Source organism: Globicephala melas, chromosome 7 (assembly GCF_963455315.2).
Source record: "Globicephala melas chromosome 7, mGloMel1.2, whole genome shotgun sequence".
Lineage (NCBI taxonomy): Eukaryota > Metazoa > Chordata > Mammalia > Artiodactyla > Delphinidae > Globicephala > Globicephala melas.
Window position 1 is genome coordinate 75296345 of NC_083320.1, and position 72089 is coordinate 75368433.

Consider the following 72089-nt stretch of genomic DNA (forward strand, 5'->3'; position numbering starts at 1 on the left):
CTGCTTCAGGATGGAAGCCAGGGTCAGCCCTGTTTCTTCTCCTTTTGTTTCTACCTCAGTGGTCCTTTTGGTGGTCTGGAGTTACTTGTGCTCTTGCAAATCTCCAGGCTTGATGATTACGACAGGAGCTCTCTCTTAGCAGATAGTTCAGTCTATTTAGAATATGTTTAAGGGAGGTTGAGAGTGAAGATTGCCCATTCTGTCCATGGGCAGATTCTCAGAATAAAGATCTCAAAAATGCTAAAGAAGATCCTATGTCTTTGCACCTCCCTTCTTGCTTTTCATGATTTACCGTCATTTGAGACTTTCTTTAGAATATTCTATGATGTGGCTTTGCTTGTAGTTCCCTCTGCTCCTTCTTATTAGCAGATAATACCCCATCCACCTTCTATTTTCCAAGAATTTCTTGAAATAGAGGATCTACGGCTTGCTTATTGTCTGGTTTTCCATCACAATTATGGGTAGAGAGGAGTAAGGAAAGCAATTATGCCCACTGGATTTTAATTCAAAAAGTTGATTTTTGTACATGCATCTCCCAATTAATAATACTTTTTTTTTTTTTTTTTTTTTTTTGCGGTATGCGGGCCTCTCACTGTTGTGGCCTCTCCCGTTGTGGAGCACAGGCTCCGGACACGCAGGCCCAGCGGCCATGGCTCACGGGCCCAGCTGCTCCGCGGCATGTGGGATCTTCCCGGACCGGGGCACGAACCCGTGTCCCCTGTATCGGCAGGTGGACTCTCAACCACTGCGCCACCAGGGAAGCCCAATAATACTTTTATTAAACCTCTTGCATTGTTGTTTTCAATATCTTTGTATTTATTTCAACAAAATTATTGTCTCACTTAAGCAACTGTGACATTAAATCAAAGCTAGTTTTAGTGCCTATATTTTACTATGCACTATGGTAGGAAATTTGAATGAGGACTTTTGATAGACAATAATATTAGTGCAATATAATATAACAATTAACTTTAAGTTCAAACAGAAGTGGGTTTGAGTTCTAGTTTTGACAGCTCATAGTTCTGTGACCTTGACATATATGTTTAATATTTCTAAACCTCTGCGGCTCTGGTTGTACAATAATAATAATAATACTAATAATGTATCCATGGTGAGGGTTAAATGAGATAATGCATGCAAAGCATTTATGACACTGTTTGACAACTTGAAAATACTCAACAAATTCTAGTTTATTATTATTACAATAGTAATGTAATGGCTTAAAAACTGTATTTTACATTCTAGGTTTAAAATTACTTTAGGAATATTGATTGATGACCATAAGAATTTCCAAACCATAACAAGGACATAATTGAAATAAAATGTTATGTTTAGTGGGCTGGGTCTAAACTGTCCTTTGTTGCTTGACAACAACTCTATGAGAAGTGGAAGGATTACTTTAGGTAATTTTAGTTTAGAGTGGCAGGAGTTAATGCTGGAAGTAGAATATATGGAATATTTGTCAGAACATTCCAGAAGCTTCTGAACATGGTTGTCTAGGCTGGGCAAGGAATCATACAGAAGAAATCAGAAGTCCCACTGTGAGAATAAAATATATAAAAATAATAAAACTGTTACTTTGAAGAAATTTATTGCAGAATTTAAGATCATAATTTCTCCTATTCTTAAGGATTATGCTAAAGATAAATAGATGGATGATAGTTATAGGTACAGATATAGATGTGGATGTAGATAGACAGATATAGATACATTTTCAAATGGAAAACTAATATTTCCTACGATTTTTCTTGGTTACATAAAAATTACTTAAGCTATTGTAGGAAAAGAGTGTCAGAATAATAGTCAAGAAAGCTATTGTTTTTAGATTTACATCTTCTGTGTGAACTAGATAAACTACTTGACATCAGAGTTTCAGTTGTTTTATCTGCAAGTCAGGCATGGTGCTGATTGTCCAATACAGATGTTATCAAATGAAAAGAATGGAAGATTTCAAAGCATCACACATTTTTTAAAGCTGAAGTTTTCCTGTCTCCTTCCGAAATGTCCCCATGAAGCTGAACACCTTGATGTTGACCTTACCTCCAAGCCTTTCTGGATCTTCCTCTGCCCCCATTCAGCCTCCACTGGAACTTGCTCAGGCTCTCTCATCATCTCTCTTTTAGATTCCTGCAATAGACTCGAAAATGATCCTTGGACTTTGTTCCTACCCTGCTCCCACAACACCCAATTGCTGCTGGAGTTATCTTTCTAAAACAGAGCTGGTAATTTAAATTGCGTAATGTATCACTAATCTACCTTTAGTTTGATCTTCCATCACTTGCTGCCATGCACTGTCCATGTTAGTTACACTGGTGTGCACATTATTTTGTGAATGCCCCATGTAGTTTCACCATGTCTGCTTCTTTTATACTATTTTTTCTGCCTGGAATTAATCTCTTTTTTTTCCCTCTTGGTTTGACAAAATTCTTTTGATCCATAAAGTTTAGCTCTTATAGCACCTTCTCTGATATTCCTTTACTCACAGTTTGTGTAAAGAATTTGCATATAGGAGCGCAGCCCATGGCATTGACTCTCTCTTATCTGTTAGAGGGCACATTTCCTACACTGAGGGCAGAGATTTCACCTTTTCAATTTTGATTCCCACGTGCTTAGTACAATGTATAGTTTAGCACATGGATTTTTACATTATTTGAATTACTCAGTCTAGAAATCAGAGAACACCATATTTAATTAATTGTATTAATAAACATATTCTTGTTGGTTTTGGAATTCATAAAGATTACTCTCTGTATATCATGCTTAAAGTTCATCTGGTTGCATTTGCCTTAGGTCTGCACTAATATATTTAGCGTTTTTGCAAATTCAGGGGAAAAAATACAACCACATTCACGTTTAACGCTAGCATTCTTCATATCTTACTGTCAGCTCTGTTCCTTTATTATTTAGTTATAACACAAAGTGTGAATAATGATGTTTGGGAGGTAACATTTTGATGTTTTATTAAGAAAGAGTGCTAAGCTGGTGAAAGTAAGAAGGCTCTTATTTGTAGCTGTTATCTTTCACAATACAATTATCTAACATCAGTCACTTGGCTAATAAGATGGTAACTTTCAATCATTAACTTTTTCTTTGAAAGGATATGACTTCCTAAGAATCGCACAGACAATTAGAGACAGAAGGCTAATTAGAAGTTGAACAGAAAAGACAGACAAATCTTTACTGCACAAATTCAAGATGTATGTTAATTTTTCCCTCAGAGTCACATAGTTATCTATTGTTCTTAAGAAGTCTTTTGAAGGACAATGAGATATTGCTACCAACTTATATAATAACCTTCTGGGGCCATGGTGATACGCTCCTTTATTTGTTTCTAAAACTTAATCACCAAAGTGGAGAAATAGAGATTCCAAAGAAAAGATATTTTGTATGGCAGAAAGAAATGATGATGAACAAAATAGATATGCTTACATAGCTTTGTGAATGACAAGCAGCAGAATTTCACTGCAATCATGAGGTTAACATGAATTAACACATTAAACTCAACACATATGAAGATGTTCACAGTAAGCTTATGCCTCTTCATCATTCTGTGAGAAGACAAATATAGATATTCATATTTGTTTTGTGCTGGTTTCAGCCTGTTGATAACTAATATCATGGCTGGACCCACCCTTGTGGTTCTTATGATTACAAGACGTCCTCAGAAATAACCATCAGGAAGCTTGAAAAAAGAAAAGGTTTATTACTTACAAGTCCTGAATATTACATGGCACATCTGGGGCCCCATAGGGTGGTCACATGTACAGAGAAAGAGAGAGAAAGAGGGACAGAATGCATGAGTCTGAGGTTCTACTTTTATTGGGGTTGACGGTGGGGACCTAGGGTTTCAAGACCTCACTCTTTATTGGTGAATTTAAAACATAAGATTGGAACTTTAAAATACGGAAAGAGAGAAAACAAATGGCCCAAAGGTCAGTTATCAAAAGCAACCAAGATCTTTAAAACAAAGAGGTCTGGCTCTTTACCTAGTCCTGTGGCTGGTGTTATGTGTATTGGAGAGAGCCATCTTTGAAGTGGATGCTTCTTTGAAGTGAATGCCTGGGCAATCAAAGGTTAAGTCAGGCACTTGCATTACAAAAAGAAAAGAAAAATGTCAGGGCTTATACTATACTAGCACATAGCCTGAAGTTGAAATCGTGTTGAGTTAATCAGCATCGACAATGGTGTAAGGAATTTATAAGAATCTTTTATTTCTTGGAAGATGAAAGAACAATGTTTTGGAAGATAATTTTGAAGTACCCAAAATAAAATAATAGGTAAATAAAAAAGATATAGTATTTTAAAATACGGACTCAGAGGTTCTAGAAAACTCTTTTCAATTCTATGTCCTATAAAAAAAAAAATGTTGCCTACCCTTCCAGTTCTATAAGGATCAAGCTATTAGCCATTGCAGCTGCCCACCCACCGACAGTGTGCCTGAGGGGAATTCAGGATGGAGAAGAACAGAAAGTACCATGTGCTTTAGATATACTAACCCCTAGGTAGTTAAAATACATTTCTAAGGAAAATTTTAAACAATCCTAGATTCATGTATCTTCCCATACATAGAAAAGCACTAAAATGATTTACTTGAGATGTCTGTTCTTTGTGATTAGCAATAAGCACTCGTTCTATGCTTGACTACATGTTTTCCCCAGCAAAACAGTTCATATTTACGTGGTTCCTGCCATTCCTCTTCAGAACAGTTTCTCAGAGCTAGCTGAGAAGCTGTCTCTCGAGCTATAGTCCTCAGTAAGACACCAAATAGACTCAACTCATAGCTCTTATGTTGTGGGATTTTTTTTCAGGCCAAAAAACTCTATCATGGACTGGCCATAAACACCGAGTAAGGCACTTAGGTTCTCTGAGTGATAGTTTCCTATTACATAAAGAGGTGCTAGGCTTTGGATCTAGTGTATTGTGTTGTGGTGAGGATTAATTAAGGGAATTCATCTAAAGTACTTAGAACCATGTCTTGCACATTATAAATGCTCGATAACGTATAGCCATTTGGAAGAAATGCATATTGGAATTTTTACAACATACTTAGAATTGTAGTTACCTGATTCTTTTTATTTCTGTTGCAACTTAAGAAAGTATATTATATTAACATCAGTAAGAGATATATAAAATATGACACACATATAAGGAAACAGGTATATACATACATGTGTATAAAGACTATCTATTCACATATCAGACAAGTTGAACTTGAGAGGAAATAGTGTATTATAGATAAAGGATGGTTATAAGTATATCACAAATATTTAAATCATTCCACTTTAAAATGGAAATAATTTATTTCCTCTGCCTATACAAACAAAAGTGTGATGCAAAAAAAAAATGTGAAATAAGGTAGTAGCTTTTATTTATATAGTTTGGAAATATCTATTGGTAATATTTACTAAATCACCTCATAGGTATTTTTCTATGAATATGCAAACCCAGGTATGTTTTTAATGATAGATTATTGTTGTTCATACAGTTTCACAACATTTTTCATTTAAAGATCCCTTATGAATTTCAAAATATTAATTTATATAATTGGTGGAAATACTTCTATTTTGTCATTGTCAATATATATTACATTACCAAATATACAGTAGGTATACCATAAATATTTGTTAAAAAATGCATGCCTGAATATTTGTATCATCACATCTTTCCTTGACAATTAACACAGATCTATATTATTTTTATAGGTGAATTTAAATAAATTCTATTAATGTACATTTATTTATCTAAGTGACCCACTCTTGAGGAACATTTAGGTTGTTTCCATATTTTGCCTATTTTAAATAAGAGCATGATCACACACAGGACATTAATCTTTACACATTTTACTTGGTCAACACCAGAGATTGAGATTGAGGCAGCTGGTGCACAAACTGGCAGCCACCTTACCTGCACTCTGCAATCTGAAGATCAGGAAGAAACCACCAGAACTGTTGGCTCCAAAGTACCTACACACTCTACTCTCCCGCTAAGTGGTTGCCTTGCTCTTGTATCCTCTTCTCTCTCTCTCTGTCTCCTTCTCTGAGCTTTCTTCTCTCTCCCTTACTTTAATTCAGTTTTCAATTCAGAACTCATATGAATACATCTGATAGAAATCTAAATCACATATAGAAACCTAGCTGCTGTGAACTCAGGGAATACATTTCTTTGCTTTCTAATTTCTGCAGTACAGGAAGTTACAGAGGAAGTAGATTGGGATGGATGATGGATAAGCTCAAATATTGAATATGTCACACCCCTGGCTCTGGCTCTCCAGTGTTAATCTACAATAAGAAATGTAGTCATGGTTTCCCAGATATTCTACAGCACACTTCCAATAACTCTCTCTGGTGTCTGGAAAAGCAGTTACTGTTAACGCCTGATATCTTGCTTCAGTTTAGTTCAATTTGTACTGTATACCTCAGACACTTGAAGTTTTCGAGATGCAATTTCCTGGTGCAATGATGAAATTATGGAAATGTATTTCTCTTCAGCAATTCTGTTTATTTTCTCAGAGAGCATAGAAAGCCTGTTCTTTTCAGATATCTTCTAAGCTATTCCTTATAATCTATTTAAGGAAAATAGTTACCAATATACTTTACCAGAAATGATCACTTTAATTTACCAATTTGGTGACATTGAAAATTTTCCCGTATGTGAGTGTGAGTTTTGCCAAGTATAAAAACAATCACACAGCTTGTCTCTACAAGGTTTCTAATTTGGAAGCTGACCTGAATGTCTTGATCTAAAGGCCATTTAGTCCTTTAAAATGACATATTTTAAAATCAGATCAAGACATTTGGGTCAAGCTTCCTCTATCTTGGTATTATTGACATTTTGACCCAGAAAATTATTTGTTATGGGGACTATCCTATGGAGATGTTTATCAGCTTCCTTTGCTTCTACCCAGTAGATACCAGTAGTACCTTCAGTAGGGACCAAAAATGTCTCCAGACATTGCCAGATGCCCCCTGGGAACCATAATTGCTCCTGATGAGAATCACTATCTTAGATGTTATTTTTAGTGTTATTACTAGGTGAATAAACATCACTATTACAAAGTTCTAAGTTCTAGAGTGGTTTAGAGTTAACACAATACTAAAGATTAAACAATCTTATTGAAACTTTGGATTAAATGTTTACTTGTGAAAATATTATAGTGTAAGGGAATTGACAGTGAAGGTAAAAATATGTGTGTTTTGATATCCTTAGTTCCTTTATTCTTTTGCTTCAGACTGTTAACCCTGGTCCCAATTTAAGAAAGTAAATGAGTGTTAGAAGGAGGCCTCACTGCTTAACAAAATGCATGATACATGATTGTTAACTTTATTTGGGGGCAGAAAACACGACTATTAGTTTTCCTGCACAAAGAAAATCATATATTTATCATCACTTACCTAGCTAGAGTAAAGATATCTACCTTCATAAATAAAATCAACTTAAATAACATTCTTTTTATAAACCTGATCTCTCATTAAAGGGGATACAATGAGAAAGGAACTATTGATACATGTGAAACAAGGGTCAGATATGCATTTGTAGAGAAGTCATGTGTATGTCTAAAATACTTGTATATTCACTAATTAAATTAAAATAGGGTGGCCTGGACCAGAAACTATCAAACTTCTAGAGGAAAACATAGGCAGAACACTCTATGACATAAATCACAGCAAGATCCTTTTTGACCCACCTCCTAGAGAAATGGAAATAAAAACAAAAATAAACAAATGGGACCTAGTGAAACTTAAAAGAGTTTGCACAGCGAAGGAGACCATAAACAAGACCAAAAGAGAACCCTCAGAATGGGAGAAAATATTTACAAATGAAGCAACTGACAAAAGATTAATCTCCAAAATTTACAAGCAGCTCATGCAGCTCAATAACAAAAAAACAAACAACCCAATCCAAAAATGGGCAGAAGACTTAATAGACATTTCTCCAAAGAAGATATACAGATTGCCAACAAACACATGAAAGAATGCTCAACATCATTAATCATTAGAGAAATGCAAATCAAAACTACAATGAGGTATCACCTCACACCGGTCAGAATGGCCATCATTAAAAAATCTACAAACAATAAATGCTGGAGAGGGTGTGGAGAAAAGGGAACCCTCTTGCACTGCTGGTGGGAATGTGAATTGGTACAGCCACTATGGAGAACAGTATGGAGGTTCCTTAAAAATCTGCAAATAGAACTACCATATGACCCAGCAATCCCACTACTGGGCATATACCCTGAGAAAACCATAATTCAAAAAGAGTCATGTACCAAAATGTTCATTGCAGCTCTATTTACAATAGCCAGGAGACGGAAGCAACCTAAGTGTCCATCACTGGATGAATGGATAAAGAAGATGTGGCACATATATACGATGGAATATTACTCAGCCATAAAAAGAAACGAAATTGAGTTATTTGTAGTGAGGTAGATGGACCTAGAGTGTGTCATACAGAGTGAAGTAAGTCAGAAAGAGAAAGACAAATACTGTATGCTAACACATATATATGGAATCTAAGAAAAAAACAAAAAATGTCATGAAGAACCTAGGGGTAAGATGGGAATAAAGACACAGACCTACTAGAGAACGGACTTGAGGATATGGGGAGGGGGAAGGGTAAGCTGTGACAAAGTGAGAGAGTGGCATGGACATATATACACTACCAAACGTAAAATAGATAGCTAGTGGGAAGCAGCCGCATAGCACAGGGAGATAGCTCGGCGCTTTGTGACCAGCTAGAGGGGTGGGATAGGGAGGGTGGGAGGGAGGGAGACACAAGAGGGAAGAGATATGGGAACATATGTATATGTATAACTGATTCACTTTGTTATAAAGCAGTAACTAACACACCATTGTAAAGCAATTATACTCCAATAAAGATGTAAAAAAAAAAACCCCAAAAAACGAAATGAGGTATAGAAAGTCTGAGCCCTTTTCAAACCTGAAACTTAAGAGTGACTGAATTTCATTATTAAATGAAAAAAAAAAAAAGCTAAATGAGGTAATTATGTCTTATTATTAGCACTAGATCTGGGGTATGTTAGACTCCAAAAAAAGCTTCATACCTCCCTTTCATTAAGAGAAGACTCACATGGATCACTGTGATTCTGAAGGATTCTATTATTTAAATGTTGGTGTCAGAGTAGGAAGTCACAGAATTATATGATTTCTGAGTGGACAGCTCCTATAAATTATTTGGTTCAAGGGGTAAAGCCTGTACCAAAACCAAGCTTTGCTTTCAGTTTGGTGTCCTCTCATCCTTTTTCATTTCTAATATAATTTTGATTTTTATCTATTATTCATCTTAAAAATTAAAGTAGAGCATGTCAAAAACAAATAGGGTGGCCTGGAAATAGAGATGGAATTCCAAGGTCTGTTTATCCCAGGCATATTTTGAAATATTACTAAATATAATTGTTTATTTATTAGATGATATTATAGTATAAACTTTAGCCTTGATTCATAGCTTGTGAAGTGTAAGCTGTTAAGGAGAAGTAATTATTGTAACTTATTAATATTCAGTGTTACAGAAGTTATTTTCCATAAATTGTTCTTTATGATAAGAAGTTTTGTTTAGAAATTGTATCATTTTTCTTAAATATTATACGAGTTAGAAAGTGAAGTTGATTATTTATTAAACATAGCAAAATGACATGCCACTTTGATAAATTAATGGAAATGTCTGTTTGGGCTTAATTATGAACTAAAGTGAGAAAAATTTTAATACATTATTTTTGTTTGGAATATGACAGTTTTTGTTCAATATCTTGAATTTATTCATTTTTTGCAAATGACATGTGGTTGAATAAAACTGTATTTAGGTTGCATTTTCTAAGACGCAAATTGATCTTACCAATTTATATTCTAGGAATGTCTCAAAAGAAGAAATAAAAAACAGAAAATAAATATGAAAGATAATTCCAGAAAAATAAACACAAAATATCCAGAATCCCTCCGAATTTAGCATCTTTTCCATTTATCTTTACCAAGGTAAGAACTCCATATATTTACATTCATGATTAGATGAGGGGAAAATAAGGTATTGCTCAAATGTTATGCCATATTTCTTGACCTCAAAGTTATTCAGACAAATACAAAAGAATGCACATAAAAGTTTTTAATTCAAATGGTTTGCAAGGTTGTTATTCAACTTTGTGTAGTAATTGGTGTTCGTTTTAAGAGCTTCACAGAATTTTACATTTCCCATTACTTGTAGTAAAATTCTTTCCTAATTGTTCCATGGGATTTGTTTTAAATTAGAGTTCATGCCATTTTTAAATCATAAAAATAAATGGAACATGTCAATGCAATAAAAGTCATTTTCTAGCACAAGCTGAAATTGTCCATTTTTATCTTGTATGAATCTCTTAGTATAATGATTCTCCTCAGACATAAGATTAAACATGAAAGTGTTCTTGACTTCTCTGAAGTAACACACTGGAATGCACAAATACATTTACCAGTCACTTCATTAATACAAGTTTTATTTTCTTTCCCTCAACTGGAAAGAGGTTTTCTGTCTTTTTCTCTTGTAACCAGTATTTGCATCTCATAGTGTTCATTTTTTACTACTTTTATCCTTTTCTGCTTTTGTCCTTTTAAATGTTTGCAAATAATACTTTAAAGAACTGAGCAGTTATTTAAATGCAAAGATAAGTTTTTAAAATATAATTATTTGTATGTTTGCATAAGGGCAGAAAAAATATACTGTATATATATATATATATATATATATATATATAATATATATATATGAAATTTTTACCTCTCCTTATAGCCAGGGTGATAATAACACCTATAAATCTTTTACACAGTATCCATACTTGCCAACATATGACTCATTGAAGCATTCTTTTAACAGACATTTATTGACCCAGGACTATTTTCAGTGATGGGGCACAGTGGTGAGTAAGACAGGAGGGTCCCTGATTAGTGGAGTTTACTCCACTAGTGTTGAGCAGGTAAGCAACAAACAAAAATTAGCTCACTAAATAAATGTGTTTAATAATGATTGTCTGAAGAAAATAAAGCAGGTTAATTAAATAGAGAGTGACTTGTGGAAAACATAGTGTGTCATTTAAAAAAACATTTTTTCTAAATCCTGTAATTGAGTCTACATTCGGCATTTAATATAGAAAAACAAAGCATAGTTAAAGAATTAGAAATAATATTTATATAGGGTGTGGAAAGCTGACTGTTATTGCATTTTAAACCTAATTTGCTATGGGGGAAATCCAGTTTTAAAATTTTCAGATTTAATGCACATGTCTACTTTAGGGAAAATAAATTTCATATGTAAAGGAAGATTAAGGTGAAAAATAGTAAAGCTGTACAGCTGAGAGACCCTGCCTTATTACACTAACCATATACTGATTATATAATTATCCTCTGCAGAGACTGGGCTTTTATGATGGAAGAGCACAAATTAATGCAGAAAAGAAATTTACAAATAAATATTTCTATGCAGAAAAAAATTTTTTACCACCATCTAGCTATTTCCTCTACCTCAAATTCTGTCCCTGACAATACCATCAGCTGACCTATCAGTGGCTTTGCCTAATTTACTCCTTATCTCATTGCAGTTTAATTAAAGAAAACGTCCAAGAAACATTTTTCTTATTGTCCAAACTAGGTCAGGGCTTACAATTTACTCTCATAACATCACATATATTTCTTCATCATCACAGTCATGCTTCTGCTTGTTGTATCTTTATTGATGTGACTTAGACTATCTACGCCCTCCTCCCCTTTGGGCAACTGGAATACACCTGAGTGACCTTGAGCTAGCTATATTTACTTTTAGACTAATGTTAACAATTAACAAAATCAAAAAATTTAAAAACTTTCAGAAGAAAAAAAATACACACACACAGACACATGTATGCAGTAAAATATCCTAAAATTCCTCAATTCCTCTCAAGATAATTACAATTTCTTCCCTCTGAGAATTATGAAATCTGTCTCTCATTCTGGGTCAATCTTAAAATATCACATTGGAATTGTCTCTTTTTCATAATCATGATCCTTCTACTTTTCTTTATGTTTATCTTCCTCCTCTTTTCACAAATAGAAAAATTTAGCATTATTGAAATATTCATTTCCAAGTACTACCCTGACCTAATGCAAAGGTACTTCAGCCAAGCAAATTGAAGAAAGAATTCTTCCTTGAGGAGAAATGTTTCTGCTACAGTAGTAAACTCCTTGAGGGCAGAAGTCATATTTATTTTCTCCCATTACCCAGCACAGTGCCATGAGATAAACATCTATTGAATATTCATGAATGAAAGGGTAAAAAGAAAACAACTGATATGGAAGAGACCCAGCTTTGTGGGAAGAGTATCACCATTTGCTTTTTGCATTATCATTTTTACTTTTGCAGTAGAATATGAAAACCCCCAAAATTAATAAAGACTGAAGGGGAAATAATGCAGCTGTGGAGTCTTCATTTGAGATTCAGACTGCCCTTTCGAGAGATACAGAGCCAGGGCCATTTTAAATAATAGTAATTATTAATCCTGGACTTAAAGACTACATTTCCTGCAAAAAATATTTGAAACATGATGAAAGAACAATAGGATTGCTCCCAAAATAGTTAAAGAAAAAAACTGTGACAGTATCATTGTATTGTCTCTTGGCTCCAAACTCATTCTTTAATACCTTCTCTGTAATCCTGGTAGAGTTCTGTAAAGCATTTCTCCTTCTGAGTGAGCATGATGGTAAACTTTCCCAGAAGAGGGCGTGGAAGGACATTGCAGGAAGAAGGGCTTCTCTTGGTTCTGGCCACAGCAGGGCTGGTCAGTAATGTATATGTGAGGACATTTGGTTGAGCTTTGCCCAAGTCACACACCTACAGTGCAGGGACCCTCGCAGCAAGCCTGCAGCCCTGGCCAGACACTGTCTTCTGGCTGTCGCTTGCCTGTTCTCTGGAGTGTTGCTTTCTGCTTTTCCTAGCTTTGATCATGGCAACTACACAGTTGGCTGCAACCATCCCTCTCCAATGAGTTCTGAACTCCAACCACTGGGAAGTGATTCCTCTTTCAAATTTGTTCTTTCTTGGGTGCCCTCCTTCAGCCCTAGGAATGGGTTTTCCCAAATAAGCACAATAATTATCAAGAAATCACAGCCAGCCAGACGTGGAATGAATTACTTCTGTTCAATGAATTTCAAAATCGCCATGATCCTTTACATTTATTTTTTAAAAATTTAAAAGACGATGTTGAATTTTTAGTATTTTGCTATGATGTAGGTTACAGGCCTCCAAAATAAGAGTGCCAAAGAACTTCCAAGATGTTAAAACTGATAAGTTGGAATAAAAATTAGCTAAAGTTAAATGATAAAACCACGTTACAATGATTTCTTTTTTTTTTTTTTCTTTTTTCAATTACTTATAGACTATGGCTATGTCTACGGCTACAAACTTTTCAGTATTAAAATGATGCAGGCTACACTTCTTAGAAGGAGAAAATAGGGTCAAAATTTTATTAGTGATAGACAACAGTAGTAAACTATTTCAATATTATTTACATCTTTCTTCACATATACTCTTCACAATATCTAACTTCATATTTTCTAACATTTGGATTAAAACTGCTAGTATTAAATTTGTAAAAATTTTACACATTTTAAAATTGGCTGAATCCTCTACTGTATGTGTGTCTGTCAGTTACCTGAGCTTGAAGAAACCATCTCCACAGGGGCTACTGGTTTATTATTTAAAACTCTTCCTTGATATGAAAGGTAGTTTTGCATTGAGGATTCAGTAAATTGAAATATGTAATTAAAGTATTTAAATTACAGAGTTTATAATTTTGTGAGAATGATTAATTAATTTTATTACCTTTAGATACCTGGTATCACATAAGTATCTTATTCCTTACCTGGCTCTTCCAATTCTTAGCTTACCAGTAATGCAAAACTGTAGGAAAACTCTTCATACAATATAAATAGAACAATATAGAACAAGTCTGTCTATCCCTTTTCCTCTTTTTTAAAAAACAAATTATTATTGTCATTTTTTTGGTAAAATAGACATAAAATTTACCATTTTAATTTTAAAGGCATTAAGTACATTCACATTGTTGTACAACCATTACCACCATCCATCTCCAAAATGTTTTCATCTGAAAACATTCACCATAAAGTTGCAAACTGAAACTTGGTAGCCATTAAACAATAACTACCCATTCCATTCTGTTCCACATTACACACTACTTCCCAACCTGTATTTTTCCACTCACCAAAAGGCCATAGTCATGGTTCCATGGCAATAGATGTCTGTGACAGTACTATATAACACTGTATATTCAAATGTATATGCTTCCTGGTGAGCTACTCATCCTGAGCTTCTTTCCATAAGAGCATTTAACAAACTGTCATAAGTTCACTTCTCTGTCACCCTAGAGAAGTTGAACTTTGTAAGTATAGAGCAGAGGTCTTACTCAAATGTTTATCTTTGGCCAAGCATAGTACCTGGTTTGCAGCAAATGATTGATTAGTGAGTGGATGAGTTAGTGAATGAAAGAGGAATATCAGCTCCTTGGACTGAGAAAAAACGATACAGTTGCTGAAGATTCTGGGCAGCAATTTCAGAGAAATAAATTACACCTAGAAGGTTTAGTGAATAACTAAAGCCAAGGGTTTCATAGTGTACCTATAAGAAGTACACTATGATTTCTGAGATACGCTGATATTTTGTTTCTTAACTTATGATGAACTCTCAGAACACATGAGTTCATTTTGCTGGTATTTTTTAGTTTTAAGCAATACATGTAGAAATGTCACTTTGTGCTTATATTAATATAATTGTTTATAAAAGACCAGTTTTGACAAAAATTATATATGGTAAATTGCAAACATAATTTTAACAGTAACTATTTCACTTGTTCAAAAGAGAACAGCAATGATTAATAGTGAATTCAATAATAGAGGTCCAGAACCAGTTGTGTGTAAGCTAAGAGATCAATCAAAGAAATGGAAAACAGAAATAATTGACTTACAAAGAATGTCTGAGAGCGTGGAGGCACATGCAATAGTCTCTGGTAAACAAAATCTGGCTGAAGAACAAGCTTTGATTCCCTTCTCTTTATCTTTGTGTATCTACTGTAGAGGTTTGCCATGTGATTATTGTGAGGCTTGCATAAAACATCTTATAGCTATAACTATTTTTTACTGATAACTTAATTTCAATCACATAAAAAACTCTACTCTTTTACTTTCCTGTTTTATGTTTTTGATGCCATAATTTACCTCTTTTACATTGTGTATCCATTAAAAAATTATTGAAGCTGCATGCTTCTCCTTCTCTTTTCTTTCTAGTACTCTAATAATTTGCAGATTGTTTCTTCTGATGGTAACCCCCTAGATCACTTGGGCTCTCTTCACTGTTTTTCATTCTCTCTTCGTTGTTCTCCTCTGACTGGATAATTTCAAAGTTCCTGTCTTTTAATGCAGATTTTTTTCTTCTGCCTGATCCATTCTGCTATTGATGCTTTGTATGGCATTTAAAATTTTTCACTCATTGTATTTTCAGCTCCAGAATTTCCTTTCGATTCTTTTTTATTATTTCTATCTCTTTGTTAAATTTTTCATTTTGTTCATGAATTGTTTTCCTGATTTCATTAAATTGTCTTTCTATATTTTCTTGTAGCTCATTGAGTTTCCTAATTACATCTATTTTGAATTCTTTATTGGGTAAATGGCAGCTGTTGATATCTTTTGGGTTGGTTATTGAAAGATTACTGTGATCCTTTTGTGATGTCGTATTTTCTTGATTTTTCGTGTTCCACCTTAAGTCTTTACTAACTGAGAGAAATACCTCTTTGGGAGAAATTTCTCTTTGGGAAAGAAATACCTTCCTTCAGCCCTGCTAAGGATTCTGAGGCTTTCTCAGACCTTCTATGGATATGCCTACTCCACACATTTTGCTCTCTGTGTGGCAGAATTCTTAAGCGTATAGGCTTTGGCTCAGTCCTGTATAGCCAGGCCATGTGCTGACAACCTCTCTTTTACTTTCCCAAAGGCATTCTCTCCCAAGCCCGAAGATTCAGGCCAGATTTCTGCACATGTTCATTAGCTATCTGCAAAAGCTTGCTCTTGCACTGTCAAAAGTGTGCGCACAGGGAGATCAGCTCCGTGCTTTGTGACCACCTACAGGGGTGGGATAGGGAGGGTGGGAGGGAGACGCAAGAGGAAGGAGATATGGGGATATATGTATACATATAGCTGATTCACTTTGTAATACAGCAGAAGCTAACACACCATTGTAAAGCAATTATACTCCAATAAGATGTTAAAAAAAAAAGTGTGCGCAAGGAATCAGTCATGGAGTGGGGCTGGGGGAGGGGTAGGAGTGGGTGAGGTGCGTGGATTACTGGGGGTGCCCTGGGCCAGCTGGGGAAATCAGTAGTGGCTTGTGGGTAGGCCTCCTGCTGCGTGTTCACTCACACTCTCACTTTTCCCTGCAGGAGAAATCACAGGCTGAGAATGGCTCTTTTTTCACTGAGTTATCACTTTGGGAGAGGGTAATACAGGTAAAGTCAAACTGCCCCTCTTACCTTCTCCAGTGCACCCAATCTTGTGGGTTTTACAATCAGTGGTATGCTAAAACTTCTTTGCTGAACTCCTGGATTTCCACAAAGGCTCTCTCATCTACGGTAATTGTTCTCCAGCAGCTCCCAGACTGTGGCCAAGAGAGACTGGAGCCAGTTCATGGGCACTTCAGGGTCCAGAGTCATGACCAAGGCATGTGTGCCTATTACCTAGCATATGGTGGGCAAGAGTCCTCCCGGGTCCCTTTGTGTATGGTGCTGATGACAGAACCAAAGACAAACAGGGCTTCAGCAGAGTCTTCAGGGTTATGTAGTTGTTTCTGGGTCTATTGTTGGGACCTCAGTGAGTGAATTAGCTATCTAGGTGCAGGCCTGTCTTCTCAAACTGGGTCTTCCTGTTTTTGGATGAACCTGGAGTTTCACAGTCTCCTTCCTGGATCCCACAGTTCCCACAAGTGTACTTTTGTCTGTGGATGGATGCCAAATTGCTATTTTGTGGGGAGAATACAAAAGAACATCTTATTTACCCATCTTGTTGATGTCACTCCAGTTGTTCTGTTTTAAAAGTTGTTAACGTTCATGCATTCATGTATCAAAAGTGCCTCAGAGTGTGTTTTTTAATTTTTATCCAACTTGCCTTTGACGTCTATTGGAGATGGATATTCTCTGCAGTGCAGAGCCGTGTGAAACTGCATTTAGCAGGGAAGTGGGTGTATCTGCAACTTTTGTAACAGTTTGGATTTCCTTTCCCTCCACAGCTTCATTAACAGTTCAGTGTCTTTGAGGAAAGTTTGACTGAGGTGTCCCTATTAGGAAGGGATGCTCCAGATCTTCAGACCTTTGATCATTTCTGTTTTACATGGTGTTTTCCTATCAGACATAGGGTATTGCCAGAGTTGCAATGAGTTAATCCTCCAATAAATGCAGTCAGCATAGCTTAATTTGAAATAAAAATGCATGATGTTAATAAGCTTAACTTTCCAGCAATGCAGCTTTACTTAATGCAATCCCTCTGGGAGTGTACATTAGACTGCAGACAGCAAATTTGAAAAGTCATAACTTTATAAAAAGTTATAAATATTTTGTTTAGTGTTATAAGTGTATTTATTATGATTATAGTAGTTTACATACTTATCAAATACATGACTATTATTTAAGACTAAAACTGTGTGAATTACCAAATGGATAAATTAAGGATCAATAATAGTATCTTTTACACATTTGTATTAAATCTGAACAATTATCGAATCTAATTGTCTTTAAAAATTAAAATGCAGATTACATAAGCAGAAAGGAAAATTTTCCATTTTTATTAAATTTGTCAGTTGTTTGCTGTAAGCTTCTTATATATAGGTAAACACAGTCATGAATATATATTGTAGACCTGGGAACTATGTACCACTAATGAGAGGATTAAACTGATTATCAAGATTTTTAATAGTCTGGTTAAATGTACAAAGTATCTCTCTGAAAAATACCCAAGTCCACATTTTGCACACAATTTTATAGATTCGTCAACTGTCTACAGTCTTGACATGGACCTTTTAAGTACTATGATCTTCAAGTTGAGATACTGCATACATGCACAGATTATCTCATATTGTCATGTGAAAATCTATAGAATACCAGTGATACCTTAAATCAGCTTACACGTACTCTTAGTACAAAGAAAGCTACCTAATCAGAAGGAATTTATTGCAGTATTTATGTTATTTATTGACTAATCTATTTGGGGAAAATATTATTGATATTTGAGAAAAACATATCCTTAGTAATAAATAATTGAAGCTACAGTGTAAATATTGCCATTTAGATAAATATTCCAACAGCTATTTCAGAGTACCAAATCCTTATTTCTAACATAGAGAACCAAATAACTATTATGATTTTGCACCTCTGTAAACTCTGGGACAGAAATACAACACAGTGTTATTAGACTTTAACAGGATACTTCAAAAAAATTATCCTGAACCCCAAACCACTTTCATTTATTAGTATGAAGTATCTCTATTAAAATATGAAGTAGAACACTTCTATTGCTTCTCATTTCACTCCTTTTTATTTTCTGAGAGTGAAATTGAAAGCATGGCATATTCCCCCTTGATTATTACATAACAAAAAATTGGGGTATGTAACTAATCCATCAAAAATGGTTAAGGTTAAAAAATATTTCTAATCCATCAAGCAAAGACTTAATAAGTCAAGCACATTTATTAAAATATTGAAATAGTAAAACTAAAACAGTAATAATAATAATAGTGATAATAAAAGAAACTAATTTTAACCTCCTCTATACTGTGCATTATGTTAAGCTCATTAAATGTACTGTCCTATCTAAAAATAACTCTGCAAAGTAATATAGATTCCAATTTTAAAGGGAGGAAATTGGAAAAATAGTAATATCAGATGTCAAAACAGGTGTCAAAACATAATTCCTAACAAATTTTATCTGGTTTCAAAATTTCTCTTTGTAATAGGCACAGTGGCATCTCTAAAGACAAATAAAAACTTGATCAGTGTTGCATTGCCTTGAGTTTATTGTCTTTGGGTAATTTTGAGCTTAAATTTCATTTTTTCTCATTGTTCCATTTTGAAAATAAATTTTAATATTGTAAAATAATAAATGAATTCTTTTAAGATTTAATCACAGCATTTTTTGTTTATTTTAAATTTAGATAGATTTCACACATCATAAAATTCAAACTTTAAAGTGTAAAATTCAGTGATTTATAGTATATTCACAAAGTTGTGCAACTATTTTCATATATAATTACAGATTATTTCCATTAATCCAAAAAATAAATCTTGTGCCTATTAATAGTCAGTACAAATTCCACCTTCCCCATCCCTTGACCACCATTTATCTACTTATTTTCTCTATTGATTTGCCTATTCTGGACATTTTATAAATAGAATTATATAATATGTAGTCTTTTGTGTCTGGCATCCTTCAGTAAGCATAAAGTTTCCAAAGTTCATCCATCTTTTGGTATGTATTGGTAGTTCATTCCTTTTATGAATAATATTTCATTGCATAGATATACCATATTTGTTTTTCCATTCATCAGTTGATGGAAATTTGGGTTTTTCCCACATTTTGGCTTCTGTGAATAATGCTGCTATAAACATTAAAATATGCATTTTTTTCTGGGTGGACCTATGTTCTCACTTCTTTTAGGTATGTACTTAGGAATGGATTTGGCTGAATCATATGGCAATTCTATTTTTAATTTATTATGGAACAACTAAACTGTATTCTCTTCTCATTTTCCTTTTTCTTTTGGTGTTATATTGCCTAATCCAAGGTTTTGAAGATTTACGCTTCTTTCTAGGAGTTTTAGTTTTACTTTTACATTTAGTTCTTGGATCCATTTTGAGGATTTTTTTTGTTTGTATTTTTTGCTTTTTGTTTTTGTTTTGTTTTGTTTTGTTTTGTTGTATATGGTATGAGGTAGCAGTCAATATTCAATCTTTTGCATGTAGATATACAGTTGTCTCAGTACCATTTATTTAAGAGACTATTATATTATCATTCAATGGTCTTGGCACCCTTTTCAAAAATAATTTGACCATAAATTTTTCTATGTATTTCTGAACTGTCAATTCAATTATTTTTTTGTTGATTTTCACTATTGTTTTTCTCTTCTCTGTTTTGCTAATTTAATTTCCTTACTTTTATCTGGTTTGAGTTTAGTTTGCTCTTCTAATTCTAGTGTCTTAAGGTGGAATGTTGTGTTATTAACAACCTTTCCTTTTTTTAAATGGAGACATTTACAGTTATAGATTTCTTACTAAGCACTACTTTAGCTGCATCCCATAGGTTTTGATATGTTGTATCTTTATTCATCTCAAAATATGTTCTAATTTCCCTCGTGATCTCATCTTTTTTTTTTTTTGCTGTACGCGGGCCTCTCACTGTTGTGGCCTCTCCCGTTGTGGAGCACAGGCTCTGGACGTGCAGGCTCAGCAGCCATGGCTCACGGGTCTAGCCACTCCGCGGCATGTGGGATCTTCCCGGACCGGGGCATGAACCCGTGTCCCCTGCATCGGCAGGCTGACTCAACCACTGCACCACCAGGGAAGTCTGTGATCTCATCTTTGACCTATTGATTAATTAGGAGCATGTTGCTTAATTTCCACATACTCATGAATTTTCCAGATTTCCTTCTGTTGTTGATTTCTATTTTCATTCCACTGTAGCTGGAGAAGATACTTTGTGCAATTTCCATCTTTTAAAAATATATGAAGACTTCTTTTATGACCTAACATGTGGTCTATCCTTGGATAAAATTTCAGGTGCACTTCAGAAGAATATATATTGTGCTGTGTTGAATGGTGTACTCTTTAAATATCTGTTAGGTCTTGTCTTATAGTATTGTTAAAGTCTTGTTTTTCTGTTTATCTTCTGCCTAGTTTTTTAATCCATTACTGAAGATGTCTTATGGAAGTGTACAGCTATTATTGTTGAAATGTCTATTTCTCTCTTCAAGTCTGTCCATATTTGCTCCTTATATTTTGGATTCTATCGTTATGAGAATATATGTTTATAATTATAGCTTCAGGATAGACTGACCCTTTTATTATTATAAGTTGTTTTTGTCTCTAGTATCAGTCTTTGAATTTAGGTATATTTTGTCTAATATTAGCATGTCTACTCCTGCTTTTTTTAAGTTATTTTAGTTATTGTTGATGTGGAATGCATTTTTCATTCTTTTACTTTCAAACTCTTTTCTAGAAACTTGGGTGTGTCCTCTGTAGCCAACATATAGTTGGATCATGTTTGTAATCCATTTAGCACATCTCTGCTCTTTGATTGAAATGCTTCCTGTATTTACACTTAATATAATTACTGATAAATTAAGAATCTGTCATTTTTCCACTTGTTTTCTGTTTGCCTTGCCTTCTTTTTGCTTTTTAAAATGTTATTCCCTGCTACTTTCCTTTGTATTAAATAGATATTCTCTAGTATACCATTTTAACTTCATTGTCATTTCTTTTACTACAATATTTAATTATTTTCTTACTGGTTGCCCCAAGTTTTACAAACTACATCCTAATTTGTAACAATCTAGTTCAGATTAATACAAATTTAACTGCAATAGTTTACAAAATCTTTGCTCCTATATAGCTCTATTTTCTTCCCTTCCTTCATACTATTATTGCCAATTGTTATACATTGTATACTCATCAAGACAGATTTATAATTATTGCTCTATAGAGTTGTTACAGTAGTCTTCTAAATCAGATAAGGGGAAAAAGTGTTACAGACAAGAAATATATTTATTTATGTTATTTTTTATATTTACCTAAGTTATCATTACTGTTGCTCTTTATTTCTTCATGTTAATTCTAATGTCTTTTCATTTCAGACTGAAGTACTTATTTAATATTTATTCTAGGGCAGGTTTGCTACCATAAATTTTCTCAGTTTTGTTTATCTCAGAATAAGTTAGTACCCTTTTCATTTTTTGAAAGATGGTTTTACTAGATATAGAATTCTTAGTTGAGAGAGTACTTTTCTGTCAGTACATTGAATATATAATCCCCATGTCTTCAAGACTCCATGGTTTCTGATGAAAAATTTGCTATCAATATTAGTGTAGATACCATGTACATAATGAGTCATTTCTCTTTTGCTGTTTTCCAAGATTTTCTCTTAGCTTCAGATTTCAACTGTTTGATTCTAATGTGGATTTCTTTGAGTGTATCCCGTTTAAGTTGACTGAGTTTCATGGATGTGTAGATTAATATTTTCATCAATTTTGGGATTCTTTTAACATTATTATCTTCAGATATTTTTCTGCCCCTTTCTTTCACTCCTCTCTTTCTGGTAATCCCATTGTGTTGATTTCTTTATGTTATCCCTCATATCTCTGAGGTTCTATTCATTTTTCTTTATTATTTTTTTCTTTTTGTTCCTCATACCGAATTGTCTGAATTGACTTAATTTCAAACACATTCATGACCCCTCTAGTGAAGTTTTCATTTCAGTTTTGTACTTATTACCTACAGAATTGCCATTTTCTTTTTTATTAGTTCTTTTTATTGATATTCTCTATTTGGTGAAACACTGTTGTCATGCTTTCCTTTAGTTCTTTAGACATAGTTTCCTTTAGTTCTTTGAAGGTATTTAAAATACTAGATTTAAAGTCTTTGTTTAAAAAGTAAAGTTTCCTCAAGACAGTTTTAGATGACATTTTTTTAATGGGCCTTACATTCTTACTTTTTGTTTGTTTTTAGCATGTCTCATAACTTTTTGGCTGAAAATTGGACATCTTTAATAGTATAAAATGGCAACTTTAGGAACCAAAGATTTTTGTTATTGTTGCCATTTGTTGTTGTTTTTGTTTTTGCTGCTGTTGTTTGTTTAATGACTTTCCTGAACAACTTCTGTGGATTCATTATTCTGTGGCTACTGAAGTCTCTGGTCTGTCAGCTTAGTGGTCAACTAATGATTGGATATGATTTTCTTAAATTTCTGGAATCAATAAGTATTCTAATCTTTGCTGAGAGACCCTATGTGCACATTGGGGCATGTCTTCAATGCATAGAGAGGCAGTTCACAACTATGTCTGAGCCTTTCTTTTTCATTTATGGAGGTCAGCTAGAGGTAAAGCTTAGAGCTTTCTCCAGTCTTTTGTGAGCATCTGAATAGTTATGTTTATACATAGCTTTATGCATGTGGGTGGTGTTCTAGATTTCCAAGAATATGTCAGAATTTTTCAAAGTCCTGTATGGTCATTTTATTCTCCAGGTTTTTCATTTAAGTATTTTGTTATTTGTCCCAACTCATACTGCTGCCTAGTGGAATTGTGATGTTAAACTATTGCTGTCGATTGTTTTCAGCAAACACCCTCAAGGGAGAGGCTGTTTGCACTGGGCAAGCTCTGAGTCAGAGCAAATAAAGACAAGACTTACAAGTGGAATTTTTTAAGGAACTACCAGATAAATTCAGGATAGTTATCTGGGAATGGGTCTATTAGGGAGTTCCAAACTTGTTCTGCCACCTCAAGTGACTGACTGCTGGGTTTTCACTGTTATTAAAGAGTTGTTAGTTTTTAATGCTATTATGGAGCTGGGAAGAGGGTGATGGGAATAAATCAAGTTAAAACACCACAAACCTCACTGTTCTTACTGAGATTTACCTGTTTTTTCTTAATTAAGTACTCCCCAGATTGTTGCAAGCTTTTGGTTTATTCTCAAAGTTCTGAAAAAAAATGAGTTTTGAAAAATTTTGACAATGTTCCCACTGCTTTTTCAAAGGATAGTTTTCAAAGCTTCTTCCTGAAACTTTCCTGCTGACAGCACTCTTTATCTGATTATTAAGCTATAAAATGAAATGGCTATCAACCTGCATATTTAAATTAACAAATTATGTTAAATGTCTTTAAATGTGCTTATTAAAAGGTTACTGTTTAATTAATTAACTTATAAATGTCTATGTGCTTTATGAAAAATCAAATAGGAAAGCAAAATCAAAATGAGTCCATATCTTAAGTGTATATTTAAATTGAATTTGGAAAAGCATTTACTACATGGGAATTTAAATCCAATATTTAATTCTAAAGAGATAAATAGAACTAAATATAAAAATGGTTACTAGAATGATAAGTAATTTCGTTGTTATGTGATAGTTTCTAAATTGAGATAGGTTTCAATTTTAGAAGTAACAGAATAAAGTTGGAAATATCGTAAATCAAGCCAAATGCTAAATCAGGCTCAAAACCCAATTTTTATGTTATGTTTCCCCAACTGCCTATTAACCATACTATGATTTCAGTTTCTTGGCAATATTGGCTGGATAAATTTTAGTTTGATATATCTTAGGTGTTTAAAATAAATGTTCTGAGTTCTAGCTGCATCAGCTTTGTTTAAAATATTATAACTAAATATACAAAGGGATTTTAATTGTTCATTGTTTCCATAAAATAAAGCACACATAACAATTTTATACTGACCAGGAATTTTAAAGAAAATGATTACTCTGTGATTTCTCATTTCTACTCTTTGAATGAATAGGCCTTTCTTTCAAACATAAAAATGGCAGATTGCAGCTCCCCAGCAGCTCTATTTTGAATTCTAGCTATTCTAAAAATGAACACTGCTGATCAGCTTCTATGTAAATTTCCAACATTCGCTATTCTATTTTGATAGCTGAATACATTGGAGGACTAGGAAATAGCAACATCAGTGTAGGTAAGGAATTTATTTGACAAAGGAAGGACCTGAAGATTATCCTCATTATATAACAAGTGCACAAAGGGAGTCACAGTGTGTAACTAGCCAGGTAAAACCACTTATTGATATAAGCATCTGAATTACATTTGATTATGGCCTCTTAATTTTAATTCGTAACAAATGGTGCATCACAATCTCACTCTTAAGACCAAAGTAGAACTATTATAAGGCTTCTGGCTTGAATGAAATACCCAGGGTTGCCAGGATACCACTGTAGGTGGCTGCCAGGGCAGGCTACAGTAGTTTGTTGAGCTCTTGGCTGGCTCAGTGTTAAGCCTGCTCACCCAAAGCACTGAAAAATCAGTCTTTAAATTCAGGAATAGTGAGATAATGTTTTTTTTTGCTCAGTCCTGAATTATGTTTATTCACTGTTTTTCCCTAAAATCCAAACCCTTGCTATTGCCGAAAAACGGTGCTGAAGACCTAGCTGAGTTGCAAAAACATGGCTTTTCTTTATTTCAGTTTTGTTTCAGGAAAGAATACACTTTAATGCTCAATCTCATTAATTATTAGAGAAATGCAAATCAAAACTACAGTGAGGTATCACCTCACACTGGTCACAATGGCTATCATCAAAAAATCTACAAACAATAAATGATGGGGAGGGTATGCAGAAAAGGGAACCCGCATGCACCGTTGGTGGGAATATAGATTGATACAGCCACTATGGAGAACAGTATGGAGGTTCCTTAAAAAACTAAAAATAGAACTACCATATGACCCAGCAATCCCACTACTGGGCATATAAACTGAGAGAACCATAATTCAAAAAAACACATGCACCCCAATGTTCATTGTAGCACTATTTACAATAGGCAGGATATGGACGCAACCTAAATGTCCATTGACAGATGAATGGCTAAAGAAGATGTAGTACATATATACAATGGCATATTACTCAGCCATAAAAAGCAACAAAATTGGGTCATTTGTAGAGATGTGGATGGACCTAGAGTGAAGTAAGAGTGAAGTGAGTCAGAAAGAGAAAAACAAGTATTGTATATTAACACATGTATATGGAATCTAGAAAAATGGTACAGATGAACTTATTTGCTGGGTAGGAATAGAGATGCAGATGTAGGGAATGGACCTGTGGACATGGGGATGAGGTGGGATGAACGGGGAGATTGGGACTGATGTATGTGCACTGCCATGTGTAAAACAGATAGTGGGAACCTGCTGTATAGCAGGGGGAGCTCAGCTTGGTGCTCTGTGATGACCTAGATGGATGGGATGGGGGGTGGGAGGGAGGTCCAAGAGGGAGGAGATATATGTATACATATAGCTGATTCATTTTGTTGTACAACAGAAACTAACACAACATTGTAAAGCAACTATACCCCAATAAAAATAATTTTAAATTTAAAAATTTAAGAAAAGAATATACACTTTAAACTGTAACAGCCATGTTACCTTCATCCCAACTGCCTTGCAACAGAAGGCACCAGACATTGATATAGAAGTTCATCTCCTTGATTAAAATGGTTCATCCAATGCACTAGGGTATAGTTATTATACTTAAATTAACATTTCTTACTTTGCCTGCATTCTTTGTACACTTGTGAGAACTAAAAGATGGTTAATCAACGATTTGAAATATACACATAAGCATATATTTAATTAACCAAGAGTGTTATAGTATTTTTCAGATATGTGAGTGTATATGCTTGTGGTTTTTGTGGTATATGTATGCATTTTTGTGTGTATATTAGACTCTGTGTGTTTATAAATTTTATTTCCTAATATAATTTGATTATTTTAGAAGTGGTTATTAATTACCTACCTTGAGCACACAGTGTTCCATACATAATTATATAATGGTAAAATGATTAAGTCCCTAATTTCTTCAAGGTTACATTCAGGAGAAGAAGGTAGAAGATAACTGTATTAGTTTCTCATGGCTTCTATAACAAGTTACAACAAATTTAATGGCTTAAAACAGCAAAAATTTACTCTCATATAGTTTTAGAGGTCAGAAGTCTAAAATCAAGTTGAATTGTGTTCCTTCTGGAGGCTCGAGAAGAGAATGTTTCTTTTCCTTTTTCAACTTCCAGAGCCTGCTTACATTCCTTAGTGCATGACCTCTTCCTCACATGACTCCAGTTTCTTGCTTCCATTACCATCTCTTCTACTCCTCTGAGCCTCCTGCCTCCAGTTAAAAAGCACCCTTGTGATTACTTTAGGTCCACCTGGATAATCCAGGATAATGTTTTCATCTCCTTTGCAAAGCCCCTTTTCTGCTGTAAGGTAATAGGTTCTGGAGATTGGAACATAAACATCTTCAGGAAGTGGGAGGTTGTCATTATTCAGCCTGCCACAGTAAGCAAGCACAAGTTGTGAAATACAAAGTAATATCAGCTATTAATTAAGGCTATGAAGGAAAAATAAGCAAGGTAAGAGGATATTGAGTAATAGAGGCCAGTAAAGATAGTATGATCAGAGACAGGAAGGAGAGATATTGAGCAGAAACTCTAATAAAGCAGGGAGAGAGGCAATAGAGAATCTGGCAGAAGAACTTTCAGCAGAGAGAATAGCCTGTACAGGGATCCTAAGTCAGGCAGAAACTTGACATGTACAAGAAACAGCACAAAAATCAAACTAAGCAAAGACAGAGCTCAGTGAAGTAGGTAGGAATCAGAAAAAGTAGAGCTTTGTAGGCCAAGGTTAGGACAATTATTCAGGAGTAACTCTCTGTATCCATGACGTGTGGCAATCTATCATTCTGCTGTGGTGCAATTCTGAACACTGTTTATTGCTATGAGGTTTATCTGCAGGACTGAGTCACTGAGCTTGTAAGAGAGATTAACTAACAACACAGAAGGGTATCGTTCTCTATCTGTGTGTAGGAAAAGTCTTCCCTGAAGTGATAAATCCTATTGTTTTGTTAGGTTAGACATTGTCTATTTATGTAGACAGAAATGGAGAAAGACTAATTAGGTAACATAGTTCTTAGCCAGAAAACAGAAATTTTAGTTAAATTAATGTTCAGAAGACTGAATTCGGTAGTGACCCAAATTTATGACTTGTACAAGTCTAACATAATCCATATTTTATGAAACTGTTTCAGCTAGTTCTCCAGTCAATGCAAAAATTATTCAGCAGGTGAGAGTTGAAATGTTAGAGAAAGTTGAACATTGGTCCATTCTTGGTTCAGAATGTGGAAAACGTACAAATGATTTCAGACTTTAGGACTTGCCATGCTATATCAATCAGCAACTTCTAGCTAGTCTTTTTTCCTAAATATCTTGAATCATGATATTTTTCTCCATTTCCACCACTGATTCTAAGATGTCATCATTTCTCACCCGTCTGTTACATAGGTCCCTTACTCAGTTACCCTCCATTACTCCTACTATACTTCTGACAGCCCAATTTATTTTCAACAGTTTGGACGGTGTGATCTTTTATTTAAAAAAATACATCATATAACTCCTCGCCTTAAAACTCTTTAATGCGTTCTTAATGAAGTTAACTTTTGTAAGAAGCTGCAATATCGAACTCTTATGTTCTCAACACCTTCTGATTACAATTTCAAGCAAACATCGTGTTTTCTTTCTGCAATGTGCGTTTATATAAGCTGTTGTTTTTTTCTTCTTCAAGGCTGACTACCTCCCAATTCCAATTAACAATTGCTAGTCATTCTTCAGATCTCAATTCACATGTTACCTTCTCAAAGAAGCCCATTCTAGAAGAAACATCACTGTAATGTGTTTGCGTGTCTCTATACTTCTTCAATGCTTTTTCACAACTGCTAATCACACAGTTTTTAATGACTTGTCTGCATCTCTATCAACCACAAGACTGTAGGATCCTTGAATATGAAAACTAAGTCTGTGATATTCACCAGTGTCTCCAAGGCTTTAAATGCCAAGAGAGCAAGGAAAGACTCTATTTTTGCTTAATAATATGTTTCCAGCTCCTAGGACAGTGTCTTCCCACGGTAGGCACTTAGAAAATGTTCGTTGAGTTGATAAATAATGAATGAAAAGTGAAAGAAGGCAATATGACTGACCTGTAACACTGTGGGCCATTAAGTCCATTATCTGTCCATTGAAAATGAAGTGAAAAGTTGTTGGCTGTCTTCTAAATATTCTTCTTAATCCCCAGTTTTCAGATGAGGGCTCTGCTTTCAGTTCTCACAGCTTGTAGAATGTGAAGAGCTGTGTAAAGTGTTTTCCTGAGATTTCCATTTGTATAGAGACAAGCCTTGTTCTTTGAGAGGAATCATCTAGAAAATATATATTGTAAAGTTGTTAAAAATGAAATATATATTCAAAATTCACAATAGATATTCACTCACAAATATACTACAAAATTTTAAGTTAAGCATGTTAAGCAATTTAAACAATTTAAGACCTAAAATAATAAAGAGCTACATAAGAAGCTCACTAATACACAAGAGAAATTATGGTTGCTTAATTTTGGTTTAACCTTTGAGTTAAAAAACAAAAAATCCTTCACAGGTCGAATGATATAAACAGAAATATCTATGTCCAATATCAAATTGATCAATAAAAAGAAAATAACACACCTAAAAATAAATATTTAGATTTTGCTGAAATTGCTTGGTGCATGAATTTTATTTTTTTTCTATATTATTATTTTTTAAAGCAGTGGATATGTTTTTATGCACCAAGCACATTCATGAAAATATGTTAGAAACTAAAATTATCTTTTCTCCTTTATTCTTTAGGAAGTTACCCTGTAGTTTTAAATGTATAGCTTTTGGCAGGGTAATATTAATATTTCTTTAAAGTTTCTTGTGAATTTCATGTAACCAAATAAGAATGTGTAGTTTTCTTCCTGAATAGAATGAACAACCCTTGGCATCATTCTCTAGTTCTTGAAATCATCTCAATGTAAATGGAGGACAGTGAGAAGGTATTCTTCAAATGGGATGATTTAGCTAGATTGTCCATTTGTTAGGATAAATGAGAGAAATGAATCTTTAAATAAAGAATCAGTAAATTGATATCAAGAGGTAGAAATACCTCCTTTTTTAAAAAGCAATAGTCTTATTTTGGAGTGTGATGGTTCAGGTCTGCTGAGTAACTACCACATGCCAGGCACTTTGGGGGCACCTACATAGATTGTTCCTTTTGTTTCCAAAAAAAACCTAATTAAGTTGCTAATTATGCATTATTATTCCCTTTGTGGAGATAAAGAAACTGAGGCTCAAAAATTTAAGAATCTTCCTATACAGGGAGAAGAAGGCACAACAAGAATATTAATCCAGAATGAATTTTTCCTCCAAAGCTTTATGCTTATGATTTGGTTAAAATTTTCCTATAAATCTGTGTATTTGAGAAAGCTATGTATGCCATCAAAAGTGAAAGTGAGGTGTGGTCAGTCTACGGAATAAATATTTGTTAAATGCTATGTAGATGGGGCACAAAAATAGGTAAGTACTGTCTTTGAGCTGTTTATCATATACACTTTGGTGACAAATAGATCAAATGAAGGTAATTGGAAAGCCACACAACAAAGAGTTGTATCATCCGTGAAAATAGAGCAATCACCTCTGCCAGACATTCAGAAAAATTCTTCACAGAACTGATGCCCTGTAAGTTGGTCTTAGTGGCTAACTAAAAGTTTGCAAGTTGAAGAACTGGTATTGGGCATTGAAAATAGAAGAAATGCATTGCTGATAGGGTTTAAAGGTAAAAATGTGTCACATCAGTTTGCTTATGTGGTTTCTGCACAGTTAAAGAATAAGGTAATTTGGGCTTCCCTGGTGGCGCAGTGGTTGAGAGTCCGCCTGCCCATGCAGGGGACACGGGTTCGTGCCCCGGTCCAGGAAGATCCCACATGCCGCGGAGCGGCTGGGCCCGTGAGCCATGGCCGCTGAGCCTGCGCGTCCGGAGCCTGTGCTCCGCAACGGGAGAGGCCACAACAGTGAGAGGCCCGCGTACCGCAAAAAATAAATAAATAAATAAATAATAAGGTAATCTGACAGATGAAGGCTAATATGTCAGCTTTATTAAACTTTCCCACCCTAAACGTCAGGCTCCCACCCAGCAGAAGATCCAGCAGGCTATATATATATATATATATAAAATATATATATATATACTTATCTCCCAGTGGGGGCATGGAGTAACAGTAGGTTCATGCGTGCTATGGGATATTAGAACTCAGAGAATTAGGGAGGAAACAGCTGGATTACTCACGCTCAGGTTTTTTTCCTCAAGTGCACCACTAGGAAGCCATTCCTACTCAGGGGATATTGGAGTGAGGAAAAAAGTATGAGAAAACAGAAATAACTTTCTTATTACTAATCTTTTATAATTACAGTGGAATGGAAATTTCTTCATGGACACATGAATATAAGTGATGGATGGGGCTAATGTTTTCCAGATTTTTTTTTCTTATTTGTTTCAATGATTAATCCAGTGGTCTTTTTTTTTCAATGATTAATCCAGTGGTCTTTTTCTTCAGGGAAAAAGAAGGGGTAGTACTGTATCACCTTCATGAGGCTTGCTCGTCATCCATTGCTCTTCCGAGTTTTCTGAATCCAAGGTGGACAATTTAGCTTTTACCAAAAGAAGACTCTGAAATGGCTCCATATAGTTAACTCCAAGACCATGCTAAGTCAAAACTTTACTGTCTATTCCATTTCCCGTTCAAAATATACAAGCCATGTCCAATGTAATTCACTAGAACCTATGTGAGCCCAAAGAACAGCCTAAATGTACTTCACACAATAAACCAGCCATGTAACACATTCCACATATGAATAATGTGAACCCTTCTGACTATCCAAATCTCAAAGAGTAATCAAGGCTGATATAATTGTATTTTCCTTGAATTTTATAACTAAAACAAGGGAAGTTCAAATTCATTAAGGTTTAGTTTGAAGGAATAATAAGTCAAACATTTTTCCTAGCCAATTTGTTATTCTTTTTCATCTCCAACAAGTGAAGTTCTACCCTAATGCCCAGGAAGAGTCTGGGTTCCTTTAGCAAGTGCAACATCAGCTGACTTCCACAAAAACAAGTGTCAATTTCTTCAGGTCCTTTGAGCTTGAATCAAATTAACCCCACATTTCTCAAGTGTCCCACTCATAACATGAACACAGCATTAAACACATAAAATTGAGAAGATGCAAATATATCCCAGCACCTAAAGCAGTTATTAAAAGCAAAAGTATGTTCCCAGAACTCAGGACTGGTTTTTGTACAATCCAGGCCCATGTTATTGTTTCCCAAGAACAAAGCAGAGACTCAGAGACATCTTGAAAACAGAAAACAGAGAAAGATACCATGAGAGAAAAAGAGAAATCTTAGATTCAGTTCTCTCAGAAATCTGGGATATTTAGTGTTAATGAAGTAACTGAAATTTCCATATCTGGAAGAAGAATAAATCCCCCTATACATAACAGTATTCCTGCTCAGCGAAGGGAATTTACCATTCTTTCTATGTGAGGTTTTAAAATTTGATAGAGGGTCCGGCAACATTACGAGGCATCAAGAGAGGCTGAATTTCATCTCCATGTCATGCAATAAATATGCACATTTTCCTTTTAAGATCTGTGCTCTGAACTTTCTGGGTTTCATGGAGCGTGAACTACGTCTCTTTTTTTCCTGATGTATCCCTGAATTTGTTTCAGCCAGATAATCACTCTGAGCATGATGCTTGTATGAAGCTGCTCTTGGAGCATGTGAAGTCCATGTACCTAGGACACTAGTGAGGAAAAGCCCTTTTGTAGCACTCTTTTCACAAAACTCTGTGCCTTGCCTAAATTTTGAATTTCTAGGCCTTGAATAATTTGCGTGTCTTCAGTGGCAGTAGAAATATTTTCTTCTGCCACAACATTGTTGGTACTTTGGAGGTGCCCCTGGTATTTTATCTATTTTTTTGTTGCTCTCTTACTTTCAGCCAGGCTCAGCTTATTGTTTTAACTTTTTTAAACTTGCTTCTTGAGGTTTCCTCTTTTATTTACTACTCTATTCTGAACACCTACTCTCTGCAGTATCTTCTCCTTTCCTTCTGTTCTCTATGTATCGTCTCTCCTTCATCTTCTCTCAGCTTTCACCACACTCTGGATTAGAAGGTTAAATTCCAGAACACATAGGTGACATCACTTTTTCAATTCTATCTTCTTTTTTGTTCTGCATTATGAAACTGGAGCCATTGGGGACATTCTCAATCCTCCCATGGTTTTCCTTATACTCCTAAATCCTGTCATTTTTCAGGACAATATCAAATAAGTCACTTTGAGTTCTGGGCCAGTTTCAGAGATGAGGGGGCTATGAATTGCCTCTAATTTGCTTTCCTCCTGTGTGTATAGATTTTACAGTGTAATGAAGATCTCCTTCATTGTTTGCATTTTGAAGTTATGATTTATTTTCTTGTTTCCTTGAACATGGAAGTTTCTTTCCTTTTTTTTAGATAGGGTGGGGTTTGTAAGAAGAAAATAGAGTATCAGTTCTTTTATATTGACTCCAACTTTATTTTTACTCATTTAAATGTTACCCTATACACTAACATTTATGTAAACTCTCCTTGTGAAGTAAAAGGAAATTGTGAAATGCTACTAACACTTAAATCATAGTCTTAGCCCCTGTATTTAGTACACTTGTGACCTTTAATAAGTAACAATCTCTGAGTTGTCACTTCTGCAGCTATAAAATAAAAATTTAAAAAGCAAAACACAAATATTTGTCTCATCTTTCTCATAATATGAACTGTCTTTAAAAAATGAAAAATGCTATGCCTATAAAATTTTGGTTGCTAGCCTCTATTTTATCTGTTTGGATTTTCATGTATTTAATTTCTTTAAATTAGGGCACAGATGTCTGATTTCATCTTACTCATATTTAAAAAATATTTTTGTACGGCACATAGATATTGACAAAGAAGTTTCATATATGTCTTTAAACTTTGCAATAATTCTGATAGCTAGATATTGTTCGCTCTGAAAATTTAGGTTTCAAAGAGGTAAGCCACTGGTCTATACCTCCAAATACAAAAACAAATGTTGTACTAAGGTTGATCTGGATACAGTCTTAATGCATAATAAGTAAAATGCTCTTTTTCTCTTATGGACAGATTAGGATATGTGAATGTTTAATAATGACCAATTCTTAATTAGCTAGTCTGCTGACCAGATAATCATCCAGCCAGCAATTAAGACTAATTGAATATCCTCTAGTTTCAGAAGTGAAAAAACACTAGAAGGATTACCATCTAAAGTCTCTTAAACACAAGGAGTTGATAAAAAGGAGAAACAGACTGTCTGAAGTAGAGTCTTTAAAGATGCAAAAAAAATAGAGGATTTGGTCAGAAGAGTGGTTTCTTGGAGACTTTGGAATAGCATGGTTAATCTTATTGTAACTTATGGAATTTCTGAAAGTCTTATTTGATTTTCTTTAAAATAATTAATTTGCATAAATTTAATTGACAGTGATTTTTATGATTCACCTTCATTTTATGATTTTAAATGTAATAGCTGCTGTTTACACGATTGGAAAAAATTTTGCTTTAGAAGTAATATGCAAATGCTTTCCCATTACAGATAAGAGCTAGAGATAGTAGAGTAGGGTAAAAATTAAAGTAATTTTTATAGTTGAACAATAGCAAAGCTAATATATATTACTTGACTACTAAGTTCCTTTTTAAAGGTTTTGAATTATAAAATTCAAATATTATAAATTTTGTAATTTATAAACAATTATAAATTATTTTTCAAAATTATAAAGTTTCTATTATAAAATTTTGAAATACAGATATATATATTTAAATATATATAAACATATATTAGTATATGTAAAAATATATAAATATGCATAAAACTTTTAGTGAATACAGTATAACTACTTTATACTATTTTGAAATAGTGAGACCGGTGTGGCAAGGAATGAATTTCTATATCTTTCTTCATATAATCAAAGTTCTCTATTTACTAACTTTCAACTAAGCAAAAATAAAAAACAAGAGGCAAATTTAATCAATTTGAATATTCACAGTATGTCACCTGTTGCTATATAGTTTTAATTTGTGTTTATGAAGAAATCATCTTATCAACAATCTTTCAGAATCTAATCATTTTTTAACTGGGAAAGCTTATCTATATTAAAAAAAGTTTGAATTATAGTGGATATCTGCTCTGTTTTTTTATTTTCACGCAATTTCCTGATTTTCTTTACAAATCACTGCTTAGATAACTAAAACATAGCCAGAATTTTTACATACCATACAGGTTAAAGGTTGAAATAAGTTTCTAAATTCATTCACTTATGTCCATATGCCCTGACAGTTATCCATTTTTGATTTGCCTATTAGTTCATTTATGCTAGCAATGATGTTCATTTTCAATCTAAATGTTTATTACTTTAAGGCACTGGTTTAATGCTTTTATAACAAAAAATGTTTATTTTAAAATTAGCCTTAGGAATTAGACAGTAAACATTATAATTTGTCAGTTTGCTAATTACTTTAATATTTTATATTTGTACATATATAAGTGATAAGCATTTACCAAATTACTCGTTAGATTTAAGACATATGTCAGCATAACCAAGTCTAGTCAATTGCTGAAAATCAAAATAAAACTAAATCTCATTGTGATATCACTGCACCTCCTTCTATTCTCCTTATAATAGCAAAATTTCCCTGTTTATGCATGTTGAAATTGTGAATCTTCCTACTTTGTAGGGGTCTATGACCCCTGAGCAGCTCAAATAAGTGAAAAGTAATAGAAAAATTAAATTTTTGCACAGCACTTGTTGGTGTGAGGGCAGACTCCAAAGCTTTTCTGCCACAGCAATGAATACCATAATTGTTGGGGATAGCAAATTAGTTTTATCAAAGAAAGCAACACTTATCATATGACAATGTGTTGATTTGAATTTTATTCTTTTTGTGTTTGCTTTTACATTAAATTTGATCTATTTTTGTGGTGATGTGAAAGCTATTTGCAGGAAGAGTTTATAATTAGCTCTGTGATTATAGATATTATTTGGAGTATTAATTTGATTTTCAGAACTCAAATCATTTATTTGGCAATTAAATAACAACTTTTTTCTTACTTAGAACATGTAACTATACTTCATTCACTATTACCATTTAGCCACATGTTAGGAGACACTGGGTCTTATTGTTTTATAAGTACTTAGTATAGTCTACATCCTTTATAAATAAATAATCATTATTGGTCCTCTAGTAACATTGCATTAATGAATTTCCTTCAAGGTGATACATTTCTATCATAAAAAATTTGAAAATGGAATTTAAAACCACATAAATAACTGGATCCTAATTATTTATATAATGCAACAAATTATAACCATTTAAAATATATCAAATGAATACATTATATTTGGAAAAATTTCTTGGGACATTTATAAATTGTCTAAGGCTATTTCAAACCAACTTAGTAACTACTGCCATAGTATACCAGGGATAATTACCAAGTTACTTAACAGAGTCCCTGTTCACATATTTATCAAATTCCTGGCAATTAATTTATCAATTTCCTGGAAAATTTAATTGATCAAAGTGCCTGATTAACATCAGGAAATATAATAGACCCAGCCTATGGTAATTTTTTCATGGCTATTGAATAATTATTCTTCAGGTGTCAGTACTGTTGAAATTAAATACAAAATGGAGACCAGAGTTCAAAATTCCCTGAGCAGACAAAGTCATTTAAGCCATGTGAACTGAACTAAATCTAGCTTATTTCATGAACATAGATGAAAATTAACTTAGGTTCTTTCTCGTAAATGCCTCTGATAATCATAAAAGAAACTTAAGTTCTCGTCCTAAAATAGTATGAGATAATCCCTTTCAACAAATCCCCTGCCATCTGGAAACCCCTACTGTAATGACCAATCATTGTAAAGCTTAAACAACTTCTTCACTTTCATCCTATAAGCCATCTTGTAATGTCATGCCCATGAGCTCCATATCAGTTTTGAATTTGAAAGCTCCCAGTTCACAGACTATTCCTATATGCACAATAGACTCCTACTAAATACTACTTTATTGGTCTGTGGCATTAATTTTCATATTTCTGAATTTTTGACTTTATCATCATATGATGAAAAGACTACACGAAAAAAGAGACACCATAAAAATCACTTAAACATACATTTCATATCCATGGCAAATCTGGGTTTAAGCCATGAGCCAGAAACAATTTTGGTTTTGGTTACAAATAGCAATGGAGAGTGTAAGTTTCTACTCTCAGTCTTAAAAAAAGTAAAGGAAACCATTTTTAAGACAGGAAATAAAATCAATGGAATGGAAACAAGTTGCTGTTATGTCTCCATAGTGTAAACCCATGATTCAAATGCCAGTTTACACTATTATATTTAAAGTTAATTTGTTAAACTGGATATTTGGTGATTGAATGCTGTAAGTTACAACAGAGTATTTTAGGAGAATCGTGACTTTTTAAATTCTAAAGATGATATTTTGTAAATAGTGCCAGCAATATTTTAGACGTTTAGCCAAATGATAGCATTTTAAGGATTCTAAGTATTTTTTTAATAGATTTATTTATTTATTTATTTTTGGCTGCATTGGGTCTTTGTTGCTGTGCATGGGCTTTCTCTGGGTATGAGGGCTTCAATACTTGTGATACATGGGCTCAGTAGTTATGGCTCACAGGCTCTAGAGTGTAGGCTCAGTAGTTGTGGCACATGGGCTTGGTTGCTCTGCCACATGTGGGATCTTCCCAGGCCAGGGCTCGAACCTGTGTCCCCTGCATTGGCAGGTGGATTCTTATCCATTGCACCACCAGGGAATTCCCAATTTTAAGTAATGCAAAAGAAGCTAGCTGATTATTAACAGCCTTTCTCAGTTTTTACCTGCATGATTTGAGCAGATGTCAAAGTAATTTGAGTCTCTGTGAGCTCATCTACAAAGCTGTAGGACTGGTCTTGGTGATTTCTAAGCCTGTATATATAAAATTACATTTGCCTCTCAGAAAGACAAAACTGTGTGCTCTCCATTATATGTGAAATCTGAAAAAGTCGAGTTCATTGAATAAGAGTAGAAATGTGGTTTCCAGGGGTTGGGGGCTGGGGAACTGGGGAGATGTTAGTAAAATGTTACAAACTTTCAGTTATAAATACATAATTTATATATATATAAATTTAGTTATAAATAATAATATTTCATCATCCTGGATTTTTCTGTTTCTTTGTATCTCCAGATACCCTTCAGTCTCCATTCTAGAAGTCTGGAAAAGGATTTCTCAGACTCCTGAGAGGTGCCCCTCGTAGGGAGGTAGAACGGGGCAGCTCGCGATGAGACTCAACTCTGGGGATCTAGTGTATAGCATGGTGATTATAGTTAATAATATTGTATTGTGCACTTGAAATTTGTTGAGAGAGTAGAGCTTAAGGGTTCTCACCACACACACACACACACACACAAATGGCAGCCATGTGAAATGATGGATGTGTTAATTAACTTGATTGTGGTAATCATTTCACAATGCAGTATATGTATATTAAACCATGTTGAGCCCCTTTAAAAAATCACATTGTATAACCTAATTGTATACAACTTTTGTCAACTGTACCTCAATAAAGCTGGAAAAAAGTACAATAAAAATCAGAAAATAAAATAATTTAATAAGGAAAACAATGTAAGAAATAACATTATATGTGTCTCGAATTTTAATATTGAATTTACTCATTCAAATTACTCACATAAACAAAAACCAGATCTAAGTAGAATATATATGGTGACACAAAGAGACAGAATTCAGAGTAAAAAAGTAATGAAGATTCTTTTTTAAAAATGTTGATGTTGGTAGCATAAAACCTCTGAAAAGATCATTTGGCTTTTGGAGAACGCCAAGAATACTCATCACTTGGCTTCATACACGATGATATACATAAATTGAAAGTCTATACTTGAGGGCTACTTTTTTTTCTAATTATAACATTAAAATATGTCCTGTTATGCTGTATTTAGTGTACCTTATTACTGTTTGCTATTTTGTGTCATAAAATATAATTATTACATGTACACATTATGCAATTATAAAATTATCAGTTTCCTTAACTAAATGGAATATCCTTCTCAGTGAAGAGAGAATTTATTTAATATTAATGAATGAAAATATAAACAGAGAAGAGGTCAGGCAGTAAAACTGTTGGTGTGATATGTAAAAGTAACTAATGGTCGGCTAGAATAATGTTAGAAAATGATGAATTTGAGGTATAAATGATTGTTTTCAAAGCAGAACTGCATTCCTCAGAGCTCAACTTTCCTCAAGCATGCTTTGCATATTACAAGTATCTGGGGCTCTATCCCTCAAAACCTACCCAAACCAAAGCAATTCTTTTTTTTTTTAACATCTTTATTGGAATATAAGTGCTTTGCCATGGTGTGTTAATTTCTGCTTTATAACAAAGTGAATCAGTTATACATATACATATGTCCCCGTATCTCTTCCTTCTTGCATCTCCCTCCCTCCCACCCTCCCTATCCCACCCCTGTAGGTGGTCACAAAGCACTGAGCTGATCTCCCTGTGCTATGCGGCTGTTTCCCACTAGCTATCTATTTTACGTTTGGTAGTATATATATGTCCATGCCACTCTCTTACTTTGTCCTAGGTTACAATTCCCCCTCCCCATATCCTCAACTCCATTCTCTAGTAGGTCTGCATCTTTATTCCCGACATGCCCTTAGTTTCTTCTGACCACTTTTTTTCTTTTTTCTTTTTTAGATTCCATATATATGTGTTAGCATACAGTATTTTTTTCTTTCTGACTTACTTCACTCTGTATGATGGTTTCAAGGTCCATCCACCTCACTACAAATAACTCAGTTTTGTTCCTTTTTATGGCTGAGTAATATTCCATAATATTCCATTGTATATATGTGCCACATCTTCTTTATCCATTCATCTGTCGATGGACACTTAGGTTGCTTCCATGTCCTAGCTATTGTAAATAGAGCTGCAATGAACATTTTGGTACATGACTCTTTTTGAATTATGGTTTTCTCAGGGTATATGCCCAGTAGTGGGATTTCTGGGTCGTATGGTAGTTATATTTTTAGTTTTTTAAGGAACCTCCATACTGTTCTCCATAGCGGCTGTATCAATTTACATTCTCACCAACAGGGCAAGAGGGTTCCCTTTTCTCCACACCCTCTCCAGAATTTATTGTTTGTAGATTTTTTGATAATGACCATTCTGACCAGTGTGAGATGATATCTCATTGCAGTTTTGATTTGCATTTCTCTAATGATTAATGACGTTGAGCATTCTTTCATGTGTTTGTTGGCAATCTGTATATCTTCTTTGGAGAAATGTCTATTTAGGTCTTCTGCCCATTTTTGGATTGGGTTGTTTGTTTTTCTGATATTGAGCTGCATGAGTTGCTTGTATGTTTTGGAGATTAATCCTTTATCAGTTGCTTCATTTGCAAATATTTTCTCCCATTCTGAGGATTGTCTTTTGGTCTTGTTTATGGTTTCCTTTGCTGTGCAAAAGCTTTTAAGTTTCATTAGGTCCCATTTGTTTACTTTTGTTTTTATTTCCATTTCTCTAGGAGGTGGGTCAAAAAGGATCTTGCTGTGATTTATGTCATACAGTGTTCTGCCTATTTTCCTCTGAGAGTTTAATGGTGTCTGGCCTTACATTTAGGCAGAAGAATGGATAAGTGACCTGGAAGATAAACTAGTGGAAATAACTACTGCAGAGCAGAATAAAGAAAAAAGAATGAAAAGAATTGAGGAAAGTCTCAGAGACCTCTGGGACAACATTAAATGCACCAACATTTGAATTATAGGGGTCCCAGAAGAAGAGAAAAAGAAAGGGACTGAGAAAATATTTGAAGAGATATGGTTGAAAATTCCCTAATATGGGAAAGGAAATAGTTAATCAAGTCCAGGAAGCACAGAAAGTCCCATACAGGATAAATCCAAGGAGAAACATGCCAAGACACATATTAATCAAACTATCAAAAATTAAATGCAAAGAAAACATATTACAAGCAGCAAGGGAAAAACAACAAATAACACATAAGGGAATCCCCATAAGGTTAATAGCTGATATTTCAGCAGAAACTCTGCAAGCCAGAAGGGAGGGGCAGGACATATTTAAAGTGATGAAGGAGAAAAACCTACAACCAAGATTACTCTACCCAGCAAGTATCTCATTCAGATTTGACAGAGAAATTAAAACCTTTACAGACAAGCAAAAGCTAAGAGAATTCAGCACCATCAAACCAGCTTTACAACAAATGCTAAAGGAACTTCTCTAGACAGGAAACACAAGAGAAGGAAAAGACCTACAATAATAAATCCAAAACAATTAAGAAAATGGTAATAGGAACATACATATCGATAATTACCTTAAATGTAAATGGATTAAATGCTCCAACCAAAAGACATAAACTGGCTGAATGGATACAAAAGCAATTCTACTTTTATCTGTCTGCTTTATTGATCTTACTAAAATTTGTTGCTCAAAAGGTTTTCAAGGTCAAAACTATTTGAAAATATTTTACTGCTGTAGAATATTAGAGTACTTCTTTCCACTAATGTTCTTAATGGGAAGATATGCATTGCACATGATTATTGAGCATGGTATTTATTAAATAATCGTCTTATTTATAGATCAATAGTTTTAAAAGGTTTTATCATTGATATTTATTGTAAAGCATTTATTATGCTTGTTTACTATATGTGTTGTGATCACATATTTCTTCAAATTCTTAAAAGTAACATATAATTGCCATTGAAATACATTTTATTAAATTAAGACAGACATGATTGTGTTAAAATAAAGAGCATCAAATAAATGAATCTTCTTAATATTTTCAAATTTACAAATATGTTTCAGTACTAAATAGTAGTTTTCTATTTGTGTCAGTGCTTTAAAATTACCAATTTAAAATAATTAATCTAAAAGTAAATAAGGTTGTTAATGAGGTTTTAAAAATTAAACTTCTTTCTTTCACCATTTATAAAAGAAACCTAACCTTAGCTTTATCTATTTTTATATGACTCAGTCATAATTTCTAATATTTTAATGTTCAATCCATATAAGATTTATTTTTAGGTATGACCTGAGATAGAAATCTATATTTATTTTAATAGATTGCTAATTGTCCTCTATTTTGAGCAATCTAGTTTCCACACATTTAAATTACCATTTTTATTACATATGAACTCTAATGACAAGTGCTACAGGTACTGAAAAGAATTTCATTCCATAAACTTAGATGTTGACATAGTTAGCCAATTTCCATTCTGAAATAAATACCAGATGGAGTCATAAACATTTAAATAATCAGAAAACCTCATCTGGATGAAGCCAACCATGGTGAGGATGTAAAGAGAAAAGAGCTATCATGGAATACCAATGAGCAAGATATTTAAGAGATCAGAAAGCAGGTGAGAGCAGTGTAGGAGAAAATCTAAGGTAGCTGCTCCCCATAAGCTAAAAGTTGTGCACTCTGGAGAGCAGAAATAAAAACCAGGCGATACACTTTCAAAAGCTACCGTATGAGAAAAAAATATGTGTCCTTTGTCTTTAGTAACAAAGGTATCGTAACTTTGGCCAGAGTAGTTTCAGAGAAGTGATGGACCAAAACTCTGAGACTTGAAATGCTGCTTCTGAAACATTGCAGAATGTTGAGATCTAGAAACTGGGCAACTGAATATATCTCACAAAATTTGTATACAAAATTAGTGTTAGGATGGCACTGAAGTTAACTGCCCACAAATAAATGAAATAGAATGAAGTAAAATCACAAAAACAAAGAAACAGCTATTCACGTGAAATATATTCACAGTGTACTGGCTTCAAATGGTTACACTTTAATTGTGTCTCAAAGGTAAGATTATTTTTTTTCTCAATTTTGGGGGCAAAAGGTGTATCCTCAAAATTTGTTCAAGCAGGGGACTCGTTTTGTTTAAGAAGAAGTCCTAAAGAAATTACACTGAAAATATGTATAACTGTTTTTTCCCCTATGGAGCGTCTCAAAGGGCCTATAATCCAGACAGATTGAGATGTACTGCTATACAAGATAGATTACTATGATTGTAATAATGAAACTCCATTTTTTTTTTTTCGGTACGCAGGCCTCTCACCGTTGTGGCGCCTCCCGTTGCGGAGCACAGGCTCCGGACGCGCAGGCTCAGCAGCCATGGCTCACGGGCCCAGCCGCTCCGCGGCATGTGGGATCCTCCCGGACCGGGGCACGAACCCGTGTCCCCTGCATCGGCAGGCGGACTCCCAACCACTGCGCCACCAGGATAGCCCTAAAACTCCATTTTTAATACCATGCTTACATTGAGAATTACATATAATTATGCAAATGACAGGTATATCACACAGCCTCAATAAGTGCTATTTATTATTAAGCTTGACCTTAAAACTGAATAGAATTTTCATATTGGATAACAGTGATGGAGGGAAGATGTAATGGTTAGAGGTGGTAAAGTAATCAGAGCTCAAAATAAAAACTCAAGAAGCTTGAAAATACAAGGTGTGTCCAGAAAATACATTAAGTCTATCGAAATATTCTTATGCCTCTACTGATATATCATCCATTCAGGGAGGGCACATCAAGTTATTTATTTAAAATGTAATTTGCATCAAATTATTTAAAATGTAATGGCATAAGTTAGACCCTGTGGATACAAACTCAAGTCATATTTCATGCTCTCAAGGAGTTTGCAGTTTAGTGAGATTTAGGGAAATAGCAAGAGAATGAAATTGCAGCAAATGAGTCCACAAGTTCTGCTAAGAAGTCAGGAGGGCAGGAACTTTGACATTCTCCCTAGACTGTCATCCCTGGCAGTCCCAAATGAGCATTTCAAACCTTAGTGAAAAAAAATATCATTGATCAGCCTTAAAATGTAATCATTCAATTCATTGTTGTTTTAGTTTTATACAAGAAAAGTTATGAACTAGGAAAGTAAGAATAGTCTATTAGCATTTCCTGTATTTTAACAGTTTCTGTTCCTTCCTTTTTTTTTTCCCTGAAGTTTTGATTTGGCTGAAACACTTAAATGAAACCCACCTCTAAGGGAAGTGTAGAACATCTGAATCACATTCTGAAGTCACCAAAATTTCAGAAACAGAGATCTGATTGAAATAAAAAGGTGTTTATTTGGGGTATGTTAGGATGGCAGCTCAGGAGACATAGGTTCAAGAAGTTCTTAAATCGTGTTCTACCTGACTACAAAATGAAGGAGGCTTACAAAGGCAAAAAACTGCAAGGCCACAATTAGTTACCTGAGTTTTTTATACATATATACCACATCTTCTTTATCCATTCCTCTATTGATGGACGCTTAGGTTGCTTCCCTATCTTGGCAATTGTAAATAATGCTGTTATGAACATTGGGGTGCACGTATTTTTTCAAATTAGTGTTTTTGTTTTTTTCGGCTATATACTCAGGAGTAGAATTGCTGGGTCATATGGTAATTTTACTTAGTTTTTTGAGGAACCTCCATACTGTTTTCCACAGTGACTGCATTAATTTACATTCCCACCAACAGAGTAGAAGGATTTCCTTTTCTCCACATCCTCAGCATTTGTTATTTGTGGTCTTTTTGATGATAGCCATTCTGACAGGTATGAGGTAATATCTAATTGTGTGTGTTTTTTTTGTTTTGTTTTGGGTTTTTTTTGCAGTACGCGAGCCTCTCACTGTTGTGGCCTCTCCCGTTGCGGAGCACAGGCTCCGGACGCGCAGGCTCAGCGGTCATGGCTCACGGGCCCAGCCGCTCCGCGGCAAGCGGGATCCTCCCGGACCGGGGCATGAACCCGTGTCCCCTGCATCGGCAGGCGGACTCCCAACCACTGCGCCACCAGGGAAGCCCCAAAGCCCTAACTTTTTCAGCATTCCTGGTCTCTCTGTGGAATCTACTGCAGACAAGATTTCTTTTTATGTTGTGTGCAGAGTTGAAACTGCAAGTCCCAGTGGTACGTAACTGTTCCAGTCTCCAGGACTTCTGCTACTGCTTTCATCTCTCTTTTCTTCATGTCTCCAGGCTTAGTCATGTTATACCTATTCTAGTAATGCAAACTTGCCTTGTGCTTTGCTTTTTTTTTTTTGGTATTTTGTCTTTGATCTTTGGTCTAAGATATTCCTTATAACATATCATGCCTATACTCTGAATGCTTTAATACCATTGGGATTAATCATTTTTCAGATTAGGGCTAACTTGTTCAACACACAGAATGCTGCAACATCTCATTCAGCTGGTTCTTCTAAATTTGACCCAAGGCAATTCTTTTATTATCAGTGTGTCTGTTTTTAAGGAAGTTCTTTCTGTTTGAAATAGGGGATAATTATTTGGGGTTAATTATTGAGTAATTGGTTTTAATCGTATCTTACATAAATATTCCAGGTGTTTTTCCAAGTTGTTCAAAAATGGTAAAACCTATTGGTTTACTTAAATATCCTATTTTCTCTAATTTTTAAATTGTTATATATGCCAAACAAATTTGTACTTATTGAAAAACAAAACAAATACATCAATTATAGGGAAAATAGGAGTGCTTTTAAATTTTATATTAAAGTTTACCTTTCGTAGATGGTTTTAAAAATATACACATTTATCTATTTTCTACTATCTTAAATTATGTCCCTATGAATTTTTTTTTTCTGCTTAAACCTTCCCAGCTTTATTATGAGTTGGTTGTTAATTTCTCTGCTACACTCAAAGGTATGTCTTTATTTTTCTGTAAATATTTAAAAAATGAGTGAACATTGAATTATGAAAGTTTTATTATGTTTAATTCTGGAAATCACACTTTTTTGGTTTTATAATAGTTGATCAAATTATGCCAAAACACATTCAAGTGAAATTTCAGCTATATGTGTCTACTGATTCCTGGGGTAAAAGATAGTAAGTTTAAAGATATTGATTCCATTTGATATTATTTATTCTCTAATAATTGTAAAAAAATTCTAGCTTTCTATAAAACCTTATATTTGGAATTTATTTTCTTAAAATATAGATTTTCAAATATTACACTATTGAGAAGATCCATTGAGATAAGTCAAAAAGCAGTGCATTTCATCTGGTTCCTAAAGGAACAAATATTTTTAAAGTATCACCAAGCTTCTGTCATGTGCTATTAGAAAAAGGAAGGGCATCAAATGTTACAAATTCTTTGATATGTAGATTTGTGATAGTTTAACACCAATGTAAAGAGTCTAATCTCTCCACTTCTCTCTTTCCCTCACAATGTTGCTATGTTTCTTAATCACAGATCAGCACAGCATTCCCTTGCTATGTAGTTACTAAGCAAATGGCTCATACCTTAGTAACATTTGAATCACACTAACACCAGAAAAAACACAAAAAACCAAAAACTACCAAGAAGTTCTTGGTAGTTCTGAACCAAGGTTGGTGTGATAATATAAATTTGAACTGCTAGCCCTGAAGACAACCTCAATTTTTAAAAACTAAATTCTATTTCTCTGCCCAACAACATGGTGGTATAATTCTATTTATTCAACAAATAATTACTGATTATATACTGTGTGGTATTGAATATGTGAGGTATTGAAGATTAATATACACATAAGATCTAGCTTTGCACGAAAAATTCTTTCAGCCTGCTAAGAGGAACAGCCCAATGGACAGTTAGCACACTCTGTGAGATGTTCTATATGGTAGACTACTGCCTAGGAAGTCATGAGAAAAAAAAAAAATTGGAGGGAAGGAGCACACTTACTCTGCAGTGTATAAAGGAATCTTCAGAGAAATGATGTCAGGAGTGAGAGTACGTGAGGTGGATGGGACTGGAAACAGCATTCCAGAGCAATGTAACTTCATCTGCCAATCTATGGAGCTATAAGAAGGACCTGGCACCCACATGTTGTACACTGTTTGCCATGCTGGGCAAAGAGCTCATTTCAGTGATGCTGGAGATGAAGCAGAAGAGAGAAGCTGAGATGGAACAATGGAGAGTTTTCCACACCACTCTAAGGTTAACGAACTCTTTTTTTCTCCTCAAGTTTTTCAAGTTCATTAGCATACACAACAATTTTATTCCCAATGTGAAATAATTTATTGTAAGTAAGATGTCTGGTCTTCTTAATTTTTGTCAAGGTGGTGATATCGGTAACATATCTGAAGTCATCTAATATATTTTAGCTAATTTACTTTATTTAGAAAAGAAAGCTATACAAATACATATACATAACTGCTCTCTATAGGAAAATCCTGGAAGTATCATATATTTTTCATGTCCTCTTCTCCAGGGATCTGACTTTATCTTTATCTGACATCGATATTGAGTACTCTTCTTAGTTACCAGAGGCCCAAGAAATCCTTTGTATGATCCATATGTAACATCTGGAACTCTAAGACTTTTTCTTCAACTTCAATGTACTATTAGAAATTTCAAATCCCCTCATAAAACTGAAATTAGGACAATAAGGAACAAATATTATCTCAGAAATATAATTAATGAATCAGATACATAGAGTTGACATGGCATCTACTTTCAATAGGAACGGAGATGTAGAATGAAAACTTCCTTACTTAGGATGTTAAGCAGCTAATAATATATACTAAATATAGGAGATCTGTGATGCCTAGTGAAGAGTAAAAAAAAATCATGGCCTAATAATTCATTTTCTTATTACCAGGTGAAAGATTGATATTCAAGGAACTTACATGAGTAGAAGAGGAACACATATGGATAAAAGAGGAAGTTTTAAGCATATTTTAAATGTAACACAGAGGGACCTTGATAAGAACTGCAGAAAACTGCACCTGGCAAGCAGCAATTGGAAAGAAGGTGTTTTGTTTTGAGTAATGATTTCTGGCCAGTTCTCAAACCAAAGAGTTAAAAACAGCCGTGTCTACACATAGTTACAGCAGCCACATATTAGAGGATCATTTTTAGTTATTCATGGCTTCATGATGAGAGTGGGTGGTAAGCCTGCCTGGCCGGTGATAACCTATACTCTATGGAGGCTTTTAGAAGGATGCTCTTTGTTACAGTTTAGTGATTTCAAATGTGCCAATTGTAATTACAGAGGAGACTCTACCATTTTAAGGCCTGGTAAGCTTTATATGACAGGGGATAAGCCAAAATTAAAATTAAATTATACCCGCTTAAAGAAAAAAATGGAACCATGTTCTTTTTACATTCTACATCTATAATTTAGCATGCAAGTTCAGATATGCCCGGCAATGGATTTCTTATTCTCGGTTACCTTGTGGGTACAATAGCATGGTTAAAACCAACTCAAAATTTATAACTGTAATGTCTGTCTTGCAATACTTTAATTCTACTGAAATGATAAGTAATCATTATAGCTGGAATTCTTAATTGAGAAAGGTGGGAAGGTTCCCTAAAACCAGAAAAACAGGAGAAAAATTTTGGACTTTTCCAGAAGAAACATTAATTCCAGTGATAAGTGGACAATCTCAATATTTTTATTAGTGTAATGGAGTACATAGAGACAAGGAAATAATCTTTGAAACTGGTGAGTACAACCTCATATAGTTATCCAAGCTGCATGGTAGAAATATTCCAGCAGAGTTTTACCACTAATTTTTTGAGCATTTCCAAAGCTGAATGGACTTAGAATTATTCAATAAGAATATGTCCCAAATCAATTAGTTTTAGGTTAATGTTTAATTTAGGTTAATGTCTAATGTTAGTAAGATCACATACTATAAGCCCTAAACATATGAGTTACGTGATTTAACAAAAACAAAACCCATTTCCACTGTTGTGCTGAATCAGTGAGGACAAAATAAAACATATGTAACTTTTATATTCACATTATTAGAATACTTACTTACTTGCCAGATATCAATACCTTACAAAAGAGTCATTTCTCAAGTTATTTCTGGGACTTTTCTCAAGATATAGATCTTTGAATAGATTCCTTTATTCTGGCCCTCTTTGCTGTTTGTGCCAATGCCAACCCTCATGCCATGACCACTGTCCTGGACAGATCTGTCCTCAGCTGACTAGCACCACCTGTGTTCTTACTTTTGCCTCAGGACTCAGAGTTGTCATCTGAGCTGCTGCTATCCACTGCCACTCTATAATTACGCTGCTATGCCTAGACTAGCTCCACATCGATATAATAATAGCAGCTTACTGTTTCTTCTTCCAGCCCCACTCCAGGTACACTTCAGGTTTTTCAAGTCTCAGAGCCTAAGTTAATACATTAAAACCCCAGAGACATGTAGAAATCCTTCCCTCTATCATATCCGTCTCATTGTTCTCTCCAGAATTAACTAGTTCATAGAGTGTTTGACTATGGAATCATTGAACCCCTTAACAAGGAAAAAAGAGTATGTGCCTCATCCATTGATATTCAATCTCATCCTCTAGCCCAAAGGAGACTCTTAAAATATAAATAAAGTAGCTGCTATGAACGTTTGCATGAGGATATTTTTTCCTTTTTTTTTTTTTTTTTTTTTGTGGACATATGTTTTCATTTCTCAGGAGTAATTACTAGGTAGGCAACTCAGTAATTTTATTCTTAGGTGTTTACCCAAGAGAAATGAAAACATATGTTTGTAGACAGACTTCTATATGAATGCTCATGAAAGTTTTATTCATCATAGTAAAAAACAAACCAAAAAAACTGGAAACAATACAATATCTCTTGACAAGAGAATGGATTTTGAAAAATGTAGTCCATTCATACAGTAGAAATCAACTCAGAAATAAAAATGAACAAACTTTTGAAATTGCATTAACATACATGAATCTCTCCAGCATCATATTGAGTACAAAAAGCTAGACACAAGAGAATGTGCAATGTATGGTTCCATTTCCGTGAAATTCTAGAACAGGCAAAATAAAGTTACGGTGGTATAAATCAGATCAATGATAGCCTGGGGTGGGGAAGTGAAGGTGCGAGAATCAACTGCAAAGATAGAAATGCTACCTTTTGATTGGGTTGGGGTCACTTAAATCTGTGAATTTCATCGTAGGTGAATTATTTCTCAATAAAGTTGGTTTAAGATCCAGGAAATATATCTTCTCAAGGTCTGAGTCACTCAGTTATTATCCTACTACTCCTATCTTTAATAGCTCTTTACCGAAAGCATTTTCATATGCATATTCTCATTTGATTTTATAACTACACCCATCTCCTATATATTAAATAGGGCAGACAATACTACCCTATTTTGCATGCTTTTGTATATTTTGAAACATGACTGACTTGCCTGGACTTGGCTTCTTTTCCCAGCTCAAAGTCATTGTACCTACTAATGCAATATACAATAACTCATGTTTACTAATAGAGAACAGAGTTCAAAAAAGTTTCTTTGTGATAGCCAATAGAAAAAAGAGGAAAAGTGGAAAAGACTTTGCCTTCTTTACCCTTTTCCCTGCATTTATAATGATAAGCTAATTTTGACTTGTGGTAACTTATCATTTTGAAGCTTGACTTGAGTTAGAAGGTGATATATCCTTGATTTATGCAGATAGTATCTAACCTCTATATCACATAATAACTTACGACATTCCCTAATTATACCTCTTCATCTTCTTACCATCTGGTCATTTCCCCACAGAGTAAATTTTCTAAAGCTATTTCCAAAAATACATTTTTTTTAATGTTTTGAAATGCTTCACAAATCATCTTTATTCTTTCCACTTGGTATTTTTAGCCTTATCTCAATGTTGCCACTGTTGAATTGCAAAGGTTTTCCATTAGGAATGGTACTAACTTTAAAATGATGTCCCTGAAATAACAGCACAGAAGTATTATTTATTTTCTCTTTTGGCAAGGAAAATATACTGCAACAACTTTATAAACTTCTTCAGCAAAGTCAGCCAAGAACCACTTACAACATATGCTGTATGCACAAGGACGGTACTTTGGCTTGAATCTTAACTAATTGTGCGTTACAGCAAATAAAACTTTAAAAGTGTGTTCAAAGGTAAGTATGCCATAAAACTTGCATTCATTTCATAAAATCCATCATAAACAAATTTCCCAGTGTCACTGAAATGATCACTGCTCCCATTGTCACTAGGTTTAGTCTTTTTAACAAAGACATTGAAATTAGACCGAGGAAAGGAAATCAGATTATTTTGGCTAATCTTTTAGTTGATAAAAGCATATGTGCCCAATCGCACACAATCTCTTCTATTTTAATTTAGGCAAAGGTTTTTTGTTTGTTTACATAGCTTATATATCCAAAATATTGCACCAGATTAATTTTGTTCCCCAAGGATAATTAATGAGTGATATTTTCCTTAATCTCCACATACTCAGTAAAAGTTTTAACCAAAATATTATCCTATTAAAAAAAATCATACACTTTTTAAAACATACGTAACATGACACTGGCCATATCCTGAAACTCAGAAATATTTGTGACCAGAGAAAAGACTCATAATGGGGCTACTTAAATTGAAAAACTATGCTTCTGAAAGTAATAAGTAATATTTGCTTAAGAGAACTTCACATTGTTTTCAGAGAGTGTCTATGTCTATTAGTTAACATTTTTTTGCAGTGATCTTAGTAAATAGGATAATGGGGAAATACCTAGTACATTAACTCTCCCAGTTTATAATTCTGTATCATTGAGAAGATGCTTTCAATGAAATTTTCTTTCATGTAAATCTGATAATGGTTCTTCTTAAACTGGCAAAATATGAAATAATTTGGGAACAGTTTTCAGTAATTAATAGAAAAAAAACCCAGGAATCTGACTTTGTACATGCAGCCACAGTTCAACTATATTGTTTAGAATAATGTGAGTTCCTCTCTTCCTCTTAGTCCTTCATTTTAGACATCTCTTGCCCCCCTACTTTAAGATATCCTTCCAGGTACAGAGACAACTGTTGTAACCATTTGCTTTTATCCCCTCATCTGACTCCCTCAGTTTCGTGTGCTTAATGTTCTCCATCTGAGTAGCACTTCAGAGGAGCTGATTCTGGACAGAAGGAAATTAGGAGACCCACCATTCTCAGAAAGTCCTTGAGTTGGTATCAAGTTGTTTCTAGTGCCCTGTGCCTAGGTCCTGACCTCAAATAGCTTGCAATTAGCCTGGGATCTTTCACTTTTTTTTGCTTCTTTTCTTAACCAACTTTTTTTGTCTGAGTACCAGAAACATGGTTATCCACACTACAGTTTGTGCCATGGACCACTATTTCAGCTGACTTCTTAGACCTGCCCTTCATTGCCCAGTTTTATAAAATTAGCCTGTGACTTCCCTTTTCTCTCCTTTATGCTGCCCACATGCTTGCTTCTCTTATCTTGAGAAACTCCTGCCATTTCTATGTGTCTGAACTTAGGCCTTGGTCCCCCTTTCTGTCCCTCAAATCCCTAGCAGTCCTGTCCTGGTGCCTCCCAAGTCCCAGCTTGACAAAATCTGTATATTGCTCTAGTGAAGACAATTTAAGTTGTAGGGAGGGTTGGCATGAAAAAGAATTGAGGATGTTTGGATCTGGGAAGGGGGAAGGGTAAGCTGGGACAAAGTGAGAGGGTGGCATGGACATATATACACTACCAAACGTAAAATAGATAGCTAGTGGGAAGCAGCCGCATAGCACAGGGAGATCAGCTCGGTGCTTTGTGACCACCTAGAGGGGTGGGATAGGGTGGGTGGGAGGGAGACGCAAGAGGGAGGGGATATGGGGATATATGTATACATATATCACTTTGTTATACAGCAGAAACTAACACAACAATGTAAAGCAATTATACTCCAATAAAGATGTTTAAAAAAAAATTGCAGAATAGGAGCCAAAGGTAACACAATATTCTTTATTAGTGGAGTTTTAATTTAAGACAAGAAAAAAATAAAAGAAAAAAGAGAGAGTAATTCAGTTAACACTGAACTGACTGTATATTAAGCAGGTTTTGTAAATGAAATCCAGCCCAGCTTCCTAATTGTGTTGTACAGTTTTTGTCTGATTTTGTTCTTTTAGTTTATGTAGTTCTAAATAATGACAATATAGTCATCCTGTAGCTATAATTTTAGTGTATTTGTTCTTCTGGAGTGGATATTTATATTTAACATAATATCACAGAATCAACTGAAATGTATCCTGAAGAAATGAGTGCTGAGAGACGGCTAATTTAAAAAAAAGAAAAAGATTATTTGGCCAAAAGCATTTGGAGTTATGATTCATATACCCCTACTCTTTTGGGGGTGTTTACAATGCATGTTATTATATTAAGATCCTGCAGTTTAAAAATTATATTTGTTTAAACCATTATGTCTCAAAATTACTTGGGAAATTTTGGAAGGGAACAACCCTATTCTCCTCTTTTGTGGGAGTGTATAATTGTTATTATACTGTTCTACATATTAAACTTTGGAATAACCATCCCTAGATCTAAGTTGATTTCCTGTCTATGTTATCACTAATTCTGGAAGTGGGTAGAAATGGTCTCTGAGTACTATGTTTCAAGAACTTTGACTGCTTATCTTACGCATTCTGCTTAGTACTTAACTTCCAACTCGGTGACTACCAATTTTGTTGAACCCCTATAGCTTGGTAATAGTAGAAACAGCCTGTGTGTTGGATCCAAATAAAGATAGATCTATTTCTTGATTTCTCTGTTTACTATCTTTGTAGCCTTAGGTAACTTCATTAAACTCTGAGTCTCAGATTTCTCATCTGGAAAACAGTCTTAATGGACTTACCTTCTTGTCCGGCAGAGACTTAAATGAGATAAGATACATTAAGTACACAGCCCAGTTTCTAGAACATAACATTCAATAAATGCTAGCAGTTGCTGAGAGCCCTTTCTGAAAGTCATTGCTCTGTATAGTATTCATTTAAAATTCTTTCTGAGCACATCATAGAATTGAAAATCATAGATTCAGACTTGTGCTATATGTGAGGAAATGAACACATGGTTTTTAAATGTCCTTTTGTGATATAATAGATTTACCTAAAAGCTTAGTTAAAATTTCAGTTAAATTTAATACTCAGAAGAGAGAATGCCTATATTAGATAATGTTATTTAATATAATTCTTATTGATAAAGGTACATCAACATTTCTTTTCATCTACTTTTGAGTCAAAACATCAAGGAACACTTGGGAGAAAGCTTACATACACTTTCAGAATATTTTATTTTTATGATTTTGTTATTTCATATTAGATTTGAGGGATCATTAAGCTTTAAAATTGAAATTATTCTAATATTAATTTTGAATATATTTGATCTTGCATTTTATATGGTACTCTGTTTCCTTCAGACATGTCTAGCCTCCTATTTGATTAAAAATATAAAAATATAAAATATATATTCAAAATAAGAGAACACTTTTCACATGTTTTGAGAGAAAATAATGAATACTGAAACTTAAAGAACTGAGTGAGTTTTAAAAAATGGAAAGCCCCATTCAGAACATAACATATATAAATAGAAAGAGGTAGGTAGCATATTGATTTCAAACATGTCTTTTAAAGATTCACATATCCTGAGGCCTGATATTCAGATCCTCCTTCGGAACTGAGACCTTACCTGACAACTCACAGCCCAGTCCGTCTTCAGGAATTTCCTGCAGCCAAAGGAGGCTGCCTCTTCCACAGTGACATGCTCTTTCCAGGGCAACCAGCATCCCAAGACAGTTCTTATGAGGGTTTCAAAAGGCCCAGGCCCATATATCTGAAAAAGATAAAAATTCTAATTTGAAAAGATGTATGCACCCCAATGTTCATAGCAGCACTATTTACAATAGTCAAGATATGAAAGCAATCTAAATGTTCATTGACAGATGAATGGATAAAGAAGGTGTGGCACATATATACAGTGGAGTATTACACAGCCATAAAAAAGAATAAAATAATGCCATTTGCAGCAACATTGGTGGACCTAGACATTCTCATACTAAGTGAAGTAAATCAGAGAAAGACAAATATCATACAATATCATTTATATCTTAAAAAATGATACAAATGAACTTATTTACAAAGTGGAAATAAACACAGACATAGAAAACAATTTATGGTTTCCAAAGGAGAAAGACTGTGGGTGGGATAAATTAGGAATTTGGGATTAACAGATACACACTACTACATATAAAGTAAACAAGGACCTACTGTATAGCACAGGGAACTATATTTAATATCTTGTAATAACCTATAATGGAAAAGAATCTGAAAAAAAAGAATCTGAAAATATATATATATATATATATAACTGAATCACTTTGCTGTACCCCTGAAACATTGTAAATTGACTATACTTTAATTAAAAACATAAATGCCCAGACCCCCTGGTGTCAAAAATGACAAATCTGGGGGTTTCCCTGGTGGCGCAGTGGTTGAGAGTCCGCCTGCCGATGCAGGGGACACGGGTTCGTGCCCTGGTCCGGGAAGATCCCACGTGCCGCGGAGCGGCTGGGCCTGTGAGCCATGGCCGCTGAGCCTGCGTGTCCGGAGCCTGTGCTCCGCAACGGGAGAGGCCACAACAGTGAGAGGCCCACGTACTGAAAAAAAAAAAAAAAAAGACAAATCTGAAGAGTGCTACAGCTCCGGAGCCCCCTGAATGACTGATTGAGGCCTCTGTTGCTACTGTCCGTCCAGTCTTCCTACCCCTTCCTCACATGAAGGGCATGAGGAAACACCTCCTATTAAACTTCTTGCTTGCAAACCTGATTTTCAGTCTGTTTCCCTAAGGAAACCCACTGACACAAATTCCAAAAGAAGTTGTGACAAATGATTCAGTCACAACTCAACATTTGTCTCCACAAGCCTCTATTTTGTTTGTTTTTTAAGTGAATAGTGAGGTAGAAAAAGCTATACCAATAGGAAATGGAAGATTCATGACAGAAATAATTGTGTGTAATCATGTAAAGTAATGCATTTCTAATAGGAAACATTTCTGAAAGCTCTACTATTCCCAACAATTTTTAAATGTTGGTAAGTACAGACAGTTAAGTCAATTACATCTTTTCATATTTATTCAGGTGAAACTGATATATGAAGGTCTCCCATTGCCCATTACCCTTTCATCGTTCCTGGAAATCACACACAAAGTCACTCTTTGTAATATGCTCTCAAGCATAGTAAACATAGTAGTCCAATAGTTTTCATTAGTTTATTGTCAGGAGGTGATTTGGATTAACACTCTATCTAAATAGCAACACCAGTGACATGTAAGTACTGATTCCATTGAAAGCAATGCACTGCATAATAAAAAGTATGGATGTACTTTAGTAGTGGAGAAAGAATTGCATTTGGTTCCTGGACAACCAACCAGAGGAAGAAAGAATAACAACGGAAAAGAATGACAAGGACAATAAAGGGATACTTCACTGCATTATCAGCTAGATATATTCTATTCCTAAAAGACGTTTAAGCCTGCATGTTTACCTGAAGAAAAAAATAAAAGCCCATAACTTAAACAAAGAGAAGAACAACCCTTATGGATTATGAGTTTAGTGCCAAGTGTTTAACATGGAAACAAAACCTTGGGAGTAAAGATTCAGACCCAGCTCTTAAGTCATGTGTAACCTCATGAAATCTAACATGAATTTTTTTCCTGGGGGTTTGATCTAATTATTTGCAGCCTCTTAGGCTCAGACTCCTCTATGATTTGAAAGCAACTTCAGATTATATACTTGGATACTCATATTACTAGTGTCTATAAACTGTTAAGAATTCTAAAAAGAAGAATCTGAAGATTATAGTAAATAAGTGCTTATACTGTAAGAAAAATAAACAGTGCCCTTGTTCTTAAGAAAAACTTACCTGAGTTGGTAGATACTGTGTTCCCAGGACAGACAGAAACACATTAAATCCTAGTTTCTCCATCTATTTGCTCTGTGATCTTGGAAGTCCCTTAGCAGATCAGAAATGTGACTTTCTCAAATGGGGATGATAAATTACCCACCTCATAGAATACTTACAATAATTGAGTAAGATTTGGTATGCAAAGTGTTTAGTACAGAGTTTGAAAGGTAGATTAACAGTTCACCAAATGTTAATTATTTATTTGAGCTCTTCCAATAATTGAAATTTATTATTAATCTTACCTTAACACTTAAGTCTAACACTTTTCCCATAATTTTGATTTATTTTAATCAAAATCAATCATTGGAAAATTAGTATTATATTTTAAATATATTTGTATAATGTATAATTATGGTTTCAATACATAATTAAACATATGTAAATATTACAAATAAATTTTTTTAATCCTTATTTTTCTCCATAGGGCTCTGTAAATATTATTAAGATGATAAATTATATAATTTTGCAGTTCTTTCTCATCTAATCTGGGCATTGTGTAGCACCAGTTAGAATTTAATTACTCAGATATATTCTAGAACTGATTTTCAACTGCCATGTTATGATTTTGGTCTCTTGAAATCTTTTTAGAGCCTCATATAGAATACAAATATATTGGAATTGAGTGGCAGGTGTGCAAGGTCTCATCTACCAAAAAAAAAAAAAATAGTAATACTGTTCTCTTTTATTCCAAAGCATAAGCAGTTGAAATCATTATCTCAATTTGAAAGATTGAGGCCAAATCAAAATACATGTAAAACAATCTTTACATCAGCATTATTTATAATAACTAAAATGTCCATCAATATTAACCACATATAGCATGGCATAGAATAATAGGAATTATTATGGAAAGTCTTACATCAATGAAAGTGAATGAACTACACTTATGTGTAAAAACTTTGATATAGCTCACTAATATAATGTTAATTTAAAAAGCTTGATCAGGGCTTCCCTGGTGGCGCAGTGGTTGAGAGTCCGCCTGCCGATGCAGGGGACACGGGTTCGTGCCCCGGTCTGGGAAGACCCCACATGCTGCGGAGCGGCTGGGCCCGTGAGCCATGGCCGCTGAGCCTGCGCGTCCGGAGCCTGTGCTCCGCAACGGGAGAGGCCACAACAGTCAGAGGCCCGCGCACCGCAAAAAAAAAAAAAAAAAAAAAAAAAGCTTGATCAGAATGTGCACATACAGTATGATTTCATTTACATACATTTCAGATGTAGGCAAAAGTAGTCAATGGTAAAAGACATGTAGAAGGATGTCATCCATGGTGTAAACAATGACTGTAAAACACATTTAATCATGGTAAGTTATTAATGAGTAATGGGATGTACAACTGTCAGGAATGGAATAGAATACATTTCTTCTCTTTAGTTTCTAATTTATTTTTTAAATCAACTTTCTAAACTACAGGATTGCCTTTGCTTTTAGCAGCAAATGATGAAGAACATTTAACAAGCTGATTATAAAAGAAATATAACCCAATACATTAGCCCCATTGATCCAAAGCTGTCCTGTTCTAAAGATCTATTACATCCCATCAATCTGAATCGCAGCATCATATGTGTTCAGAATAATGCAAGTCAGAGTCACTTAAATTCTCCTTATTTTATTCCCCTGTAAACCAAATATCAATACCTTGGAAAGGTGATGCCGGTATCCAAATTAAATGACGACCTCTGGTTTGTCATGTGGACCTGTTTATAATCTTCTCCAGTCTCAATTAGCAGAATAAGGAAGGAAAGATACATTTAATTAGCTTATTGATTCATTCATCACCTAATGTTGAAACATATAGTGATTTGTTTTTCCAAATCTGATCTCAGCAACCACAGCCAGAACTGTCAAGCTCCCAGCTGTACTCACATTCTCTGCCACAATCTAAATTGTACACTCATGCATGTTACCTTCCCCCCACCTCTCTTTTATTATGTGTTTCACAGTGTGTAGTGTCGCTAAAACAAGCTCTTTAATTATACATTGCCAAAAGAGTCATCTACTGTTAAATGATTCCTGGGCTGCAGACAGAAAAACTGTGGGTCCTGCAAGGTTCTGAAGTTTCCATTATGTGTACAGACCCCAAGAGCAGCCGTTAACAAATCTGTTGCTGGTTTTGTGCAAAAAGGAGCCAGGCTGAGCTCCTGCTGTAGTTTTGGTCAGAGAAAGCAATTTGCATTTTGACAGGCTTACTGGGCAAGAGAAAAGACAGTACAGGTATGATAATAGCTCAACGTGAAACATTTAGACCAACATATTACTAATATTGAAAGTATGATTAAATAGTGGGCAGTGATCAGAGAGAAATTTATCTTGGGAGAACAGTAATATTAAAGCTATTATTGATCAATTGAATAATAATGAATGCATTATTCTTAAGTATTTTTAAGAGATAGGAATGATTTAATATACTACTAGCCTGTTTAACATAAATCTAACTTGATCGAATAAAATAAGACAAATTGGGTATCAATGTGTATTAATTCTGTCTTTAAGAAAACTAAAAATATTTTAATTCTTTGTTCTATTATTGTATTATAAGATATTTATCTATATTGGACCTGACTATCCCACATAATTTTAAATTATAATAAATTATCTATTTATACAAGATTATATAACTTTTCTTGGTGACCAAAATACCTACACTTGCATTTTAGTCTCCACTCTATTTTTTTTTCAAACCTTAAATACAGTGATTTAGAATAGAGCATGAGCCTTGCTGGAGTTAAATGTTAAGTCTACATTAACTGGCAATATTATCGTAGCTAAATTAATTTTACTTTAAGTTCTTCACTGGGTAGTAGAGATAATAATAACTTCAACATTATTTATATCAACCATAGATCTCAACATAAAATCATTTACATTTATAAAGTCTTACTAAGAAAACTATTTTCTAACTGTGGTAAAATCAGTTAAGCCAGGGATGTGAGGCAGGCCAAAGATCAAGACATATAACAAATGGGTCTAGAGATGGTTAATCCAGACAAATGAGGATCAGGTTGGGATGAATCCATCTGAGGCAGACATATGCCTGATGAGACATTTTCTTTTCTCCACCAAGCAAATTTTGGACCAGGCAGGTAGACTGAACAAGTAAAGAGGAAAAATCCCAAATAGCTAAGCCATAGAAACTATCCTAATACATACAAATACAGAAATATTTCTAAAAACTTTGATTAGTATAAAGAATCACAATGTTTTACCTTTCCTTATCTTTACTGCCAGATTACTTGAAAGTTCTATAAAATGGCCTTCCTTTATATTTTCTACTTCTATTCACTAGTTTCTCAACTCTTTACATCTAATTCCTTTCTCCACTGCTCTGTGAAGATTTCTGTCTTAAAGACCATGGACAGACTTCTAACTGCTACCTCCATAAGCTGTTTCTAAGTGATCACCTTTGGCATTATTTACTCGTACTTTTATTAATGAAATGCTGTTCCCTCGTCGACTCAGTGGCATCATTTTCGTCTTTTTTTTTGGTTTTGCTTCTATGTCATACATTTGTGCCTCCAGTAGGTTTTAAATTACCTTTTAATTAGCTGAAGCAGATTATATTTCAATGTACTTGTAAGACTTTTCACTTTGTAATTTTTATGGACTCATCTCTAAAAACACTTTCTCTCACATTATATGCTTCAGACTTAACTGAGCTTGTTTCATTTGCCTGTACATCACATTTCTGTGAGCCATCCTCTCTAAGGGGCTCTTAGTACTTTCCTTCTAAATAATACTCAGCAAGATGACCTTAAAGTTTCCTTAGTTCAGCTTGGCTAAACTTTAAACAGGCTTCCTCCCGCCTCTAAGTCCCTGATCTCCCTCCCACATGGTCCTTTACAGAATCCAAATGGCCTAAGCACAGAAGTCCATTACTTCCTTTTCCTTAAAGCATTTACTTTAGAAAATTGGTAATCGAAAATTCTTTCTCTGCCCCTTTGAGGAATAAATGTTTTTAAAAGACTTTTACCAGTTTTATATCACAGGACAGTTTTTCTCAAGGACCTGGGAGCCATCTCTTGGAAATGTAATCACCAAGGAAGATAGCACCTCTATCTTCCAGTCTCTGTGGGAGGTGGGAGCCTCACTTCAGTGGGAGCCTTGCTCCAAATTGTAATATTACCTCCTGTTATAAAGGTGCAAGAAAATTTACTCTTCATCTGGGTAAGGCTGATTAGCAAATATAGATGTCCTAGGATCTCTCACCCCAACCTTATGGAAATGACCCCTGAGAGAGACTTAGTTTTCATTAAGAGAAACAACTTCAGACCAAAGCAACCCTGATAAAAGGAAACTATGATAGGGCGGAGGTCGGTAGGATAAACATCCTCATCATGCTCTCCTCTCTCCCCGATTTGCCTGCCAATACTCAGTGGAAAGTCAAAAATTAAAAAAGACTAACCATGAGGTCATATGGGCCACTGAGCAAGGTAAGCTGGTTGACTCAATCTATCCACTCATCGCGTCAACAAACATTTTTATGTGACAGGCATTATGTTAGATAAAAAGATGCAACACAACACTGTATTAAGAACCACATTGCAATTGCTATTACAGAAACATTTCTAAATGCTGGCGAATTCCGGGAAATAAAGTTCGATAGGTAGTGAAATTTTTACTACCATTGAGTTTGGTCTTACCGATAAATGATATTGGTAAAATGATGATGGATAGGTAGATTAGAGAGAGAGAGAGATGATAGATAGAACATCACTATAGAAACCAAGAAAGGAGAGTGTTTACAATAGTGCCACTCAACAGTGTCCTAAATGTGGAAGACATAATCAAAACTGAAAATCGCCCTTTGACTGTGAGAATAGTATTATTGATCTTCACAAGATTTGCAGGTGGAAAACTACAAAAGGCTGTGATTTTACTCAAAGCTGAAGGAATCTAAACCGTATTACATGAACTTTTTTCAAAATAATTTATGATTAAAATGAAGAATTAGCTTCAGTTGAACTGCATTGTTTCTCATTTTATCCTTTTTTTGTTGTTGTTGGAGGAGAAGATTTTATTAGTGGATTCTATCCCTACTGCCTTCCAAACCTTGCCTTTCTCATCAGAGAAAAGATTAAACCATTATTCTACAAACAACACATGAGCTATTCTAATTTGATAGTACCATGCCTACATAAATGTGGAGCCATGGGGCTTCCCTAGTGGCGCAGTGGTTAGGAGTCCACCTGCCGATGTGGGGGACACAGGTTCGTGCCCCGGTCTGGGAGGATCCCACCTGCCGTGGAGCGGCTGGGCCTGGGAACCATGGTCGCTGAGCCAGCGCGTCCGGATCCTATGTTCCGCAACGGGAGAGGCCAGAGCAGTGAGAGGCCCGCATACCGAAAAAAAAAAAAAATGTGGAGCCATGGCTACATAAATTCTAAATGTGATCGCATTTCCGAAGAACTCAGAAGTAAACTTAGTATTTTTAATATGTCAGATCATTCAACAAGGTATTTTTCTCTCTTTTATTTTCTGATTTTAAGTTACAAGTCTTCAGTGAAATTGTCAACTACAATCTATTAATTATAAACTGCTTTTTCACTGAAAATCATTTTAGAGAAATTTCCAGATAGTATTTCAAATTATTAATTATGGGATTGATTATAAGTACTATGAGAAAGACATTTTATACCTTAGTATATTAAAATTTTATTCTGGAAAATGATATCTGATCCTACTCATAAGAATTGCTAGAGAGAATAAGTCAAGAGTTAATATGAAGGAAACAATATCAGCCTATAAGAGAAGAACGAGGCAATGCCATAAATCTAGGTAGAAAGATAGTTTCAAATAAAGGAGCAATCAACAAATGAAAGTCTAGATAGTTCATACTGAGAATACAACTGTTAGTGACAAAGATAATAAAAAGATATATCAACCTAAAAATTATGTAAACATACGCTTATTTCCCCACGTTTTGGGAGTTCATTGTGTGTTAAGACTTCTACAACTCTAGCCATAAATATTCATTGAATTCTTATCATGTGTCAGTATATATGTGTAGAATTTAATATGTTTAAAGTCATTCACTAGTAAGTGCGTAATACAGGATTTTTTCCTAGGTAGCCCATAGGTACTACTGTGCAGCATTTCACTTTGTAATATTATTGCATATATCTTTTCTCCACTCTAAAATCTAGCCTCCCTAAGGCACAAATTTATTTTTTTTGCCTATGCATTTTTTTTTACTAGCACAGCAACTAACAATGGATGAATAAATTGGAATCTATGTATAAAGATTATAGCACCATAAACAAGGCACCATGATATATGGTAGCAGTTTACATGAAATTATACTGGAAAGGCCTAGAAGTCAATCACTGACTTCATAAAAACTCTGACACACTGAGCAACTACTAAGGGACTGACCAAGTGTATGCATGAGCTAGAGAATATCTTAAATTGAGATTGACAGATTTGGTTTCAAGCCGCTCTAGGGAAATATTAATCAGAGACAGAAAACCAAGATTGAGGAAAAAATGTTAGATATACAGAGCTGAAAGATGGATACATAGGTAGATGATAGATAGATAGATAGATAGATAGATTGATTGATTGATTGATTGATATAGAGAAATCTAGAGAAAGATGAGAGAGGTATCAGTAGTCAAAAACAAACTCTGGGAACCCAGAGTCAGCTGACATAAGATAAAAACAGCCAAGATGGAGTCATGAATTTGTTAGGTTATGTAGGTCATTATACAATGCCAATAAGCACAGGCTCTAGGAAAGCAAAAAAGTTTTGCTTCCGTAATCTCTTCTGCAGTTAGGGCCATGTGTAGGTGGTCCTTTCTGTGAGTAGAAGGTGAATCTAACCAGAGTCAAAAACAAGAGTAAGAGTTTTTATTTTCTCTTTGTGTTAGTAGATACATCTAGGACTGTAAGAAGACATCTCTTACATGGAAATTTATTTTTTTTAACATCTTTATTGGAGTATAATTTCTTTACAATGGTGTGTTAGTTTCTGCTTTATAACAAAGTAAATCAGCTATACATATACATATATCCCCATATCTGTTCCCTCTTGTGTCTCCCTACTACCCTCCCTATCCCGCCACTCTAGGTGGTCACAAAGCACCGAGCTGATCTCCCTGTGCTATGCCACTGCTTCCCACTCGCTATCTATTTTATATTTGGTAGTATATATAAGTCCATGCCACTCTCTCACTTCATCCCAGCTTACCCTTCCTCCTCTCCTCCCCTTGTCCTCAAGTCCATTCTCTACGGCTGCATCTTTATTCCCGTCCTGCACCTAGGTTCTTCAGAATAATTTTTTTTTTTTAGATTCCATATATATGTGTTAGCATACGGTATTTGTTTTTCTCTTTCTCACTAAATTCACTCTGTATGACAGATTCTAGGTCCATCCACCTCACTACAAATAACTCAATTTTGTTTCTTTTTATGGCTGAGTAATATTCCATTGTATATATGTGTCACATATTCTTTATCCATTCATCTGTCGATGGACACTTAGGTTGCTTCCATGTCCTGGGGATTGTAAACAGTGTTGCAATGAACATTGTGGTACATGACTTTTTTTGAATTATGGTTTTCTCAGGGTATATGCCCAAGTAGTGGGATTGCTGGGTCATATGGTAGTTCTATTTTTAGTTTTTTAAGGAACTGCCATACTGTTCTCCATAGTGGCTGTATCAATTTACATTCCCACCAACAGTGCAAGAGGGTTCCCTTTCCTCCACACTTCCTCCAGCACTTACTGTTTGTAGATTTTTTGATGATGGCCATTCTGACTGGTGTGAGGTGATACAACATTGTAGTTTTGCTTTGCATTTCTCTAATGTTTAGTGATGTTAAGCATTCTTTCATGTGTTTGTTGGCTATCTGTATATCTTCTTTGGAGAAATGTCTATTTAGGGCTTCAGCCCATTTTGGGATTGGGTTGTTTGTTCTTTTCATGTTGAGCTGCATGAGCTGCTTGTATATTTTGGAGATTAATCCTTTGTCAGTTGCTTCATTTGCAAACATTTTCTCCTATTGTGAGGGTTGTCTTTTCATCTTGTTTATGGTTTCCTTTGCTGTGCAAAAGCTTTTAAGTTTCATTAGGTCCCATTTGTTTATTTTTGTTTTTATTTCCATTTCTCTAGGAGGTGGGTCAAAAAGGATCTTGCTGTGATTTATGTCATAGAGTGTTCTCCCTTTGTTTTCCTCTAAGAGTTTTATAGTGTCTGACCTTACATTTAGGTCTTTAATCAATTTTGAGTTTATTTTTGTGTATGGTGTTAGGGAGTGTTCTAATAACATTCTTTTACATGTAGCTGTCCAGTTTTCCCAGCACTACTTATTGAAGAGGCTGTCTTTTCTCCATTTTATATGTTTGCCTCCTTTATCAAAACTGAGGTGACCACATGTATGTGGGTTTATCTCTGGGCTTTCAATCCTGTTCCATTGATCTATATGTCTGTTTTTGTGCCAGTACCATACCCTCTTGATTACTGTAGCTTTGTAGTATAGTCTGAGGTCTGGGAGCCTGATTCCTCCAGCTCTGTTTTTCTTTCTCAAGATTGCTTTTGTTATTCGGGGTCTTTTGTGTTTCCATACAAATTGAACTTTTTTGTTCTAGTACTGTGAAAAATGCCATCGGTATTTTGATAGGGATTGCATTGAACCTGTAGTTTGTTTTGGGTAGTAGAGTTATTTTCACAATATTGATTCTTCCAATCCAAGAACATGGTATATCTCTCCATTTGTTTGTATCATCTTTAATTTCTTTCATCAGTGTCTTATAGTTTTTTGCATACAGGTCTTTTGTCTCCTTAAATAGGTTTATTCCTAGATATTTTATTCATTTTTTTGTAGTGGTAAATGGGAGTGTTTCCTTAAATTCTCTTTCAGATATTTCATCATTAGTGTATAGGAATGCAAGAGATGTGTATTAATTTTGTATCCTGCTACTTTACCAAATTCATTGATTAACTCTAGTAGTTTGCTGGTGGCATCTTTAGGATTCTCTAGGTATAGTATCATGTCATCTGCAAACAGTGACAGCTTTACTTCTTGTTTTCTGATTTGGATTCCTTTTGTTCCTTTTTCTTCTCTGATTGCTTGGCTAAAACTTCCAAAACTATGGTGAATAATAGTGGTGAGAGTGGACAACCTTGTCTTGTTCCTAATCTTAGTGGAAATGGTTTCAGTTTTTCACTGTTGAGAACCATGTTGGCTGTGGGTTTGTCATATATGGCCTTTATTATGCTGAGGAAAGTTCCCTCTATGCCTACTTTCTGAAGGGTTTTTGTCATAAATAGGTGTTGAATTTTGTCGAAAGATTTCTCTGCATCTATTGAGATGATCATATGGTTTTTCTCCTTCAATTTGTTAATATGGTGTATCACGTTGATTGATTTGCGTATATTGAAGAATCCTTGCATTCCTGGAATAAACCCCACTTGATCATGGTGTATGATCCGTTTAATGTGCTGTTGGATTCTGTTTGCTAGTATTTTGTTGAGCATTTTTGCATCTATGTTCATCAGTGATATTGGCTTGTAGTTTTCTTTCTTTGTGACATCCTTGTCTGGTTTTGGTATCAGGGTGATGGTGGCCTCGTAGAATGAGTTTGGGAGTGTTCCTCCCTCTGCTATATTTTGGAAGAGTTTGAGAAGGATAAGTGTTAGCTCTTCTCTAAATGTTGGATAGAATTCACCTGTGAAGCCATCTGGTCCTGGGCCTCTGTTTGTTGGAAGATATTTAATCACAGTTTCAATTTCAGTGCTGGTGACTGGTCTGTTTATATTTTCTATTTCCTTCTGGTGCAGTCTCAGAAGGTTGTGCTTTTTAAGAATGTATCCATTTCTTCCAGGTTGTCCAATTTTTTTGGCATATAGCTGTTTGTAGTAATCTCTCATGATCCTTTGTGTTTCTGCAATGTCAGTTGTTACTTCTCCTTTTCATTTCTTATTCTATTGAATTGAGTATTCTTCCTTTTTTCTTGATGAGTGTGGCTAATTGTTTATCAATTTTGTTTACCTTCTCAAATAACCAGCTTTTAGTTTTATTGATATTTGCTATTGTTTTCATTTCTTTTTCATTTATTTGTGATCTGAACCTTATGATTCTTTCTTTCTGCTAACTTTCAGGGGTTTTCTGTTCTTCATTCTCTAATTGCTTTACATGTAAGTTTAGGTTGTTTATTTGAGATATTTCTTGAGATAGAATTGTATTGCTATAAACTTCCCTCTTAGAACTGCTGTTGCTGCATCCTATAGGTTTTGGGTCATCATGTTTTATCGTCATTTGTTTCTAGGAATTTTTTGATTTCCTCTTTGATTGCTTCAGTGATCTCTTGGCTATTAAGTAGTGTATTTTTTACCGTCAATGTGTTTTTACTTTTTACATATTTTTTCCCATAATTGATATCTAGTCACATAGTGTGGGGTTGGAAAACATACTTGATATGACTTCAATTTTCTTAAATTTACCAAGGCTTGACTTGTGACTCAAGATATGATGTGTCCTGGAGAATGTTCCATGAGCACTTAAGAATGTGTATTCTGCTGTTTTTGCATGGAATGTCCTATAAATATCAATTAAGTCCATCTTGTTTAATATATAATTTAAAGCTTGTGTTTTCTTATTTATTTTCATTTTGGATGATCTGTCCATTGGTGAAAGTGGGGTGTTAAAGTCCCCTACTATGATGATGTTACTGTTTATTTCCCCTTTTATGGCTGTTAGCATTTGCCTTATGTATTGAGGTGTTCCTATGCTGGGTGCATAAATATTTAGAATTGTTATATCTTCTTTTTGGATTGAACCCTTGATCATTATGTAGTGTCCTTCTTCTTCTCTTGTAATAGTCTTTATTTTAAACTCTATTTTGTCTGATATGAGAATTGCTGCTCCAGCTTTCTTTTGATTTCCATGCATGGGATATCTTTTTCCATTGCCTCATTTTTAGTCTGTATGTGTCCCTAGCTCTGAAGTGGGTCTCCTGTAGACAGCATATATATGGGTCTTGCTTTTTGTATCCATTCATCCAGTCTATGTCTTTTAGTTTGAGCATTTAATCCATTTACATTTAAGATAATTATCAAGATGTAAGTTCCTATTACCTTTTACTTAACTGTTTTGGGCTTGTTATTGTAGGTCTTTTCCTTCTCTTGTGTTCCCTGCCTAGAGAAGTTCCTCTAGCATTTGTTGTAAAGCTGGTTTGGTGGTGTTGAATTCTCTTAGCTTTTGCTTGTCTGTAAAGATTTTGATTTCTCCATTGAATTTGAATATGATCCTTGCTGGGTAAAGTAATCTTGGTTGTAGGTTTTTCCCTTTCATCACTTTAAGTATGTCCTGACACTTCCTTCTGGCATGCAGATTTTCTGTTGAAAGATCAGCTGTTAACCTTATGGGGATTCCCTTTTATGTTATTTGTTGCTTTTCCCTTGCTGCTTTTAATATTTGTTCCTTGTATTTAATGTTTGATAGTTTGATTAATATGTGTCTTAGCCAGTTTCTCCTTGGATTTACCCTGTATGGGGCTCTCTGTGCTTCCTGGACTTAATTAACTATTTCCTTTCCCATATTAGGGAAGTTTTCCACTACAATCTGTTCAAATATTTGCTCAGTCCATTTCTTTTTCTCTTCTTCTTCTGAGACCCCTATAATTCGAATGTTTGTGCATTTAATGTTGTCCCAGAGGTCTCTGAAACTGTCCTCAATTCTTTTCATTCGTTTTTCTTTATTCTGCTCTGCTGTAGTTATTTTCACTATTTTATTTTCCAGGTCACTTATCTGTTTTTATATCTCACTTATTTTGCTATTGATTCCTTTTAGACAATTTTTAATTTTATTTATTGTGTTATCATTGTTTGTTTGCTCTTTAGTTCTTCTAGGTCCTGTTACGCGTTTCTTGTATTTTCTCCATTCTATTTCCAAGATTTTGTATCATCTTTACTATCATCACTCTGAATTCTTTTTCAGGTAGACTGCCTATTTCCTCTTCATTTGTTTGATCTGGTGGGTTTTTACCTTGCTCCTTCATCTGCTGTGTTTTTCTCTGTCTTCTCATTTTGCTTAACTTACTTTTTGGGGGTCTCCTTTTCACAGGCTGCAGGTTCATAGTTCCTGTTGTTTTTGGTGTCTGTCCCCAGTTGCTATGGTTGGTTCAGTGGGTTATGCAGGCTTCCTGGTGGAGGGGACTGGTGCCTGTGTTCTGGTTGATGAGGTTGGATCTTGTCTTTCTGGTGGGCAGGACCACGTCTGGTGGTGTGTTTTGGGATGTCTGTGACCTTATTATGATTTTAAGCAGTCTTTCTGCTAATGGGTAGGGTTGTGTTTCTGTCTTGCTAGTTGTTTGGCATGGGGTTCCCAGCACTGTAGCTTTTTGGTTGTTGAGTGGAGCTGGGTCTTCATGGTGAGATGGAGATCTCTGGGAGAGCTTTTGCCATTTGATATTACATGGATCCAGGATGTCTCTGGTGGACCAATGTCCTGAACTGAGCTCTCCCACCTCAGAGGCACAGGCCTGATACCTGGCTGGAGCACCAAGACCCTGTCAGCCACATGGCTTAGAAGAAAAGGGAGAAAAAAAAGAAAGAAAGAAAGGAAAATAAATAAATAAAGTTATTAAATAAAAAAAAATTATTAAAAAATTAAAATGTAATAAAAAAAGAAAGAACAGAGAAAGCAAACCAAAAAACAAATCCACCATTTATAACAAGTGCTAAAAACTATCATTAAAAAAAAAGGGGGGGGCAGACAGAACCCCAGGACAAATGGTAAAAGCAAAGCTATACAGACAAAATCACATAAGGAAGCATACACATACAGACTCACAAAAAGAGAAAAAGAAAAAAATATATACATAGTTGATCTCAAAGTCCACCGCCTCAATTTTGGGATAGTTCCTAGTCTATTCATGTATTCCACAGATGCAGGGTACATCAAGTTGATTGGGAAACTTAATCTGCTGTTCCTGAGGCTGCTGGGAGAGATTTCTCTTTCTCTTCTTTGTTCGCACAGGTTCTCTGGTTCAGCTTTGGATTTGGCCCCGCCTCTGTGTGTAGGTTGCCTGAGGGCAACTGTTCTTCACCTAGACTGGACGGGGTTAAAGTAGCTGCTGATTCGGGGGCTCTGGCTCACTCAGGTGCCGGGAGGGAGGCGTACGGAATTCGGGGCGAGCCTGTGGCGGCAGAGGTTGTCGAGATGTTGCAACAGCCTGAGGCAAACGGTGTGTTCTCCTGGGGAAGTTGTCCCTGGATCACAGGAGGCTGGTAGTGTTGGGCTGCACAGGCTCCCGGGAGGGGAGGTGTGGATAGTGACCTGTGCTTGCACACAGGTTTCTTGGTGGCTGCAGCAGCAGCCTTAGTGTCTCATGCCCATCTCTGATGTCTGTGCTGATAGCCACGGCTCGTGCCCACCTCTGGAGCTTGTTTAGGTGGTGCTCTGAATCCCCTCCTCTCACGCACCCCGAAACAATGGTCTCTTGCCTCTTCGGCAGGTCAAGACTTTTTCCCGGACTCCCTCCCGGCTAGCTGTGGCGCACTAGCCCCCTTCAGGCTGTGTTCATGCAGCCAACCCCAGTCCTCTCCCTGGGATCTGATCTTTGAAGCCCAAGCCTCAGCTCCCATCCCCCACCCATCCCGGCAGGTGAGCAGACAAGCCTCTCAGACTGGTGAGTGCTGGTCAGCACCAATCCTCTGCGCGGGAATCTCTCCGCTTTGCCCTCTGCACCCCTGTTGCTGCGCTCTCCTCCGTGGCTCTGAAGCCTCCCCACCACCACCCCCCGTCTCCTCCAGTGAAGGGGCTTCCTAGTATGTGGAAACTTTTCCTCCTCCACAGCTCCCTCCCCAAGGTGCAGGTCCTGTCCTTATTCTTTTGTCTCTGTCTTTTTTTTTTTTTTTTTTTTGCCCTGCTCAGGTACGTGGAGAGTTTCTTGCCTCTTGGGAAGTCTGAGAGGTCTTCTGCCAGCGTTCAGTAGGTGTTCTGTAGGAGTTGCTCCACATGTAGATGTATTTCTGATGTATTTGTGTGGAGGAGGCAATCTCCACGTCTCACTCCTCTGCCATGTTGAAGCTCAAAAAGCTCTTATATGGAAGTTGATAACAAAAAAGTTTCATTGCTAACTTATAAGACAAACAGTTTGTACATTTATGAAATTAGATTTATAAAATTTGTTGCCATAAAGAATAACAATCAAAGGTACAGTAACTGATTGTTCTTATTTAAATGACTATCCATCCATTTGCGGACTAAACATACACTATCTCATGACTGGGTGAAACTTCACCTGCCCTATTTCCCCCACATTGAAAGAATTTTTACATCCTCAGGGGATAATTGAAGGGCTGATAACAAGTTTTCAATATGCAGTTCTGGTCTACGGTTACGAAGCTTGTAAAATATTTGAAATCATTAGGATTTTGTCAGTTGTCCTTCTATTGATTAATAAAACATACACGGAATTTTAGAATTTTGGGGAGGTTTTTAAATAATTTTTTTTCAAAGTTGAAGAAATAAATATTTTGGTAACAAGTTCTGGAGTGAAGCATGCTACCACATAAAGAAATCAGCAACCACACTGAAATTCCCAAGCAATTACACCATATTCCCTCCTGATACACCTTAGTTTTTTGTTAGTTGACGATGTTTTACAAGTATAATCTTGTATGGATTCAGCTGCACCAGAAATGCTCTGTGGAGAAGGTGATATTTGGTATGGGGTGGGGGGAGTGTCTTTGAAGGAAGGCAGCTACGTCCTTAGGAGAAAAAAAGAGCATAATGTGAGATCAGAGGAAGTAATGAGAAAACAGAAATGAAGGGGGTGGTGTGTGGCCATTTCTGAGTAAATGAGTGTGTAGAGATGTGTTATAAAACAAAGCAACCTATGAAACAAATGTGTGACTTAATTTTATATTTTCTTTCTAGAAGTTTTCCCCTTCCTTATACAAAGAGAAATTAATCATTATTTGAACTACTAAATAAAAATGCTTGAAGGAATGTCAGAACAACTATATTAAATAGTAGACATTACAATTTTTGAGTCACGCCTGAAAATCCAATTAGATACCACAGATCCACGCAATTAAACAGCAAATGTCACAATGCTGTTTCTAAAAAAGACACATCTGACCATATTTCCAAATTGAAAAATGATTAATTAACCAAGATAATTCTAATTATAATCCCTAACTATGCTCTGTGTTATGAATTTCTTTGGAAGTTTATAAACTATTCTAAATCATCTCTAGGTTACTTACAACATCTAATACTTTATAAATGCTATGTCAATAGTTGCCAGTGCACAGCAAATTCAAATTTCTCTTTTGGAACTTTCTGGAATTTTTTTCTAATATTTTCCATTCACGGTTGAATCTGAGGAGACAGAACCTGAGAATACCAAGGGATGACTGAATATAAATATGCTGTCAATTGGATTAGTTAGCTAGACAAACAATAGTCTATTTTCATATAGAAGGAAGTGTTGAGTTCTCTCCTGGAAAAAAAAAATCCATGCTAAAGTGATTAACACCTGGATCCTACAGACTTAGCCCTTTAACAATAACACCCGCAAAATTACAGACAGAAACACTAATTCTGAACAAAACTTGGTGCCTACTAGTCAGATTTTTCTTCTTACCCAGCCCAGTGGTGTGAGGAACTGTA

General features: G+C 34.9%; 1 long non-coding RNA gene across 1 annotated transcript; it reads right to left on the reverse strand.

Moving 5' to 3' along the window:
- Positions 1-1006: 1006 nt before the first annotated feature.
- LOC132597615 (uncharacterized) lies at positions 1007-58323 on the reverse strand. The gene is made up of 4 exons (XR_009564621.1): positions 58107-58323; positions 54201-54344; positions 28794-29009; positions 1007-2127 (listed from the first exon to the last, which is right to left on the reverse strand). It is a non-coding gene; the product is annotated as an uncharacterized lncRNA (long non-coding RNA).
- Between the last annotated feature and the right edge of the window lie 13766 nt (positions 58324-72089).